Below are 72,089 nucleotides of genomic sequence, written 5' to 3'. Positions count from 1 at the left end.
ATATATTTCATAAGTGATGGAGTTTGAATTCAAACTCAGGCTGCTGGCTCCATACTGTTCTTTTGGCAGCTCCACTGTGCTATCTCTTTAAGCATGGTGGCCCCAAGGGGGCCTGTAAATTGTGGTTCTATTGATAGGATCATAACTATGTCCAGAATCATAAGGGAAATGCTCCCAATGCTCTGTAATCATCTGACCATACCAGGGGCGTGTCGTGCAGGTATTTTTGCAGCATTTTAAGAAAAACGTTGACAACCTGAAATTTGTCCAGTAGAAAGCAAGAAGAAAAGAGAATGGGGAAACAATGTTCTAAGAGAATGAAGCGATTGGGGCTATCTGGCCTGGACAAGGAAGCTTTGAAGACACACATTTACCACTTTCCAGAAATGTCAACAGGACCTCAGGCATCCAAAGAAGATGAAGGAAGCAGACCTGAGCCCTAACTCATTCCTCACTCATTTGCTCACCAATTTTTACTGAATAGCCAATATGTGTCAAGTGGGGAAAATACTCCTCAGCTTAATAACAACTTTTGCATTTCAAAAGTGGAAGAACTGCTCACTGAGCAGCGAGAGCCCTTTACCAGAATTTATCCAATAGAGGTGGGAAGAATAGATAGCAGAGACGATTCCCGCACTGGGTTTCTACCCATAACCTGTTGCCATTGAGTCAATTCTGACTCATAGCAACCCTACAGGACAGAGTAGAACTGCCCCATAGAGTTTCTAAGGAGTGGCTAGTGGATTTGAAATGCCAACCTTTTGGTTAGCAGCCGAGCTCTTAACCACCGCACCACCAGGGCTCCAGAAAGTCGGACAGGTGACCTCAAAAGTCCTGCTAATACATAGGTAGATTCCATGAACCATATATTCTATCCTGTACTACCACTGTCCAAAAAAAATGACATAAAAAATCCTCACAAGGGGTGGGGAGGGAGGAAGGGGGTACTCACTATTTAGATAGTAGACAAGAACTAATTTAGGTGAAAGAAAAGACAACACACAATACAGAGGAGGTCAGCACAATACAGAGGAGGACTAAACCAAAAGCAAACAAGTTTCCTGAATACAACCAAACACTTCAAAGGCCAGAGTAGCAGGGACGGGGGTCTGGAGACCATGGTTTCAGGGGACATCTAGGTCAATTGGCATAATAAAATCTATTAAGAAAACAATCTGCATCCCACTTTGGTTAGTGACGTCTGGGGTCTTAAATGCTAGCAAGCAGCCATCTAAGATGCATAAATTGGTCTCAACCCACCTGGAGCAAAGGAGAATGAAGAACACCAAAGATACAAGGTCAATATGAGCCCAAGAGACAGAAAGGGCCACATAAACCAGAGACTACATCAGCCTGAGACCAAAAGAATTAGATAGTGCCCAGCTACCACCGATTGCTGCCCTGACGGGGAACACAACAGAGAATCCCTGATGGAGCAGGAGGACAGTGGGATGCGGACCTCAAAAACTAGCAAAAAGACCAGACTTAATGGTCTGACTGAGACTAGAGGGACCCCGGAGGTCATGGTCCCCGTACCCTCTATTAGCCCAAGACTGAAACCATTCCCAAATCCAACTCTTCAGACAGGGATTGGACTGGACTATGAGATAGAAAATGATACTGGCAAGGAATGAGCTTCTTGGCTCAAGTAGACATATGAGACTATGTGGGCAGCTCCTGTCTGGAGGCGAGATGAGAAGACAGAGGGGGACAGGAGCTGATTGAGTGGATATGGGGAATACAAGGAGGAGAGGAGGAGTGTGCTGTCTCATTAGCAGGAGAGCAGTTAGGAGTATATAACAAGGTGTGTATAAGTTTTTGTATGAGAGACTGACTTCATTTGTAAATGTTCATTTAAAGCACAATAAAGGAAAAAAAAAATCCTCACAAGTTACAGTTCTTAATCATCTTTAAGAGGCAAATGGAACAACCAAAAAAAAAAAAGAAGCAAAAAAAATTGTTTTAAGTGGACTTTATGTTGAGAATTTGACAAGTTTGAACAAAGGTAAAACATACCACACTTTGAAAATAAGCCAAAGGACTACTTACTTTCTAAAACAAGAAGAGAGTAATTATGAAGGAAAAATGTAATTTCTCTCTTCCACTTCCTTCTCTGCAAATTCCTCTTTCATTAATGAATTAACATATCCTGTTAATAATTATCTTTTTCCTAGAATAAGTCTTGTCCAATTTTTATGCTTTCACACTGAACAAGAAATTGTAGTATCAGCATTGTGGGTCCCCCTGGACCACAGGACCAGCTCATAACACATCAGCTCTGGTTCCAGTTTATAGAAGTAGCAGGCACTCACTGTTGGTCCCTCTAGCAAAACATTTTCCAATTTCTGAGTCAGGGAAAGCATCTGAGGTCAAGATCTATAAACACATTCCAGAATATGAGCACTTTCAAGCAAAAATCACTGCAATGGTTTTAAATTTAAGTCAGACAATATTTCCCACGAACTACTCCATTTTTTTTTTTTTTTAGTACTAAGATTCCTCCACTAGCCTGAGATCAGGAGAACTAGATAGTGCCCGGCTACCACTACTGATCACTCTGACCAGAACCACAATAGTAGGTCAGGGACAGAGTTGGAAAGAAACAGAACAAAACTCAAACTCATAAATAAGACCAGACTTACTGGTCTGATAGAGACTGGTGGACCCCCTAAGACTATGGCCCTTAGACACCCTTCAGACTTGGAAGTGAACTCAGTCCCGGAGATCACATTATAGCCATGCAATAGGCAGGCCTGTAAAATGAACAATAATACCAGTGAGGAATGTACACTCAGAGCAATCAACCAGAAGAGACCTAAAGAGCAGCATTTTCCCAAAAGCAAAGTTCAGAAGGACAGTAGGGACAGTAAGGCTGGGGAAATGGACACAGGGAATCCAGGGAGGAAGCAGGGAGAATGCTGACACATTCAGGGGTTTGCAACCAATGTCACGAAACAAACTGTGTGTAAATTGTTGAGTGGGAAACTAATTTCCTCTGTAAACTTTCATCTAAACAATAATAAAATGTTTAAAAAAAAAAAATTGATATGTATTTTTATATTAATATTAGTATGATGCTTTTTGGTTTTAGTATTTTTACATTCTTTTTTTCTTGAGTAATGTCTTATTTGATAAAAGACATAATAAAAATCTTATGCTCTTTCAAGACATCCTTCTAGATGGGATAATGAATTTTCCATAGACAAAAAGCATTTTTCCTAAACCAATCCTGGAAGTTTTTAGTGATCTTTTCCTTTCTTTTTTGTGGCCATCAATGGGACTGGGAGATTAGCATCAATCTGTCTAAAACAAATGAAACTGGCCAAGCAAAAAGATGGTAACAGGATTCTACTCTATGTTAGGATAAGGGTTTGTCCTTGGGCTGCTTACTCATTCAGAATGTTACCTCAGTACAGGTTTTTGTTTGTTTATTTCGTTTTGTTTTTTTAAAGAATGGGTTGGAGGAGTGAGAGTGGAAAACACACTAAAAAGAGAAACAAAATCTCCCAACAAAAAATATCTTACTCATAGCTTATAATACTACATGAAGCAGAAACACCATTTAGCAGTAGCTGGAATCACTCAAACAGAGGCAGTGAATCAAAGTGCAAACTTATTAAAGTAGGGTAAAAGTCTCCATCCAGTATGAGTGACTTCAGAAGTAAGTACAAAGAGAACTCATAGCAAGATGTGCTGGAAGCAGTTCAGAGTGAGTCTCTCCCATTACTTACCATCTCTCCAATTTGATTAGAGAGAGAGAGAGGGAATATCTGTCTATAGGAACAGTGTCCATAAAAATAACATCATAAATACACTCTGATAATCTTTGGGATGTAAATGACCTCTCAGATCATCTTCTCTCACCCTCTCATTGTCTTTCTTTGGGGTTTGGAAACCAAAAGAGATAATAAGAACACAACATATTCTTGTTATTTTGGGATTTGAAAAAAACCAACAGATTATGACTAACAAAGTCTAAGAAGAGAATTATGTCTCCACTAGCACCGCTAATGAAGGGAAGAAATGAAAGATAAATAATAGACAGTGCAAAAACCATTTATATTTGATCCTGCAGCAAAATAGATGGGTTCTCTTGCAATAGCCTTACCTTTCTAATTCTTTTCCCCTCTCTGAACCAATGATAAAATCGACTGTAATCAAGAACACACATTAACTGATAATGGAAGAGAAGACAAGACAGGCTGGGTGGCCTTCAATAAATATGGGAGGAATTCAATTGAGTTATGTACGTGTCTTAAATCTACCCGTCAGCACCAGCTATGTGTCAGGCTGCATTATCTATTTGCATTATCGCTATAGATATTACTACCCACATGTCGCAGGTAAGAAAACCAGGGCAATAAGAGGTTAAGGAACATACCTGGCCACTCAGCCAGGAAAGAAGGAAGGGAGCTGGAACTTAGGCCTAGATCTGTATGACTCCAATACCCCTATTCTTTTCACTATGCCTTGCTGCTTTCCCTTTTTTAAGGGACAATTCTCATAGTGGATAATCCACGAGAAGATCATCAAAAGCTGATGTGTAGAGCATTTCACACCAGGCACATAAGTATGCAAATCTACCAGGGAAGGGTGATATTTAAGTGTTTGCTGACGGGACCTACTACAGACCACCCTGGTATAATGTAAAACATATTTACCATGAATTTCTTCCCAGATGTTTATGTTGACAGTTTCTGTTGAAACCACGCAGTTTGTTTGTTGCTATTTCTCCATCAAGTTTTACATAGAAGATTTTGCAAAGCCACATTTCACTTTAGATCTTACACTTTGGTAAGCACAGTACGAGATGGGTGTTTAATCTTGACAGTGTTTCATTAGTGTAAATTAGTGACTTAATATTAAAACTAGAAAACAAGCAGTTAAAAGAACCCAGCTAAGTTGTATTAACATAATGTTGACTCAATACACACTATGCCCAGTTTCAGAAAGCTTCAAGGTCCCTAATGGTTTTCTAGAGGGCTTCCATTCCAACCAGTTTCCATGGTGGTGTAAATCCATCAATCTCCAGTAAGGATGTGCATGGGAAAATGAAAATAATGTTAAGTCTACAGAGGCCTTGTTGCAATGTCAAAATCAAGTGATGTCAGTTTAAATTACAGCTTAAAAAAAAAAAAGGCAGTGTAAAGACAAACATCTCCCGGAGTCTGTCTGGTTGCCTAGAGGGAATGCTCTACCAAGTTGGGTAGAGAAACCAGTTTCCATTTGGCCAGAAGTTATCTCACTGCTTCCAACTTCCAGGGAGGCACTTGGCAGTGATAGCACCCTCAACAAGCCAGTGAGCACAATTGAGTAACTGAAGACTCCAGAGTATACCACCTCCTGATGTTCTGCAGGGGCATGAACACATGTACCAAGCACTCAAGTCCTTTACTCATGTCGCTGTTGTTGGGTGCCCTTGAGTTGATTCCAACTCAAAGTGACCCCATGTGACAGAGTAGAACTTCCCCATAGGGTTTTCTTGGATACAATCTTTACAGAAGCAGATCACCAGGTCTTCCTCCTGTGAAGCCGGTAGGGGAGGGTAGGTTCAAAACACCACCTTTTCAGTTCTCAGCCAAGCACTTAACCATTGCATCACCAGGGCCCCTTTGCTCATAACATCCTCTATTTACTCCCAGCATTACTGGAAACTCACAAGCTTTCACTGGAGAACTTGCTAGCTTCCTGTGCTGGAAGCCCCAACTTTTTCAACACTAGGGATCCCTCCTGTTATTATTACCCCAAGGTGCCATTTCTACCATGTGCTTATTACAATGACCAGAATGATCTACTTCTCTTAGGTTTGGAGATACTGAAAATAATTCACAGACCCTATAGGGTCACTATGAGTAGGAAAAGACTCCACAGCTCTGCGTGGGTTATGAGTCGGAATCAACGGTAGAGGGTTTATTACCATTATTACCACCTTAAGGAGCACTATTGGCGCAATGGTTAAGTACTCAGCTGCTAGCCAAAAGTTCACCGGTTCTAACTAATCAGTTGCTCTGCAGAAGATGTAGGACTCTGCTTTCATAAAGATTACAGCCTTGGGTACTACGGGGCAGTTCTACACTGGCCTGTAAGGTCACTATGAGTCAGAATCGACTCGAAAGCAACAGATTATTACCACTTTAGCCTAGTAACACCAGTTTGAAAAGTAATAAGATTATAATGTAAAACAGGAAATAATAACAACAACGTTTCATGTTTATTGAGTACTTACTATCTGTGACTGCCATTATGACCAAGAGGCAGTTGTTCAAACAGAACAAGGGAATATTTCGTGGTTTAAAATCAGGAAAGGTGTGCATCAGGGTTGTAACATTTCACTATACTTATTAAATCTGTATGCTGAGCAAATAATCCGAGAAACTGGACTATATAAAGAAGAACAGGGCATCAGGATTGGAGAAAAACTCAATAATAACCTGCAATATGCAGATGACACAACCTTGCTTGCTGAAAGGAAAAGGACTTGAAGCACTTATTGATGAAGATCAAAGACTACAGCCTTTAGTATGGATTACACCTCAACATAAAGAAAACAAAAATCCTCACAACTGAACCAATAAGAAACATCATGATAAACGGAGAAAATAATAAAGTTGTAGAGGATTTCATTTTACTTAGATCCACAATTAACATTCATGGGGGACTAAGTTGCGCCTGACTCAGGAGGCACAGTATTTTTAATCACCTCAAATGCATGTGAAAGTTGGACAATGAGTGGGGAAGACTGAAGAAGAATTGATGCTTTTGAATTATGATGCTGGTGAAGAATATTGAATATACCATGGACTGTCAGAAGAACGAAAAAAATGAAGAAGTACAGCCAGACTTGTCCTCAGAAGCAAGGATGGTGAGACTTCATCTTACATGCTTTGGACATGTTATCAGGAGGGACCAGTCCCTGGAGAAGGACATTGTTATGGATAGAACTGTGTCCCCAAAAAATGTGTATCAACTTAGCTAGACCATGATTCCCAGCATTGTGTGGTTGTCCACCATTTTGTGATCTGATGTGATTTTCTTATGTGTTGTAAATCTTAACCTCTATGATGTTAATAAGGCAGGATCAGGGGCAGTTATGTTACAGAGGCAGGACTCAATCTACAAAATTAGGTTGTATCTTGAGTCAATCTCTTCTGAGATATAAAAAGAGAGAATAGAGCAGAGAGGAGGGAAACCTCATGCCACCAAGAATGAAGAGCCAGGAGAATGGTGTGTCCCTTGGACCCAGAGTCCCTGTGCCGAGAAGCTCCAAGACCAGGGGAAGATTGATGCCAATGACCTTCCCCCAGAGCCAACAGAGAGAGAAAGCCTTCCCCTGGAGCTGGTACCCTGAATTCAGGCTTCTAGCCTCTAAGACTGTGAGAAAATAACTTTCTGTTTGTTAAAGCTATCCACTTATGGTATTTCTGTTAGAGCAGCACTAGATAACTAGGACAGACATCATGCTTGGTAAAGTAGAGGGTCAGCAAAAAAGAGGAAGACCCTCAATGAGTTGCTTTGACACAGTGGCTACAACAATGAGCTCAAGCATAGCAAAGATTGTGAGGATGGCGCAGGACCAGGCAGTGTTTCATTCCATTGCACATAAGGTTGCAGAACCGACTCAACAGCACCTAACAACAACAATATTATGTGAAGTGCATTATTTGCATTATCCAATTTAATCCTCACCACAACCATGTGATGTGGGCACTGTAATTATCTTCCTCATAGAAAAATTTAGAAATGTTAAGCAATTTGCCCAAGGCCACAAAACTAGTGCCAGAGCAAAGATTTGAACCCCGGCTGTCTGACTTCAAAGCCACGGCTTTTCTCCACTGGCTCCTCTGTGCCTCACTCCTGGCTGCATTTCCAATTCCTGCCCCTCTCTTTGGGAAACCTCCTATGCATCGTGCCCATGTGGGCAACTTTAGGAAAGCTTCAAGTTATCATCTTACTCTCCCACGCCCCACTCTAATCCTCAGTCCAAGGAGTGATACTGCTCATCCTCACAGAACAGAGAGAGACAGAAACAGTGGGGGTGGGGTGGGGGTTAGAGAGAATCAGAAGCATCAAAGCCTAAGTACAAAAACATTCCAGACTAAACCGAGGTCCTACTTCTTTGCTCACTGTTTACCTGCATCTACCCTTCCTACACTCAAACAAATAACTTAGGGATCTTCCTCCTGGATATTTCAGGCCTTTCAAACATTTTCTTTCAAATTTTCTTCCTTGAATGTGAAAGGCAAAGAGGTTTCACTCTGATAGGCACAGCCTTGGACAATGGGTTCTAGGAAGTTCCCCCTTGCTATCATCCCTATTCTTCCTCGTACCACAAAGAGAAAACGAAGTACCTGAGTGGAGTGAGGGTGGAAACTTCCCACTAGATGCTCAGAGTTCATATCACAGGCCCGTTTAAGTATAGCTAAATGTCTGCAGGCAGATACTGTAAGTTTTAAAGCATATGTGAATAGTACTATGGTGAGTGAGTGAGTACGTGTGCATGCGTGGTGAGTGTGTGTGTGTGCATGCCTGTGCCTGCGTGTGTGTGTGTAGCAGAGGAGTTCAGGGAGCAGAAGACCAAATGATATCTAAAGTATGATTTCAACTATGTGTAAAATTACCGATACATGGGCAAGGACTATATAATTATAAAAGTTTGATTTATATAAATGCTGAGCCCACACACATTTCTCCTTGTGTTTTGAGTTCAGTTGCTGTTATAACATTTGTGCAATAAATAATAATTTCAAAAGCATGTCATATACAGAGTATATAATTACATGACACAAGTATAAACAAATTAGCTTTATAACATGTCAGCCAAGCATTAGCCATTTAGAAAATTCTTCAAGAGGATGCCTATCTGGGGTTACCTACCCGTCCCATTGCCGTTGAGTCAATTCCGACTCATAGCGACCCCATAGGATAGAGTAGAACTGCCCCATAGAGTTTCCAAGGAGCACCTGGTGGATTCTAACTGCCAGCCTTCTGGTTAGCAGCCATAGCACTTAACTACTAAGCCACCAGGGGTTACCCACACACACCTCTAAAAGGAACTATATACATTCAGTTACGAGGTTCCTTTCCAACATTGTTCATCCCTCTAGGCCCAAATCTTGTGTACAGCACTCTCCTACTGGGAGCCCAAAATCTGTTCTAGAATAACGGAATGAGGACTTCCACAGTGTAGCTTTCCTACTCAGAGAAAGAACAGCAAGATTACAACTAGAGTGAATATAAGTTGGATTCCTAACAGCCCAACATCCCAAAGCTAAATTCTGTACTGAAACAAAATGTGTGTGGAAGAGCAAGATTCAGATTGAGTGCAAAGAGGAAAGAACACTGTGAATCAGATTTGTGGTCTGAGTCTCCTATTTATACTTTTTCTGTAGGACGCAAACCCTCTTCTTAGCAGACCTGACAAGAGATAGTCAAGGTACACATTAAGGACTTGGCAGGCTGGTACAGAGGCTGACACACACACACACATAGGCTGGTCATGAGGCCAAAATGAGTTAGCGGGCAGCATGGAAGAACACTGGGCTGATGCCAGTGTATTCAGACTCATCAAGGAGGGACTTATCTTTGACAGATGAAAATTCTGGATTATTAAAAGTTAAAAATAATCAATAACGGTCACAACCATGTCAAGCACCTGTAGTCATGAGCCCAAAGGTTATGATCCTGCTGTAGCACCTCTAGGCTTTTACTCTTCCCAGAAACAACTGAGAACTTCGGATCTGGGCCCCTTTTCCCAATATTTCTGATCATACTGAGGATTTGGAGAGACAGCTCCACTAATGCACAGAGATTTTAACACGAGCCTCTGCAATCATTCCACAGCTGCTATTTAAAGAGAGTTGTGGGGGATGACCACCAAAGAAAACAGAATAGAAGATCCTTGGCACTGGGATTCTTTCTAAGGCTTAAGTAACCCAATGACTTGATTCTCATCCTGCAAATAAATATGATGCAAAAAGACTTCCTATTTGCTAAAAACAAACAAAAAGGTGTAAAATTATCTAACAAATTGGGAACATAGTTTCCTTTCTGCTCCCTCTCCTCCCTTACCATATTCCCAAATCCTAATCATCCTCCCAATCCCAGCTCAGATGTGGTCCCCTATGAAACTTCTCTGATGGCCTCTCTGATAGTCTCACTCCCAGTGGGTGGTGATCGCTGTCTCTGAACTGGGGGCACAGGAGCTTTTCTGAACTTCTCCAACGATGATATCATCTCCAATGATAATAACTGGCAGCAATGAGCTGCCATTTACCATCCTTCCAGGAGGAATGATGATTCACAATTTAAAGATGTAGAAAGCAAAGTTCAATAAGATTGAGTAACTTGTCCAAAGCCACAAAAGCTGGTAAGTGTAGAGCTTGAACTTGGAATCTGAAGTCTATCAGATTCCAAAGCCTTTTGCTGTAGATATGCTGTATCCTATGTATGGACTGGCCCCTTCTGCCTCATAGTTATCTATCTTACTAGGTGACAAGATCCTTGAGGCAGACCCACGCCTGAGTCACCACACATTCACTTATGAGCTGGCTTAAGTAAGCCCTAGAGTCTACGGTGAACAAAACACAGGATAAATAATTTAATAAACCCTTGTTGAATGAATGATAAAATGACAGGAAGCCCAGGGGATGAGATAGAAAGCATAACTGTCATAGTGTTGGCAACTAAACACCACACAAATATTTTTCTAGGCCTCTAATTACAGAATGTCCTTTTCACTTTGTCCAAGATGATTCGTCCTGAGCAGCTACTTTTTCATTAGCAGCTTCACCTCAGCCACACCTGGGGCCTCTGCTGTTTGGTGCCAAAGTATGCAGCCCTCCAGGCACTGAGGGTAACAGCTTTTATTTCTAAAGAGAACTAACTACATTACCATTCCCTGCAGCACCCTTCACTCCACAAGCTTCAATATTCCCCAAACAGACTGAGTCAGGAAAAGATAAGCAAACCAAATAAAGTGGAATATTTAGCCCCTGCCCACCACTTACATGGTCCAACCGTAACCTATGAATCTTACTCTAGATTTATTTTTTTTCTTTCAAAGCATAAAGGACAAGTGGTCAGGAGCAGGTCCATAAATTAGGTCTGACTTTTATTAGATGGGGAATATGTTCCTCTGAGAGGTCAGCATAACTTGGAGGAAAAGACAAAAACTCTCCACAAGTGAACCACCAGGTTACCTTTGACATAACACAGACCTGCTTTCCACTGACAAGTGAGTCGCTTGCTATTGTGTGCAGTCAGAACGCCTTAAAAAAACATCAGCTCGGCTAATTTTTCCCATTCGATGTTATCATTTCATGTATTTCCCATCTCATACAAATGCTATGGGGAAAGGAACACAACCAGGACTATTAGGCAACGTGGCTGGACTCCTTAAGGATAAAAGAAAACCTGTCTTACTATATAAACCATCTCATAGAAAGAGAAAAAACAAAAAAGATGGTAGATAAAGAAGGGTTGAGAACCTAAGAGGAAGTCCAATAAACCTACTCCAGGGTTTTATCTTGTGCAACCATCTGGTCTAACATTCAAGTTTTATAAAAATGCTTTACTCATTTATCATTTTTAAAAAGCAATGATTATGTGTTAAATGTAGTGCTAGGGACTAAGGATACTATAATGAATGAGCCTTTGTCCCTGTCTCCAGAAGCGTACAGTCTAGTAGGAATGACATTGTCTAAGCCAACAGTTACCATACAGTGTGCTAAGTATGCAGCAGAACAGTGCACCAGCTACAGCATCACAGCATTACACTGAGTAATTGGCTGCACAACCCAATGGAACTAAAATTGATTAAAATAATGGTTTTCACTCTCCCTACCCTGTGATTTCACCTGTGTTATCTGATTTCATCCTCAGTTAATCCATTGTGCCTAAAATTTTCTTCTTAGGAAAAAACACCTGAACTGACTATCAAATCTATTCCTTTCAAGTCTATGTAAAAGAGCACCTGGAATTTCACAGAAAATAAATTTTTGTGCAGAAAGGAAACAGTTTATGATAAACCCAGATATTTCATGAGATAAACCACAGTGTCTCCATAAAGCCTTCATAAAATAGCTTCCAGCCACTGAACAAGAGTACATGTCACAACCATAGCTAATAAAAGATACTTTCTGATTTCTGAAGGAAAAGTATAAGAAAAGGAAAACAAACAAACAACCGACGTCCCAGGACTTCAACGGAAGGAGAAAAGTTCCGTGTTCTAAATTTGACTGGCAAAAGGAAATTCAAACAATTCTCATCTGTACTTCATGTAGGAAAGCAGAGCTCTTGTTGTCAAAAGAAACCACTTATTCAAGATGATCAAGTGGAAGCAGCATTCTAAGTCATTTGGGGAGATGTCGTAGACACCTTGGTGGGGTCTGCAATGAGCAGCCACATTCTCCTCAGCCATATTTCTTAATGTTTGATACTTGGATTACCCCAGCAGGAAACGAGCAGTCTTTGAATGGAGGGTTTTGTTCAGAATTCTAATAGCTTCCAGCATTTGCCCCAGACCACAAGAAGTACACCAAATTTACTTAGACATCCAGGCCAGACGTGAAGAATTTCTCTGTCAGATCTCGTAAGCTCCACCAATTTAACATTTTGGCTTCTCGTGGGCAAAAAGGAGACAGCCAAACAGCCCTGGTGCCGGGGGGCAATCTGGTGACATGTGGCAGTTCTTGAAAGAAAATTAATGAACAAGACCAGTAACCTTTCTGCCCCTCTCTACTCTCCTCATTCAAGGCAGAGAAGGAAAATCTCAGCAATTGGGGTGACTGCTGCCCTTTAAAACAGCCTCAAGGTTTTGCTTCCCCCTGCCCACCCCCACCAGACTTGCCACATTCCATTGTTTGCTTTCAAGACCACCTCACTATGAAGTCTGTTGATTTAAAGGCAGAGCCATCATTTGTTCCTTTCAGCAATTTCCTCCTTGTTAATCTAATAAATAAAAAGGTACCGCTAGTAACCTCTGATTCAGTCACAGAAGCTAATTATGTACCAACACTACCAGTGGCTGCAGAGTTGATTCCGACTCATGGGGACCTCATGTGTGTTGGAGTAGAACTGTGTTGCATAGGCTTCTCAACGGCTAATTTTTCAGAAGTAGATCACCAGGCATTTCTTTCAACGCATCTCTGGGTGAACTCGAACTTCCAACCTTTCTGTTAGCAAGCAAGTACATTAAACCATTTGTACCACCCCCCCACCCCCCACCCCGGGACTCCAACTATGTACAGTCAAATCCAATACAATATTTGGTGCCTTCTATGCGCCAGGCACTGTACTCAGCATATTACATACATTACTGATGATGATGATGATAATCATAAGAAATAACAACAGCACCATTTAGAAAGCTCTGACTATGTGAAAAGTCTGTGCTAAACGGAAAAACATGTCTGCTCCTACTCCTTACCACCTTTTGAGCAGCTCATAATTATTACTCTCTCCTTTGATATTTGAGGAAACGGGGGTTCAGAGACATTAAGTAAATCTGTCCATAGTCACACAGCTCGTAAGTGACAGAGCTGGGATCTATTTTCAGAGACAATGCCTCAACCTCCTGAAATGCCTCCTGAAAGGAGCTAACACTGAAGTTACATTGAAAGTGTGCTGTAATGTATAAGGATAAGAGGGATGGTAAAGTTTTCCAGATGACAGCAAACGAGACAAGCTACTTATATTACTCCTTTGGACTGAAAGCATTAATGGAACTATTCTGTAGTAGAATTTTGTCCTCCCTTCAAAATTGTGGCCAGCATAATACGTGTGACCCATTTTCAGTCCTAAAAAGACCTACCTAGAGTAACCAACTGTGAAGAAAGACCAGCAAAGAACAGGGGCTACAAAATAATAGAACTATCAAAATCATACCATCTTTAAAGAATTTTCCCTAGCAGATGCACTCAGTTTCTGTGAACTGATGCTAAATTGCCTATGGGGATGTATGTGTGTGTATATTTCCTGCTGGATTTTCTAGTTTTAACACCATTCTTATGCTAGTATATGGTAAAACATTCCTTACAAAGTTTTGAAACGACCTGTCTTAACAAAGAAGACATTCATAAAGGTAAACGGGAAACTGAACTCTTGGATTGGATGAGAGTAATAAAAAGTTTTATGAACTTCCAATTTTTTAACAAAACCAATAAGGAAGAGCTTTAAAGGTAAAAAAAAAAAAAAACTACTTTTAGGTTACCAAAATATCAAGGGGTAAAAAATTATTGAAAACTGTGGAAAGCTTCAAAAAGAGACAAAGCCATTGGCCAACTGTACCTCAGCAACAAAGCTACAAGGAGCAGATGGGTATTTGGAAAGTCCAGCTCTTCTAGGTTTCCACAGCCACTCAACTGTGCAGTGGTTAATTATGACCCAACTTCCAGCCCCAGAATATTAATCCAGGTTTAGGGCCAATGAAGGCTTCCACAGACGGAATCCTACCAGTTACAGGGTTCCTCTGATAATGTGCAGAAACCACCGAGTGTCTGCCCTACCCCAGTCACACCAAACAACACAGGTGGACACAAAAATACAACTTTGCACACAATTTCTAAAGATTCCTGAGTCACCTGAACCATGTTGAGAGCCCTGACACATAGTAAGACCCTTACACATGAGGACCTGGAGCCAGACGTGAGATGATTCAACCGCTTTCTTAGTCTGTGGTCTCATAATGCATATTTCCTCTTTCTCCAATTTCTCAAATATTAGGCGAGAGTGAGACGTTTTCAGTCAGGGATGGTATAGCACTTAAGGGGCATTGGCAGTTCAGTGGTAGAATTCTTCCCTTCCTTGGGGGTCCTCATGTGCAGCCAATACCCATTTGGCAGTGGAGGCCAGTTGCTATGATGATGAATAGGTTTCAGTGGAACTTCCAAACTAATACAGCCTAGGAAGAAAGGTCTGGTATCTACTTCCAAAAATCAGCCAGTGAAAAACCTATGGATCACAACAATCAGATCCCCAACTGATCATGGGAACAGACAGGATCAGGCAGCATTTAGTTCCATTGTGCATGGAGTCACCATGAGTCAGGGCTGACTTGGTGGCAGCTAACAACAACAATGGCAGTAAAAGGGTGACTGCCTGAGTTCAGATCCTGCTTCTGTCTCTTAATAGCTGTGTAATCTAGAAAAAAATAGAGCATGTTTTAATTTCTCTGTACCTCAGTTTCCTTATCTCTAAAATAAAGATGATCATAACACCTACTTCAGAATGTTATAAAGATTAAATGAATTTTTATAGCAAAGTACTTAGAACAATGCCTAGCATACAAAAAAAAAATTTTTTTTTTTTTTTTCAAGCAAACACTAAATAAATGTTAGCTATTTGTATTCTGAGGAATCCGAGAAGCTGAACTGTATGAAGAACACAGTACCAGGATTGGAGGAAGACTCATTAAGAACCTGGGATACACAGATAACACAACCTTGCTTGCTGAAAGTGAAGAGAATTTGAAGCAGTTACTGATGAAGATCAAAGATTGCAGCCTTCAGTGTGGATTACACCTCAACATAAAGAACATAAAAATCTTCACAATGAGGCCAATAAGCAACATCATGATAAAATGAGAAAATATTGAAGTTGTCAAGGATTTCACTTAGATCCACAATCAGCACCCATGGAAGCAGCAGTCAAGAAATCAAATGACGCACTGCACTGGGAAAATCTGCTGCAAAAGACCTCTTTCCAGTGTTAAAAACCAAAGATGTCACTTTGAGGACAAAGGTGCACCTGACCCAAGCCATGATATTTTCAATCACCTCATGTACATGTGAAAGCTGGACAATGAATAAGGAAGACCAAAGAAGAATTGATGCCTTTGAATTACGGTGTTGGCGAAAAATACTGAATATACCATGGACTGCCAGAAGAACAAACAAATCTGACCTCAAAGAAGTAGGGCCAGAATGTTCTTTAGAAGTGAGGATGGCAAGACTTTGTCTCACCTACTCTGGACATGTTATCAGGAGGAACCAGTCCCTGGAGAAGGACATCATGCTTGGTAAAGTAAAGGGTCAGCAAAAAAGAGGAAGACCCTCAACGAGATGGTGTGAAACAGTGGCTGCAACTATTGGCTGGAACATATCAACAATTGTGAGGATGGAGCAAGACTGGGCAGTGTTTTGCTCTGCTGTACACAGATTTGCTATGAGTTGGAACTGACTCAACAGCACCTAACAACAATAACAACAGTATTCTACAGAGCCCTGGTGGTACAGTGGTTAAGCACTCAGCTGCTAACTGAAAGTTCTGTGGTTCGAACCCACCAGCCACCCTACAGGAGAAAGATGTGGCAGTCTCCGTCTATAAAGATTCAAACAAATGAAACCCAATGCCATCAAATCGATTCCGATTCATAGTGACCCTATACGACAGAGTAAGACTGCTCATAGGGTTTCCAAGGCTGTAAATCTTTACAGAAGCTGACTGTCACATCTTTCTCCCATGGAATGGCTGGTGGGTTCCAACTGCTCAACCTTTTGATTAGCAGCCGAGTGCTTAACCACTGTACCACCAGGGCTCCTTTCTGTGAAGATTATAGCCTTGGAAACCCTATGGGACAATTCTACTCTGTCCTATGAGTCAGAATTGACTCGACTGCAACAGGTTTGGTTTTTCATTAGTAGTCTATGGTCCTCTTTAGGAAAAAAGGAAATGATCTAATACGAAGGTTCATATCAGAAAGGCACTGCAGAACTGGAGAGAACAGCAGTTGATGCTGGTGTTAATTTTTGAACCTCATGTTAAACCATTATCAGATGTCCATTTCTGCTATCTTTGCAAAGTTGACCGTTTGGTTAACTGAACAAGTACCACCATCTATATTTCAACACAATGTTAGTGTTATTTTAAAAAATGTAGTTAACCTGTGAAATTCATCACAAATAAAGATCAATATGCCATCAGGTGAATGGCTTTCCTTCATTTCAGTTTTGTAAAGGATTGGCCAGCACACAGCTTCAGATTCTGAAGACCCACCAAACCCACTGCCGTCCAGGCAACTCTGACACACAGGGGCCTCAGAGATCATCCTGCCCATCTCACTGTGCAGCTGGGAAACCTAGGCCCTGAAACACACGTGACTTGCTCAAGGAGATCCTGTTAGTAAGTACTAGGGCCAGGAACTCAGATTCTTGGATGTCTGTTTGCACATCTGCCTCCTTTCACTAGGCTGCCAAACCCTGAAGGTCAGGACCAAGTCATATTTGTCTTCACACCTTCACAGCAGCCCAGCACACGTAGATACAAGCAGCAACAATAAACGAGGGCTGAAAAGACCCAAAGTGATGCAGTGTCCTTGGGTTCTTCGAAGGTACCTTTTTAGTCCTAGAAAGAATAGAAAGGAGATAGTGGTCTCATTCATTGAAAAGGTGACCCTCCACAGTTCCAGATTCCTCCTAAATGGCTGTGCTCTTCCCCAGAGTAAAGCCTCTTTCCAAAGAGAGAATACCTTTTGCTTTCTGGTCCAGCTATTTTCAAGACAACCTAACCTAATTCACTCAGAATTTCATCATGCAAAAAAGAATTTATTGGCTATAACCAACCTTGTGTCAAGGCAAGGGAAGAGATGGCAGAAGGACAAAAATTTTTTTTTTAAAACTTTAAAGATTACAACCCTCCTCTCTGTTCATCATCATTGTAAGAAACGGTCAGGGAACTGAGTAATTTGTCATCTCTATTTCTTTTGCTCAAAAACGTACTATCTGCTTGCCAGAATATTGTCAAATGTTGTCAACCATCAGAATGTACCTTCAATTTTTTTTAACTTCTTTCCAACTTTCCAATACACAATTGCATTAACTAGATTGCCTCTCCAGTTGCTATTTTATATTTCCATAACTGCTTCCATTTTAAAATATTATTCTACGAGGCAATCTCCCTTTAGAGGCAGCAGAGTTACCCACCTACCGACACACAAAATCCATAACCAATTAAATGCAATGAGGTTTTATTGAACAGCTATGATGTACACTAGTCGGTGCTGGGCACCGTGGTAGAAAAATGACTGAGTTTTAGAACAATAATAGTAATAATAAAAGCTATTGTTTACTCTGAGCCTACTTGCCAGAAGCCTTTACATGTTAAAACACTTGACATAACATGATACAGCATGACAATGAGGAATGAAGCCTCTGCTCTCTGATAGGCCTGGGCTTAGCTCAAAACTCTACCACTTGGGCAAGCTTCCTAACCCTTTGTGTCCTGGTTTCCTCATCTGTAAAATAAGGGTATTAAGAGGACACACCTCACAGGGTTATTCTGAGAATTCTATAGTATCACAGGTGGGAAGTACTCAGCCCAAGGCCCAGTTCATAATGATATGTGGCAACTACCCTGCTATCTCCCCATTTTAAGAGGAAGAAGCTAAAGTTCAGAGATAGTACATGATATGGCTGAGACTCAAATCCACATCCACCCAATGGTGAAGTACTTCCTGTTTCTACTGCTTTATACTGACCAGGGTCATCAAAGGAGGGCACACTAGAAGCCTAGAGACTAACAAGTGGGAGGAGCCGGGAAGAGTCAGTCCAACCTCCAACCATGGCATCTCTCTCCAGGGAACTGACAGGTGGTCATCCCTGCTGCACCACCTGCTGCTTGTGTACAAGTTCCAAGTCTCACACAGGTCTGTATTCCAGGCCTGGAGCAGCACCTGCAGAGGGGGCATTTGTGTGCTGAATGAATGAATGGCTAAAACGATTCAACTAAAGTAATAATAATAGTATTACTAATTAATTATTGAGTACTTACCCTGTGGTGAGCACTTTTCTAAGAAAACAATACGTAATAACATTTATTAGATTCAACAGCAACTAAAAATAACAACAATATGATTGTTAATATAAATATAAGTTAAATAATTGTATTTATTATACTCAATGTATACCTATATACTCATTCCCTGGGTGGTGCAAATGGTTAACGTGCTCAGCTGCTAACTGAAAGCTTGGCTTTTTGAGTCTACCCAGAGGTACATCAAAAGAAAGGCCTGTTGACCTACTTCTGAAAAATCAGCCACAGAAAACACTGTGGAGCACAGTTCTACTCTGACACACATGAGCTCACTGTGAGTTGGAATTGACTCAATAGCAACTGGTTTTATATGTTTATTATCTATTTGATAAATAAATAAATAAAATAAGCTAAATGGGCTTTGTAGAATGATCCTGGGGGGCCGCATATCCTCATTGAGGAGCAGTTACTTCAGGTGGGTTTTAAAGGACACCAAGGATTCAGAATGTGTAGAGCCAGTGGAGGACATCCCAGACAATGGAAGCCATGTGGCAATGGACCGGAAGTGGAAGTGAGCAAGGTGCGGTGCAATGGCCTAAGAAGTGCAAGGCCAGGTCAGAGGGTACCTGTGGGGAACCAGTGAGAAATGCAGTAAGATACCTAGAGTAAGGCCAGTACAGTGGGGCCTTTTACACCAGGATGGGTGATTGGCCTGAGTCGACTGAAATGGGGCGCTAATGAAGCTGCGGGTTGTACACAAGCTCTGAATGCTGTAGCAGATTCACCGCAGCGTTCCAATCCAAGTCTTCACAAAAACAAAGAAGTGTCTCAGAGAATCGAAATCTGACTTTGAGAAGGCAGACAGAAGCATCACAAGAGACCTAAGGACAGAATGAGGTGATCCTCATCCTCATGGGGCCTGATGTAAGGGAAGCTGCCCTTCTAGAGACCTCTCAACACCAAAAAGCCCAACCAGTCAGAAAAGAGAAGTCATCCAACTGTGCTGGTTGTGCCTTGCAGAAGGGTGTCCAACCAGAGAGCAAGTGAGGGCAGAAATCCAGCTGGGACTCCTCCCGCCACACTGAGCACTCTGGCACTGGGCGCTGCACATGCAAAGGAAAAAGCCCCCTTCCTGCTTTGCACAAAGGTACCCTAAGGCCTTTGGCTATTCCCCCCACCCCCGTCAAAAAAAAAAAAAGCAGTCGCCACTGAGCCAACTCCATCAGAGTAGAACCATGTTCCACAGGGTTTTCACTGGCTAATTTTTCAGAAGTAGATCATTGGGGTTTCTTCTGAGGCGCTTCTGGGTGGACTCAACCATCCAAGCTTTCAGTTAGCAGCCGAATACGTTTGCACCACTCAGGGATTCCTGTCTTAACAAACATAGTCTAATTTTTATTCTATTATCCCAAGACTGTACACATTTAAACAGTAACTTGGAGACATTTAAACCAGTAACTATAAAGTATATTGATTTATTCACTCATACACTCACTCACTCATTCATACATTTGTTTATGTACAGGATGCTGCACTCAGTTTAGTGGGAAATACCCGAGATTACCATCTACTAGGCATAATTACAAGTATCATGAACAATACGGCAAACAAGAATAAAAATCTTAATTAGCATTCTTGACAGCATCAAGAATCTTTGCTGCCTAGGTCACTGACAGGGGTCAGGGCAGCTGTACCAGACCAGCTATGAAAAGAGACCAAGGCCCTCATCTAAACAAGATGAAAGGAAAAACAATACTATCATCAGATTTAAATACAAAGTACACTTAAAAGCTAAACTCAACTAGTAGTTTTGGAGGCAACACAGTTTACCATTTAATCAAAAAGTCAGATTTTGAAAAGTAGCAGGGTCTAATCTTGGTTTAGCCACAGAATCACTGTGTCACTCTAGGAAAATATGCAAAATATACTCAGTCTTCATTTGTGCATCAGAGAGAGGTTTAATCAATATCTGAGTAGAATAAGAAATCACTTCGCTAATGTAGCGTGTTCTAACTAATTAAAGCTACCCCCTGCCTATGCCATGGATTAGGAGAAGGGAGGACAGAGATGGCTTTAAACAGCTTGATCACAAGGCAAGGGTAGTAAAAACAAATAGAAAAGCAGAAGAGTGTACTTTAAGTCAAGAAAATGCCATTTCAGGAAAATAAGCCTTTGGCCTAAAAGCAAAGGAGTTCACGAGCCTAAAGGATAATAACTGAGAGACACTGACAGTCTTTATATTGGTTGCAGGTCAGTACAATTCAACTTCAGAGGCAGGGGTAGTTTGAGGGGCTAGGTGGAGGGGGTTCCTAGGTGGAGGGGCTAGGTGGAGGGGGTTCCTGTAAAGCAATTGACATGTATTGCTTCATTTAATCCTCACAGCAACCTGGCAAGTTAGATCTCACTATCTTACTGCAGAGATGAAAATATGGGGTGAGAAGAGCACAAGCCCAAACCACTTCTATCACACCAACTCTGCAGCAGAGGGCTGGGGGGACTCCAGAGGCACCTTTAGTAGCCAAGAGCCTCTGAGGAAACAGAGTAAGATAGTCTTAAGAGGCTCACCAAATATGGTTCACTTTAACGACACTTAAAAACCCAAATATAGTATGGACTTGCACTTGACCATGGCCCCAATGGCACATATCCACTGTCAAGTGTCTCCAGTTGATAAAAATGCACAGACTCACATCTATTTGCAGACCAGCTGTGGTCTACTTGGATAACAGATATCCAAGTACATCCAGCATGGAAAAGGCACTTGAGATAAGAACCATCACCTCAGTAAATTTCAGACTTGGGATACACCACACCTGAGGCTCCAGCCATAAAGTGTGTTATCTAAAAGTTATTCTCCATTTTGTTTCTCTATAAAATATGATTGCTCTAGTTTTAGTTCCTTTACATCCATATTTTATTTCAAGAATCAATCAGGTGGTTTTTATTAACTACCTTGTCTTCAGTGCTAGTAAAAGCTACATAAAATAAATAATTAAAAACCAACTGTGTCTAAGCCATCAAAAAAAATTGATTATCTAGAAATTTAAAATATTTAAAACTGACTTCAACTGAATATGTAAGAATCCACAGTTAACTGTACTTCTACAAAGAAAAAAAAATGCTTCTTGAGGGTTGTTCACGAACTGATATGAAAATTCAATCCTATTTTTTCATTCATTCATTTCATAAATGTTTATTGAGCAACTATTAAATGCCTGGGACCTTGTTAGATGCTGGAAATCCAGAAATAAAAGAGATTCCCTGCCCACAAGGAAATAAAATCTAATGGGGAAAGGGATGGGAAAAAAGCCCTGGAATAATAATGCAGGGAGATGAGTGCTGTGCTGAGTTATTGTAAGCACAGGTATGATGGGAGGACAGAGAAAGGGCTCCTAACCCAATTGGGTGCGGTCAGGGATAGTGGGGTTTGGAAGCTGGGGATTGAGGATGGAAGATAATTCCAGATAGAAAGAATAACACGGATCACTTTCACTTCTAGCCAAGATGGGATAACAAGGACAAGATTTACCCTCCACCTAGAACAGCCAAACATACAGACAACACATATAAAACAACAGTTGTCAAGACCTGCATAAAAGTCATTGAATGGCGGTGATCCTGAGAGATAGAAAACCAGTGCTGTGAATACTACAAGTCCTCCAGCTCACTGCCTGAGTTTCCAGGCCAAGGCATGGCAGGGGGTGGTGGTGGGGGCTGAGAGGGTGGTGGAGGGTACAGTGGGTTCCCTGATGAGTAAATGGATCTGAGACTTTAGGGAGACCAAGACAATTAGAGTTTGCAGGACGGAGTATCAGAAGAAAGTGACTCACAGAGTCATTCTCAGTTTTTAGCAGAGTACTGATCAGTGCATGTATGTGAGGTAATTACCCGAGGCTGGGGAAAGAAACATCGGAACGTTTTAGAGGTAACAGGGCCCAGTGCTCACACAGCGCCAGGGCAAGTATCTGTTCCCACCAGTAAGACTGGAAAACCTCATGATTTCCTGGGCATCAGCTAAAGTACATAAAAGGTCTTGTTGTCTGTAGTGGGGAAAAATTAGCCCTAGACTGAGTACTGTTTCAGTCCTGCCTAACAAATCTTGAAAGCAAGACCCAAAAGGAGAAAACTGTTTCTAAGCAATTTAACTGCATACCAGAACAAAGCTCAAGAATACTTATAGGAACACAAAACTATCCAGCACCCAAAAAGGTAAAATTCACAATGTCTGGTATCCAATCAAAAACTATAAGACATACAAAAAAGCAGGAAAATATAGCCCTTCAGGAGGAGAAAAATCAACCAATTGAAAACTGACTCAGAACTGACAGAGTTCAAATTAGCAGACAAGGACATTAAACCACTTTTTCTAACTGTATTCCATATACCTAAAAGGGTAAGTAGAGACAATGAAGGCACAAAAACTTCCAAACTTCTAGAGATAAATTTATAATATATGAGATTTTAAAAAAATACACTGAATGGGATCATCTTAGTCATCTAGTGCTGCTATAACAGAACTAACGCAAGTGGACAGCAAAGCGGACAGCTTTAACAGAGAGTTTATTCTTTCACAGTCCAGTAGGCTAGCAGTCCGAATTCAGGGCACTGGCTCCAAGGGAAGGCTTTCTTTCTCTGTCAGCTCTGGAGGAAGGTCCTTGTCATCAGTCTTCCCTTGGTCTGGGAGCATCTCAGCGCAGGAACCTCAGGTCCAAAGGATGCACTCTGCTCCCAGTGCCACTTTCTTGGTGGTATGAGGTCCCCCTGTCTCTCGGCTGGCTTCTCTCTTTTATATCTCAAGAGAGACTGGCTTAAGACACTATCTAATCTTGTGGATTTCATCAATATAACCGCCACTAATCGATCTCATTACATCATAGTGATAGGATTTACAACACAAAGGGAAATCACATCAGACAACAAAATGATAAGCAATCATACAATACTGGGAATCACGACCCAGACACGCTGACAGATATTTTGAGGGGACATAATTCAATCCATGACAGGTACTAACATCAGATTAGACATTGCAGAAGAAAAAAATTAGTGAATTTGAAGATACAAAAATAGAAGCTATCCAAAATGAATCATAAAGATAAAAGAGAATTAGAAAAACAGAGCAAATATGTGTAACTGGAGTCTCTGAAGGAGAGGAAAGAATTAAGTATTGATATTTAATATTTATCCCTGCCCTCAAAGAATTAACAACTTTGGTGAGGAAGCAAATTTGTAATGAATTTGTAAAACAAGTTTTTTTTAAAAAAAAAAAGTCATAAAATACTTGAAAAAACAGAAAATTTTATAAGAACAGAAAAAAATGTCACAAGGCGGTACATAATTAGTAACCAAATGAATAGCACACACAGCTTTTAAGAGGAGAGAAAATGATTACCTTAAGCTGGGGAGGTCAGGTTAAGAATGGTCAAAGAGAAAACATTTGAATCATCCATTTCATAAATGGATATTTTCCTATATATGCATTGTTCGGGTGTACATATTTATAAATATATTTTTTCTTCTACATTCCTTCATTTACCATTTATGGAGCAGCACCTATGTGCCAGATACTAGTTAAAGACAGGCATGCTCTATTCCTGTCCCTGACGGGTTAATAATACAGAAAGAGCAAAAGAGGAAAATGGCTTGTAGGCTCCCTGAAAGATAAGCTCTCCAGGAAGGATTTTCAGAGTGCTAAAAAAAAAAAAAATTTTTTTTTTTTTTTATGAAAGGGGGTAGTTAACTCTGCCAAGGAAAGGGAAGGAAGCAAATAGAGGAGAAATTCACAAGGTGAGCAACTGTTACCTACTTCTAAAATCTCCATCCTATCCTCTGTCCATATTGGGCTGACAAAAAGAATTCCTAGAAAATAAGTGGCTAACTCTACTATGGAAGGAGGCAACAAGCCAAGCCGCTTTTCTCTTGATTTCAATTCACCAGTATGTGTGAAGGAGTCAGGAGCCACATCATTCCAGGCAAAGAGCCTCACCTGAAGGGTGTTAAGATCTTGTTGTTGTTAGGTGCTGTGGAGTCAGTTCTGACTCACAGGGGCCCCATGTACAACAGAACAAAACGCTGCCCCATCCTGCGCTGTCCTTACAATCTTTGCTATGTTTGAGCCCATTGTTGCAGCCACTGTGTCAGTCCATCTTGTTAACCCTCTACTTTGTGAAGCATAATGTCCTTTTCCAGGGACTGGTCCCTCCTGATAACATGTCCAAAGTTCTTAAGACAAAGTTTGAACAGAATGCTCCTTCACCTGTAAGGAGCTCTGGCTATACTTCTTCCAAGTCAGATTTGTTTGTTCTTCTGGAAGTCCATGGTATAGTCAATATTCTTTGCCAATGCCATAATTCAAATGCATCAATTCTTCTTTGGTCTTCCTTATTCATCGTCCAGATTTGGATAAACCCTGACAAGTTTGTTGAAGAATGACTGAAATGGATGGGCAGCAGGACAGGAAGATGCCACATATTCCTAGAATAAAGCCTCAGTGAGTAAAAAATTCAAAGCAAGAGACTGGTATGAGGTTAGTTATCTGATATTTTCATTAAAGAACAAAGACATTTTATTCTTCCAGAAGTTAGAAGCCATTATACACTATGCATTGTGCAAAGCTAAAAGGAAACTTCATGACCGCAAATTCCTACGCTCACATTTTGCAGATGGAGAACACTGAGACCCAAAGAAATTAAGAGGCTGGGCCAAGGTCACAGAGAGGTTCAGTAGCAGAATTAGTTAAATCATGTCATCCCACCTCCGAGACACTGGCAAACTTTACATAAATCATGATGCCTTTATTAATCCCTTAGAGTTGACCAGCTTGTGCTGTGATTTTAGTAGAGAATTATACTAATATAGGAGAACCAACCACCAGTTGCCATAGAGTTGATTCTGACTTAGGACAGCCCCAAGTGTGCCAGAACAGGACTGTGCGCTCCACCAGGCTTTTAATGGCTGATTTTTCAGAAGAGATCAACAAGCCTTTCTTGTGAGGCAGCAGTGGGTGGACTCCAACCACCAACTTTTGGGTTAGCAGCAAAGTATATTAATTTAAATGTGGGTACAAATGCTTTGTAATAAGCCTTGGTCTGCTAGCTTTACTAAGAATGGGTGTCTCACTCAAAAACCTTATCCTGGGAAAACTTTCATTTGTGTTCCATTTTCAATGGAGGATTCCTAAATGTGTCCCCAGAGCACTGTTTAAGTTGAATTTATAATTTGTTCCTCTAAAAAAGAAACAAGGTATAGAAGCAAAGCATGACCTAGGATTCTTGCTCTGCTACAAATAAGATATATGATCTTGGGCAGGATACTTTACCTCTCTATACCTCAGTTTTCTCATCTATAAAATGAGACTAACAATACTGCTACTTTGTAAATTTTGAGAATTCAATGAGATAACTAATGCAAAGCATATTGCCAGGCACATCACAGGAGTCCAAAAGATACTAGAAGTATCTGTTATTGTAATTAGTGACAGTGATGGTTCGGGTGGGAAGTGTAGTTATTGTTAACACCTTGAGGCTCATTACACTGAATGTCTTTTCCATTCTGGCTCTCCAGAAGAACGTGGGTGCATATGTGCCAGGCACTGACAGTGTTATAGCCTTTCACTCTCAGAATTCCTCTCCTTAAGAGTTTGCACCTTTCTGTAAATTTCAACCTTACTCAACACTGTCTCATATATTTTTTTTAATAATAGTTGCCCTTCTAAGCCTGAAAAGAGCTCGTTTTTTGTCACCTTACGCTGTAAACACGGGGCTGTACATAGAGCTTGGTAATAAAATACAATAGTATCGCACTTTGTCCCATTCTATAAAGTCCTTACACAAAAGCTGGGCTCTATTACAAGTGTCATCTTGGCTTTCCCATGGTTACAGTATGTGGTAATTCTGAACTGTCATGCTACAGATTTGTCCTAAGAGCAGAATGTGAATTGAACAACTACACTCCCCCAGTGAAAATGATCTGGTTCATTTTTTGAATTTTTTTTTTTTTTTCCTTCCATCAATACCCAAAGGAACTGGTTTGCTTTAGTGAGTAAGTGCCTACAAAGGTTTCTTCCTCTTTTGGACAATTAATTTATATCATATAAGACAAATATTGGCACATCTGGACAGACTCAGCATGAGTCTAAAAACCATGAAATTTCCCAAGGCATCTGTGAATAAAAACACCTCTCCAAGCGCTTCAGAAATGACAGAGTACGGAGGGGGGAAGTGGGGAGACAAACAAGATAAACCTCTTCAGTTATTTGAAGGGCTGTCTTGTGAAAGAGGGAACAGACTTCTGATGCTGGGAGCTCAAGAAGGCAAAATGAGAACAAATGTGTGGAAAAGCTGCAGAGAGACAGCTAAAACTAACTAAAATTCAGCTCTAAATAAGGAAACGCTTCCAGAACAAGGGTGCACAAGCACACAGGCCACAACAGAGGGAATCAGACTGAAGGTAAGTCCAAGTAGCATCACAGATTAGCTTCCTCATTTAAGCAAATTTCTTAACCTATCTGAGCTCTCAACTATCAACCAGAATAGTCATTTCTACATTCCATAGTTGTCCCAGAAATTGCAAGGAAATATACATATTTGGTGCTCAAAATGTGGTAGGTATTATGATTACATGGGCGTGGGAGTAGTTCAGTGGTAGAAGTCTTGTCTTCCATGCGGGAGACCAGAATTTGATTCCCAGCCAATGCACCTCAAGCGCAGCCATTACTCGTCAGTCAGCACAGACTTGTGTGTTACTATGATGCTGAACAGGTTTCAGAGAAGCTTCTAGATTTAGACGAACTAGGAAGAAAGGCCTGATGATCTACTTCGATAAATCAGCCAATGAAAACCTTATGGATCACAGCCGTCTGATCCAAAGCCAACCATGGGGAAAGCACAGCACCTGGCAGATTTTCCTTTTGTTAGTATGGGGTCACCGTAAGCCAGGGGCTGACTGACTCAACAGCAGCCAACAACAACATTATGATTATAACTACTCTTACAGTACAAAGGTGAGATACCTACTTTGTCCCATAAGTTTGGAACAGAATAATCTATATGATCTAAATGTTAAAATCTCTCTAGTTCTGATTTCTACCTTCTTTTTTGGCCTCAAAATATAAAGGTCATAAACCTTAAAACCTCACGTTGTTCTGCACTCAGCTTTGCCACTGCCTTTATATAAAATGCCAGTCTAGTTGTTTTCCACCTCCCTGGTGTCTTTCAACAGCAACACATAAAGAAAGACACTTATCATCCACCAGCCTTAACCCAGGAAGGAATTACAGGGATTATCTAAGAAATTATTATAAATCATTTTTCACATACAGGTGTTCCCCTCTTTGCCCAACACATGTTTTCTGTAAATCACATTCTTCTTTTCCCACCAAATGAGCTTATAATTGTTTGCATATGTTTATTATTTTATTCCAAGAACATTAGTACATGACCGTTAAAGAAAAGTTGGGAAACAGAAAAATGGGGCAGTGAGAGGAATAATCACCCAGTTATTATTATTATTATTTCTTCCCTATTTTCTTTATGCATGACTGATAGTGATTTTTTTCTACATTATTTTAACTTAGGTTGTAATTTCAAAGGTAATTGTTTAGCATTTTTCATTGTTCTTCAATTAGTGGTGACTTCTGCATTAAAAGCAATGATGCAATCAAGATAAACTGAGTACTAGTGATTTGGAAACACTTCTAAGTATCAAGGGAAGTTACTATTCCGAAATGTGGAATTTTGAAAGCAGGGTTGTGGGGGGGCATCAACACTTGAAAAAGGAGTGACTAATGCAACCTCCTCAATTTATAGTTGAGGAAACTAAGCCCCAAAACACCAGCTGGCAGCAATCTCTGCTAGAGCAAAAACCTGGTCCCTGTACCCCCAACCAGTGCAATGAATCCATTGTAAATCAAGCCACAGTAACCACTGCTACCCTCCCCAACATAGGTTCTACCAGTTTGGATTTTATATCTTCACTTTCCTTAAAAAGAAACATAAGAACTTGTTCTGTGTACAATGGATGCGTAACGAGCCAATTAAGGCCGAAGTAGGCCTTGATGACAATGACCCAGTGAAAACTCAAGCCTGTCCTACAATATAGCCAGGACGGAGGAAAAGAAATCATCTCCAGTCTTCATTCTAACATTCTTACTTAACTTCTGACATATCTTCATACGCCTGAATTATGACCGTTTCTTTCATACCCATTAAACAAGCAAGAAGGGGAGAAGCTGAGCAGCAACAGGAACTGGTGCAGTTCAGGTGGAAGTTGGCACTGATTCAGGCCTTCGGAGAGCAACTCCGCCACATCTAGCCAAGCTGAAGACACGTAGACTCTCGTCTATGCCTAGGTATATACCCTAGAGAAGTTGTCACACATGTGTACAAAAAGACAGGCCTTTTCACTGCAGCATTGTTTGTAATACAGAAAAAGTTCGGAGAATGGATACTGTGCTAGTTAATTTTATGTGTCAACTTGGTTAGGATATGGTGCCCAGTTGTCTGGTCAAACACTAGTCTAGATGTTGCTTTGAAGGTATTTATAATCAGTTACAATCAGTTAACTTTAAACAAAGGAGACTACCCTTGACAATGCGGGTTAACCTCATCTAATCAGTTGAAGGAGTCCTTAAGAGCAAAAACAGGTTTCCACAAGAAGAAGGAATTCTGTCAAGCCGCTGCTGAGAAACAAGTGGTGGCTGTGCTTGGCGTGCACTGGCTGAGAATTGAACCTGGATTTCCCACACAGAAGGCAAGAATTCTGCCACTGAACCACTATTTTCCCCATTTAATCACAATGAAGACAATATAGAAATCCTGCCTGAGTTTTCAGCCTGCCAGGCTGTCCTACTAAATTTCAGACTCAAAACTGCAATATTAACTCTTTCCTGAGGTTCCAGCCTGACCTACAAACTTCAGGCTTGCCAGCCCCCACAACTGCATGAACCAATTACTTAAAATAAATCTATCTATCTATAAAACTTTCCTATTGGTTCTGTATCTCTGGAGATCCCTGACCAATACAGATATATTAATTGTGAAATGGTCATAAAATATAATGCTTACTACACAGCAGCTAATATAATTTTCTTGGTTAACAAGCAGGTTCTAAATTAACACAGTTAATTATCAAAAACATAATTTTGAACAAAAAAAAAGCTAATTTTGAGAGGGCAGGTACAATAAGATGTCATTTATATACAGTTTAAAATTAGGCGAAGCAATACCACACATTGTGGATTTATACACACATAGCAGAAGTATCAAAACATTCATGGGAATGAAAAAAAAACATCAAATTTAGTTGAGAGATTACCTCTGGAGAAGAAAAGATTTGGTGGTGACCAGAAGGTTTCAGTTGTATCTGTAATGTTTTATTTCTTTAAAAAAAAACTGAAGCAAATGTGGCAAAATGTTCATATGTACAAAAGGGTTTTTCAGATTCTTATTTTTCTATATGCTTAAAGTATTTCAAAATTAAAACAACACAAAAAAAATCAAAAAACAAACCATGATAGCTTAGCCCTGGATTGGTCTGGATTATCTAGGAATCTGAGAAGGTAGGAATAGCAAAGGTTCACGCATTATTTTTGGCATTTTAACAAGCCTAATTTTTTAATGGCTATCACAGATCCTTTGTATCTCCATGCCCGGCACAGTGCCTGGTCAAAAGTATATACAGGCTAAATGTTGAATGAAAGAATGAACGAACAAACAATAAACCAACCAACCAATAATGAACGAACTGAATTGACAGGGTTGTTGCATATATCCTTGATTAATAAAAATGAGGAAAACAAATAATTACTGTTAATTTGAAATTCAAATTATTTCTAAACATGGGTCCATGGAGAGTGCTTCTTGAAAGCATCATAGGCAGAAAACAAGTGAACAATATAACCTCTAAAGACTTTTTCATCCCTAAAATTCAGTGCTTCCTATTTATTTTAGAGCTAGGCACAGCACACTCATCCCATCTTATTCACCTAAAGGGGCACAAGTTCATTGCCATAGAAAATCCCAGAACATTGCCAACAGCCCAAAATATAAATAAGTTTGTATGGTAACTAAGTCAATTAAGGAAACCCTGGTGGCTTAGTGGCTAAGAGCTACGGCTGCTAACTAAAAGGTCAGTGATTCAAATCCACCAGGCACTCCTTGGAAACCCTATGGGGCAGCTCTACTCTGTCAATTAAAGCACTCTTCTGAGCCTTATGAGAAGAGTTTCCAGCATTTCTCTGCCCTGTTTACCAGGTGCACAGGATTCTAAATCATTCTGTCTTCAGGAATATTTGTTGTTCCCAAACTGTCCTCGAAATGTTAGAAAGCAACATGTTGTAACAAAAAACTGCCAGGGTGATTATCATGATTTCAAATTCCTGACCATTACAGGAGTATACAGGCTTGGTGCTCAGAAATCCACTACTATACATTTTTGTCATTAAGGACTTTTCACAAAAATTCAAGTAAATTTAGAAAGAATCGAAATAAAGTACATGATATATGTACCCAAACCTAGTAATGAAATCCAAAAAACAGTTTCAAATAGTTTAAGCAAAAGAATCATTTTAGGAAGTCCCACGGGCCCTCACAATCTTAAATGAGCTGGGTGGTTTTTACTTTCTTCTTTATGTTATTAAAATATCAATTCACTTTTAAATATAATCCGGGAGCTTCCTTCAAAATACCTTCCTCAAGGAGGGGGCATATATTTAAAATAGTGTCCTTTAAAGTTTAACAAAAGAAGGATTCAAGTGGAGTTACCTCCACTCCGCAAAAGACTTTCTTCAAATGTGCAACAGGATCTTATTGCAGCCACTCGGTCTGCCCTCCACATAAAGAACGGCTGGAAAACATTTGTGTTACGCTTCTGGAGTTAAAAATGAAGAAGCCTTTTCCTTTCCACCAGTTCTTTTTTATTAATAAGGTGGACACACTAAGTCAAAAATTATAACCATCTGCTTTAGCCATTAAATGCAGATCCAAAGGGCTAATGATAAAGTGACCTTTTTATTAATAACAGCGACAAGTGGTCGTTTTCTCAGAGCATTTGAGGAAATAAATCAATCCGTGACTGTTTTGTTGAAGGTCCACCGCAGCAATATCACCTTTAAGATTTCTGTTCTATTTGGTCTTTATGTTTGCAATCACTAGGTAAACAAAATAGGAGCTCCGAGCTAGTTTTTCTATAAGTGTAGTTAACCTCTGTCACGGATGAGGTGCCACCTACCACCTCACGTAATTTGAAGACACTATGTTTTATTTTTCCTCACCACCAAAGAATCACTAACCAATGAATAGACACATGGACTTATTTACTGCAGTGATTATGTCTGAATCAAGGCTAGAGACAATGAAGGTGTGTGGGAAAGCCACAGAAGTGTGAAAGGAAACTGTACTAGAATCACTGCAGCTGTATTTTAGTATTTCAGGATCATAGCTCCATGTTTTCTTTAATTCATACATTACAATTTTAATGATCAAGTCACTGGAATATGGTGGCTTTCAATTGAAGTGAGTTTCACCAACCCAGCCTTATAGGGTCGACAGAAGACCTTGATTGCACAGCCAGACACGTGGAGGGCAGCGTCCATGTCCTCTGCCTCGGGTCCTTCCGGCAGGAAGCCTCTACCACCACCTAGAGCACAGGAATCTCCATAAGATAAATCTCCCTGGCCCTTAACCAAGGGACTTTATTACTAGAAGAACCAGAAAGACCTCTTTACAAACACCATTTTTAACCTAATCCATCTCTAACCTAATCCATAGGCTTGAACCCTGAGAAACAGCAAAAGAGTGAACTAGTATAACTGAGCAAAGTCATGATGGCTAAGTAAGAGTTCTCGGGTGTAATGCTTTGTGAAGCATATGGAAAACACTCCCCTGCCCCGCAAGAGGGAATTCCTCAATTCTTGTCTTCTCTGCAAAGTTGAACCGGCACAAGTACCAGCTGCCATTGAATTGATTCAGACTCATGGCAACCCCATGTGTGTCAGAATAGAACTGTGCTCCACACTGTTTTCAATAGCTGATTTTTTGGTGGTGGACTTTCTTCCTAAGTGTCGCTGGATGAACTCAACTATCCAACCTTTTGGTTAGCAGCCAAGGGTGCTGTTTGTACCACCCAACATTGACACCCCTCTAGAAACCTATAAGCCTGAGGAAAAAGGAAGCAGCACCTCTTATCACCAGCACCTCTTACCCCACTCCCTTGTTTCTTCTCTCTTGAGTTTCCCCTCAGTGGTTCCTCCGTCTCTGTCATACTGAAGAAAGCAGTCGCCATCTCTCAAATACAAAAAGACCTCCTCAGTGCTGGGGGGCCAGAGGCAAGAACACTAGACTGAGAGTTCAACCATAGCTCTTTGGAAGATGGCTTGGAGGGGACGGCAGGGGGTTCAGCCAATCCACACCCTTGCCTGAAGAAATGTCCTTCTTTCCAAACAGAACTAAACACACGCCACAGCACCAAGATCTGTGAGACAGGAAACTTCCATACCCAGACAAATCCTGCAGATCCACCTTAGCAACTGATGGGTGGCAGACTTCGCTCCAGGACACCACCCCTCCTTGGCCTGCCATCAGGAATCCAATAACGGGTCCTCACTTTGCAATAACAAGCTGTGTGACATTAGGATTGTTACTTAACTTCTCAAGGCCTCACTATCCTTCCCCATAAAATAAGAGGGCAGGCCTGGGTCATGTCAGAAGTTCCGTGCAGTCTTGGCACTTTATAATGTTAAATCACCAACCTTTTCTGTTGCCCCAGTTTCTTTAAGTACAAAATTGAGAGGTTAGCATAGATGACTTTAAGGTCCTTTCCAGCACTGAGGCTCTATGATTCAGCTAAGGAATCAGGATCACAAGCAAGGATCATTTTATTAATCTCCATGGCCCTTTCTTTGCCAAATAATGATAGGAATGTGCTTCAGCTGAATGCCCCCCATCCCAGCTACCAGGACATCTGGTTGGGGAAACACACAGTTATTTCTATCTGCCCACTTGCCAACACGGAAATCTTCAAACAAAGACGGGATGATTAATAGCATCTTTAATGGGGCCCCCACCTCGACATTAAATCTTGGGCTGAGGTTATCAAAAACAGCAAGTACACAAAGAACTTACTCATGGCCTTGAGAGCAAGCCAGGGAGCAAGCCAGAGAACGTGCAGGTGGCTGGAAGGAAAACTGACATGAATTACAAAGAAAAGGTGCCTTGAGTTAATAGAAATAACTCTGATATTGTGGAGTGGGGGTTGAAAACAGATGTGAGGGGCAGACCACCTCATCACCATGAGGAGGCAAAGCAAGAGCCACAACTTTTCTCAAACGTACATACACACACACACACACACATACACAATCAACTAAAGCACATGAAATCTGCTGTGCCTGCCTACAAGGGTGGGTTCTGGTGCCCTTGGAGAGACACTGTAGAGTTGAAAGCTAAGTAGAGTATTCCAGCAGGGATTTAAAGCCAAGTGAGCAGTGTATAGGTACAGTGGCAATTCTGCATACTGGAGAGTGTGCTGGGCATACAGACCACAAGTTCAGGTTTCACCTAGAGCTTTGTGACCTTTGTAAATTGCTAAACCTCTAAACCAAATTCCTTGTTTGTAAAATGGAGATTACCAGTACCCAGCCTATCAGAGGACTAAAACAGATTTTTTAAGTGTATGAAACACACACAAGTATTTGGGACACAGGGGACACTGCAAAAAATGGAACTTATTAAGATGCAAGCAAGTATCAAAGATCAGAACAAAACAAAGGGTCAATCCAGACATACAAACAGAAATCAAGGTAACAAACAAGGCAAAATGGTGAGTCACAGCCTGAAACAACAGATTTCATGAAATTCTTCAGCATCTTCACTATTAATATATATCTGTTCATGCTAAGGGGAAAAAAAACAGACCACCACATGAGCAGTAAAAGATAACCACATTCATGCTGAGAAAGTGAGGGAGAGAAGCAATAAGATAAAGAAAGACTGTAGAGACATACTCCAAATATTAATACCACTTATCACCATTGTTGTTGTTAGGTGCCATCGAGTCGATTCCAACTCATAGCGACCCCATGTACAATAGAACAAAACACTGCCCAGTCCTGCGCCATCCTCAGAATCATTGTTATGTCTGAGCCCATTGTTGCAACCACTGTGTCAACCCAACTCCTCAAGGGCCTTCCTCTTTTTCACTAACCCTCCACTTTACCAAGCATGATGCCCTTCTTCAGGAAATGGTTATCACTAGATTTAAATATTGAGTTTTTTTTTATTTGTATATATTTCCCAAATGGTCATTAAAATATATGTATTAACTTTGGTATTTCTTATTTTAAAAGTTATTTTTTAAACTGCACACTAAAAATGTAGTGATACGTACTGAGTAGTTGCTATAAGGGAGAAACCAAAGCCCTAGGGACAACACATTGGCATTCTGAGATTAGAATGGTGTTCTACTTATTTGAAAGCTGCTATCACACACATGGAGTATCCCAGTCAGTTAATAAATATGTGTGGAGGGTTTTCTTAATTCAAAAGCACAGAATTAAACATTTATATAAATTCCCAAAGAGCCTAGAGCTCAATAGGGAATTAGACATCCTCACATAAAATAATAACTCACAATTCGGGGTGCACCCAGTGGGACAGTAAATTCTGGGTGGGGTGTTCAAGAAGAGTTTTTTTTTTTTTTTTTTTAGAGAACCAGGAGACTTCAGAAGGAGGGATAAAGTCACTTTCTGTTGCAGAGACAATTTAATTAAAAAGAGCCTTCATTCTATCCACTCAGCCAGGTAACAAAGAGTTCATTGTATTGCAAAGAACTGAAAATCTTACAAGAAGGCAGATTACATGGCCTTCCATTTGTAATAGCTTCTTTCAGGAAAGAAAATAATTAGAATCACGTAGAATAGGCTGCTTTATTTCATTGAATATATAACTTTAAACAGGCTTCCAAACCACATGAACCACATTCAACAAGCAAACTCCCCGATGGACTCCTGTAGGGCCTAATTTTTACCTCAGCCCCAACACTTTGAACCAGATTCCCTTGACTGTTATCAGGCTGCTACCTACCTCCCACCTCTCACCTACAGCCTCCTAACACCACAGTAGACTCCTTTTATTCTTTCATTCACTCATTTAACTTTTTTTTTTCAACACATGCCACATGCCAGAAACATAAAGATAACAAGACAGAGCCCATTCTCACGAAGGTCACAGTCTAATGGCAATAACTGACACATCAACGTATACTCTTATAAACCCTTCTGTCAGTTTATCACACTGTGGTGGCCTGGGTGTTGCTATGATGCTGGAAACTAGGTCACAAGTATTTCAAATACCCGCAGGGTTACCCATGGTGAACAAGTTTCAGAGGAGCTTCCAGACTAAGACAGACTAGGAAGAAAAGCCTGGTGATCTAGTTCTAAAAATTAGTCAGTGAAAACCCCATAGATCACAACAGAATACTATCTAATATAGTGTTGGGAGATGAGTCACTTAGGTTGGAAGGCACTCAAAATACTCAGTGGCTGGAAAAATGGACTCAAGCATATCAACAATCATGAAGATGGTGTAGAACCGGGCAATGTTTCATCTGTCGTATATGCGGCCACCATGAGTTAGACTCAAGTCAGCAGCAACTAACAAGAACACTGGCTGAGACATGCACAGTGTATCAAAAGACCAGGGAGAAAGAATGTGCCTAACCAGCCTGAATCCAGGCAATAGGGATTAGAGGGTATTCCAAGCAGAAGTAGCAACTTGGTCAAAGGCACTTCCTGTGATAAAGTGACAATGAGTGAAAAGAAAACCATAAGCAGTTCTGTGGATCTAGATCGTAAAGTGTGAGACAGAGAGTGGAAAGATACACTCTTAACAGCCAACATTTACAGAGAGCTTACTATGTGAGGCTGATATTTGAGCCATTTTGCATAGATTTAATCCTCACAACAACCCTGTGAGCTGGGTTCTATCAATCTAATGTTACAGATGAAAAAGCTGGGGCTACAAAGGTTAAATAATTTGGACAGTAAAGGAGGTAGCCGCTCTGGTATCTGCCTCCTCCTGAGACTAGAGGGGCTGATCTGAGAACCCCATTGGCCATGCTAAGGAACCTGGGCTTTTCCCATAGATACTGAGGAGGCAGTGAATGGTCTGAAGCAGGAGTTGGCTTGCTGTCTCAGGAGGCTACTCTAGTAGAGTGAGGACATTGAATTGAAGAGGGACATGACCAGAGTTATGGAGACCAGTTAAGAGGCTGTTGTAATATTCCAATGAGCAACAGAGAGGCCTGATCTAATGTTATAAGGAAGGTGCAGAGGTAACAGATGCAAGACATATTTGTTGGGAGACAGTTCTCCACTGGTCTGTTGAGTTTCTGCACATCTTGTGAGCAAGGCACTGGTTTCTCTTGGTTCCAGACATTTTAAAGACTTTATATAGAAGTCTCACAAGATAGATATAGGATCTCCCTCCAGAGCAAAGGGCAGACATGCTTATCACCCAATATAAAAGACTTAGCTCCCCTATGCTCAGGGTTCCTCTAATTCAATGCTTTGCATGTACAGGTGTCACCTGGCCTTCTTTGTGTCATCCTGTGGGAATTGGGTCTTGGATAACCAGTGCAAGAAAAAGACGACACTCTCGCGGCAGCCATTCCTATGAGTTAATAAAGTCCTTTGTCTCTAACCCAGTAGTCTCCTATCTTCTGCCAGCATTCGTGACACTTCAGCAGGCATCATCCATGAAACTGTGCAAATAAGGTAAAATCTCAAAACCTTCACAGTTCTTGACAATATTTAGGAGAAAAAATCAAAAGGACTCATGAATGACAAAATGTAGAAGATAAGGGAGAAAAGGGAGTCAAAGATCACTTTTGGTTTTTCCATTTGGGTGAAGGAGAGGACGGTGGTACCACCAACTGAGAAGGAATACATTACAGGTACAAAGTTGGGGCACAGGGGATGCTGGAGATTAGATAATAAATTCATCTGGGGGCATGATGAGTTTGGATGCCTACGAGACATCCATGTGGAAACATCTTACAAAGAGCTGAACAACTGAGTCAAAGGGAAGGGGCTGGGTTAAATATAGGAGTCATCGGCAGTCAAGGGTAGCTGAAACCATGAAAACGGATAAAATCCTCTAACCAAAGTATAAAAAGTTTGCCAGGATCTGCAGTGAGCCAAGAGTAGAGCATTCATCCTTAAATCCTCAGTGCCCAGCAGAGGCCTTGGCAGAAAAAGTAGATGCTAAATAAATGTTTTTTAAACAAATGGCCAAAAACAAATCTAGAATTAGTTGTAGCCTTTGTTTAAATTAAAGTTGCTCCCACAATTACCTATGTAATGTTAATCCAGATTTTCTCAAATCGGGGTCTCAAATACACGGTCTCTAAATTGGTTTCACATGAAATATAACCAGTTTCATATGCAAATAATTACAAATTTATCATTCACTCATGTGCAACACAGGAGCAGAACACAATTCTAAGACTCATAATTTCATGGTCTTTAAAAAGTAGTACTGTTGGGTTTTTTTTTTGTTGGAAAAAAGTTTCAAGTTCTCTTATCTTTTATGCATTCATTTTTTTAAAAAAACAGGAAGGCCTACTGTATGCAAGAAACTGTGTTCCGTGATTAAGATTGTATGTCAGCTTGGCTGGGCCATGATTCTTAGTGGTTTGGTAGTTATGTAATGATGTGGTTTGGCAATTATGTAACGATGTAGTTTGGCAGCAATGTAATGATGTAACCTGGCAGTTAGTAATGATGCAGTTATCCTCCATTTTGTGATATAATGTAATCACCTCCATGATGTGATCTGATGTGATCAGCCAATCAGTTGTAAGGGGAGTTTCTTTGGTGCTGACATTTGCATCTAATATATATGGACATTCTGGCAAAGCTCACTGGTTTTTGCTTGCTCTGGATCCTTCATCCAGCATGTCATCATCTGACCTCTGATTCTTGGAACTTGAGCCAGTGACCTGCCATTCTGCCTGCCAGCCTTGGAATTCATCTGCCTCCACAGCCTGTGAGCTAGCAGCCTGCCATCTGACCTGCCCATCTGGGGTTTGTCAGCTCGTGTAGCTACGTGAGTCAGGAGAAGCCTTCAGCCTAATGCCTGACCCATGAACTTAGGACTTGCCAGCCTCTACAACCATGTGAGCTATTTCCTTGAGATAAATCTCTCTCTCTATTTATATATACATATATACACACACACACTTCATTGGTTTGTTTCTCTAAAGAACTCGCCTAAGACACTGCTAAAAGTTGTAAGAGATTTAAAAAGTACAGAAGTCCTCTCCTTAAAGGAATTTACAAAAGCAAAGCAATGGCAAATAAGACAGACCAGAATTTAGTTCCTATATCCACATTTAGTAATTTTATGACCTCAAGCAAATTACTTAACCTCTCTAACCTTTACTTTCCTCACCTGTGAAAAGGGGGTAATAAATAATATATACCTCATAAATGATGATTAGAATTATATTTTATAATATATGCAGAGCATCTAGCACATAATATTCCCTCAATAAGTGGTAGTCATGGTGGTGCAATGATTAAGCACTTGGCTGCTAACTGAAAGGTTGGTGGTTCAAATCCAACAGCTGCTCCACAGAAGCAAAATGTGGCAGTCTGCTTCCATAAAGATTACAGCCTTAGAAACCATACTGGACAGTTCTACTCCATCCTACAGGGTCGCTATGAGTCAGAATCAACTCAACCTCAATAGGTTTGGTTTAGTATTATTACCATCATCATTAACCAGTTGGGAAACATGTATTCATAGAAAAGCCACTGAGGAATAGTGCAGAGCTGTGTGAATAACGTTATAGTGGTCTAAAGTGCAAAGAACTCAGAACTTCAGGAGCCTGTTGAATCGTTAACACTATTGAGTGCCTATTGTGTTTTAACTTATTTAAACCACCCCAACAAACCTATTAATGAGTAGTATTATTAGTACTATTTTCCAGATGAGAAAATGGCACCTAGATGGGTCAAGTAATTGGCCCAAGATCACCCAACAGAAAGTGGTAAAGCAGGAAGTAAGCCCAGAGTCCTATGGCAAAATGTCCTTTCAGGGAGAATAAGAATATATTTTTATGACTTCTATTTTTAAAAGGAAAGAATAGGCATATTTGGAAGCATTTACCTTCAACCCACAACAACAAATACTCTTCTATTCAGTATTGAGAGATTATTCACTAATATCTGTGGACGTACTTTTCTAGGTTGGTCGAGGTCCTAGTTCACAGATTCTGTGATTCAAGGAAGGACGATGTAACCCCTCATACTGAATATTGCCTAAGGCAAAATCTTGGTGCGTTGTGAACAGACCCACGAAACCCAAACTTATTTGAAGTCGAGGAGTTTGGGGCTTAAAGCTCTGAGGCACATTTATGAAATGAGTCCATTACTAACCCTCATTTCTTAATGATCTGTTGGTTGTTCATACATACTTCTTTAATTATAGTTTTATATACACTCCTCTCAGATGTAGAAATTTGTTTTTATTTTTCATTTCCATATGAATACTGTAACAGACAACTAAAATACACAGCCATAGTGTTGGGTCATCTTGAACCTTTTTCTTTGTTTTTAATTTTCAAAGACAGTGGAGGTAAAATACCCTCATCCAACCACAGAATGATGGTAAAATAAACTATGCAGGCTGTGTGCACTCAGTGTCATATCACACACACATCAAAGACAATATTTATAAAGACATGGGAAAATAATGTCATTAAGTGAAAAAAAAAATAGTGTATATAAGATAATCACATCCATGGCATTAAAAAAAAAAAAAGTACACATAGGGCAAAAAAGCCTGGAAGCAAGTATACCAAAATATTAAAAGTGATTATGTCTATGTTTGTAATATGAGCCTAAGGGAGATTTGTTTTTCAATTTCTTAATATTTCTCTATTTTCCAAATTTTCTTTGATAAACACACATTATTTATATATTTTTAATTGCAGAAAGCTAATTTTAAAAAGAAGAAGATGGGGTAGTAGAGAAATGGAAGACTCCAGAAGAACAGCTGACCCAGATCACTGAACAACCATCTTTACTTAACCCTTTCAGGGATAGTCACTGAAAACATAAATCTCTTCCAAGATCTATACTTTTTGTACCTCTTAAATGTTCGGAGTATTTGTTTTAGAGATACATTGATAGTAAGTAGAAAGAAAGAAAGAGAGAGGGAGAGAGGAGGGAAGGAAGGGAGAGGGAGGGAAGGAAGCTGGAGGGAGGGAGGGGAAAAGGAAGGAAAGAAGTCATTTTCTTACCAAAAACATTCCCAAATAGTTCCATTTAAAAATATAGTGAAGACCTGGCTTCCCTGTCCAACTCAGTTGTCCCCCTCTTCTTTAAACCAATCATCTGTTTTTCCAAGGTAAAGGTTACTCACGAGCACTCAGCCTTTGAAACCCTGAATGGATGGTGCAGGTACCATACAAGCGTGAGAGGAAGAGAAACTTAGCTCATGCACAATTGAATATACACATTTTCCTGGCAACCATAAACAATTAATTATCAATATAAATATATCAATATTACAAAATTAAAGCTGCTTTTAAGAAAAAGTTATCCAAACTCTGTTGAAGGGAGAGAAAAAAAAAAAAAACCCTACTCTGCTGACCAGAAATTATGCAGTTGAGTCTGGTGAAGTAGAAGAGCTATACAAACTATATAATGGACTTTAGCAGCTGTTTACATCTGGGAATGTGCATCATATACACATTACTCCATATGCAACCAGTAATCCTCTAACCCACTTTCAAAACACCAGTCATAACACAATCCAAAAAAAGAATAATAGTATGCACATTAAAAAAAAAAATACAATTATTGGAAGAGCTCTGGGAAATTAACACAGCCCTACTGTGGAAGTCAAGTTCATATGTAGCTTAAAATGAAAACAAATCCGACATAGTGAACATTTGTCATATGGTTCTCACAGACAGAACACAGAGAATTTCAAAGCAGAGGAGAAATTACAGTTCAGTGGGAAGTACAGACGCCTGGCTACCTTTCTATTAGAGAAGCAGAAACATTCTATTAGTTTCCTGCTGTTTTGGCCAAGTTAAGCCCAGCCTTCCCTGTTATTCACGCAGGACAGGGCTCCAGTGTCTTGATGTTGGTTAACAGAAGTTCAAACACACTTCATCACTGTAAGAATGTGTTGTTTGTGGTTGTCAGCCTTCAGCAGCAATATCACCTCAAACAGCCCATAAGCTTTTCACAAAATAAACATGAATTAATTGGAAGAGGAGGCGGAGAAATAGGAGAGGGTCATTCTTAAAAGGTGGAAAGTCAATGGCGTAAATGGTCACAAAGGAACCAAGGGCTGTTTTTGTTTGGCTGTGGTGCAGCGACTTTCAGAATTTTAAGCTCTTTAATTAAGGCATCCGTGACTTTAAGAAATTAACTTTAGACCCAGTGTGTGGCAGAAGCAGAAATTCTGCAATAAGGCATCCTGGAGTAGGAGAAAATCTACAGTGCCTGTTCCTCTCTTTCCTTTTATGGCCTCTGGACTTGGGTATCATCTCTGGCGCTGTCTGCAGAGGTCTTTTTATGCCCATCTTCTCAGAATCTCTGCTCTGATTATGAAATCATAAGGAACTGGATATAGAGGATCATAACATTTTTTTTTTACAGTAACTTTTTTCCCTTCTTACATTCTGACTCATTTCGCATTCCAGTACCTGTAGACCCTGTGCTTGTTCATAAATTTAGCTTTCCCACTGGTTCAGATAAGCAGGTCCTAAAAATAGTTCATAACATTATGTTTTTTTCTACTAACTGTCTTAAAAATAATAGCCTTCAGATAGTACAAGAATGAGAATGAATCATGGGTGGAGTATGATGCAGAGGTTAAGGGCTTGGACTCTGGAGTCACAGACATGAGTTCAAATTCTGACTGTTTGGCTCGATCTGTGAAGTTGTATGACCCTGGGCAAGTTCCTTAAGCTCAATGGTTCCTACCCCAGTGGAGCTGTTGGGGGGAAGGAGTGATCTTTTCTGGGGACTACCTAAAGAGCATCTTTTTCAAATTATAAAATCTCTGCTGCCACTGATGACAACAGAATCGAGATGAAACAGAGGGTGTTTTCAACTTTAGTTTCTACACAAATAAAAGTTGCTGCGTGGCTAGTCTCTACTTTTTCCTAAAATGTGTGATGCATTAACCACTCTGAGGCTCCATTTCCTCAGCTGTAAAATGAGAGGGCTGTCTCAATAAAGCTCTATGTTTCAAGATGTAAATACTTGAAAAAATGCAACCCACATTGTTGTATGCAGCCTATATTATCCAGCAAAGCAAGTAACTTTTAACAGCAACCAGATCATGTTCTCTTTCCATTTACTATTCCCACACTTAGGTGTATTTCACTGCACTATGAGCTTCCCAAAGAGAGGGACTGCCTTACATGCTTTTCTACCCATAGTGCTTAGAAAAATAGCTGGTTCACACCAGATGACTAATAAATGTGGAATGAGTTAGTGGCTGAGTCATCTTAGCATCCTCCCCAAAGGCACAGAGCTCTGCACACAGTAGGTATTAAAATGTTTGTTGAATGAACAGACTTAAGTAAAGCTGGGAGTGTCTTCATGGATTAGAGACTTCCTCTGACTCATCTTGTAGCCCCTGGGGCTAGGACAGAGTCTGGCACAAAAAGAAAGCAGGGTCATCTAACCTTTTTGCTCTGGGGACATTGTAACTGGGACTCAAACAACTGACCTACTCAAAAAAGGTAATTGGTAAAGTTTGTGAGGATCCCATTTCTTGAAGGCCTTCTAAGTGCCTGGCAGTGTACTAGATACTTTATATTATGTTTTCTCAACAGCCCCGGTAATTAGGGATGATTTCCAACAACATTTTTAAAACGAGCAAGCAAAGGCTCAGAGAGATTAAATCACTTGCGTAAAATCGCAAAACTGATAAATAAGATGGCTGGGATTTAAACCTAGGCCTCTGGAGTCCGTGCTCTTTCCATGACGCTAGGCTAAAAAAAAGGAGCCCTAATAGTGCACTGGTTAAGCACTCGGCTGCTAACGAAAAGGTCAGTGGTTCAAACCCACCACAGGAGAAAAGACCTCGCAATCTGCTCCCTAAAGACTACAGCCTAGGAAACCCTATGGGTTCTACTCTATCCTATTAGACCAGCTATGAGTTAGAAATGACTCAATGGCACAGAACAACAACAGGCTAAAAAAAGAGAGAAAAGCATGAAAATAGATATGATCGGCTTATTTGTAGTTACAGGGCTTTAGAGGAAGAAGGAGGTGAAAACAACCAGTGAGTCAGTCTTAAGGAGGGAGGCTGACCAGTTGGGGTTGCCTGCTCCAGTCAATTATTGACTCACATGAATGTCATATGCAACCACGTCCATCAGAGATAGAACGGAAGAAGGTTGATGAGAGCCATTCTCCAAGCAGGATCGTCCTGGCTAGTGGCTAGTGGCTGGAGGAAATGGGAATGCCAGCCCACTTCCTTCAAGCCATTATCTACAAGTCCAGGCCAGCCCATCGGACTGCCTCAGCCTCAGATGTCAGGCTCAGCCATCCATTTACCACATGTTCTTAGAGCCAACACACACAGCACAACAGTCCCCATGTAAAAAGCCTATCTGCATATTCCAGACAGACAGCTAGAGGCAGAGGAGACCAGAACAGTCCTCAGAGGAAGAAATTTTAAGACCCTCAGTTTTGGAAGAATTAATTAAAGAGCAAGCCTAAATCCCATGTGCTCTTCACAGAAGCAAAAACATAGATAATGTTCATTTTTAAAGCATTGGAGCAGGATAGCTACCATTTTTAAAAGGTCATTTTGTTAATACTCTTTGTAGGTTCGTTAAAACCTAGCATATGAATAGTAGTACCCCTTCTGTGAATAGAGGGAAAACAAATTGAATGGGACCAAATATGTTTGAAACATCTTCTATTCTTAATAAACCGTTGCCATCAAGTCGATTCCTACTCATAGTGACCCTACAGGACAGAGTAGAACTACCCCACAGAGTCTCCAAGGTGCGGCTGGTGGATTCTAACTGCAGACCTTTTAGTTAGCAGTCATAGCTCTTAACCACTGTTCTTAATAGGAACATCAGATAGAAGCATAGAATTGTATGTATTGGTAGAAAGGCAAAATTCTCTGTATAATTAAATTCTAGTTCATCTAGGGGTCCAAAAGTAATTCTCCTTGAGATACTGTAAGAAGCCCTGATGGTACAAACAGGTAAGCGCTCGGCTTCTACCTGAAAGGCTGGCAGTTCAAACACACCCAGCGGCCCCACAGGAGAAAGACCCAGTGATCTGCTTCCGTAAAGACTACAGCCAAGAAAATCCCGTGGGGCAGTTCTACTCTGTCACATGCGGTCGCTAGGAGTTGGAATCAACTTGACAGCATTTAACAATAACAAGCCTTCTAGTTTGCAGGCTCGGGGTATTCCAGTTTAAATATTTGAGGTGGATGGTGTTAACCCTCAACTCAAATGCCCTGGGCTTCCTTAGCTCCACCTTAGCTTTACTAAGATGGTCAAAGTCTAGAGTGACATATTCCTTATTAAAGAAGCTTAATAGCCTGGCCACAGTGGAGAAGACAAAAGCTATACAGGATGCTAGAGAGAAATTAAAGCCAGATTAGCAACTAATTGAGCTTTCTCCCTGAGTTGAAAAAAAAAAAAAAGAGAGGAAGGAGGGGAACCTCTGAAAGAAAAGCACTGATGTAATTTCACTATTCCTAAGCATGCCTAAAGCCATAAATATTTGTAAAGCACAGTCTTTATATGTCCAGTGTTCAAGGGCACAACTAAAGAAATCAGTGTATAAATATGCACATGGGATAGCTATTCCTTCAGCCTACTAAAAAGACAAGCAAAAGTCCAAGTATTGCTGGGAAACTTAGGGTTGTTTCTAACTGACATGTGCTCTAATCAGCCCTGCAGTTATCTGCCCTTGCATGCTACCTTAAAAAAAAAAAAGGAACTTTAAAGGTAACCAGTAACCAGAACCAGTTGCCTTCGAGTTGATTCCAATTCATGGCAACACCATGTGTATCATAGTAGAACTGGGCTCCATAGGATTTTCAATGGCTGACTTTTTGGAAATAGATTACCAGGCCTTTCTTCCAAAGCATCTCTGGTAGACTTGAACCTCCAACCTTTTGTTTAGCAACCATGCGCATTTAACTGTTTGCACCACCCAGAGACTCCTACTTTCAAGTTAGAACCTCCAAATCTAGGTCTGACTCCCCTCTGCCCCCTTCCCTCCCAGGGCAGCCAGTTGGAGCTTGGAGAATCCATTAGGGACTCTGAATAGAGTCTATACAGTCTCTGAATAGAGACTATTCAGAGGTTCTCCTCTGTGCTGAGCAGAACACCGAGCCCTGGAAACACCTGCCCACAGGCCCTTGATCCCCACAAAACAGAGCAATCCTTTTCCCCCAAGGCAGCCCTCTAATTATTTAAAGGCTATTCTCATGCCGTTTCTTTTCCTAGTTTGCTCTTTTCTGGACATACACAGTTTGTCACTGATAACACCCCATGACTAAACTGACCAGCACCTACTTAGCAAAGAAAAAAGCACCAAAACCCTTCTATTCAAGTAAATATTCTATTTCACTTATACTCATAACCAAAGCAATTAATTGCTTTAACTAGTCCCCACCCCAATCCAAAATCATACCTACCTGGATTAATGCTAATCATCAAACAGTTATCTTTTACTGAGTGCCTATTGTCTGCTAGAAATTGTCCTAAGCGCTTTAGATACAGTCAGTTATACTATAACACAGCATATGGGTTCCTAAAAAACACCATGCTGTGCAAAATCATGAAATAAAAACCACAGGGCTTCTGGGAAAATGGGATGGGGCACATCACTCAAAAACTTCATCAGTGACACATAAAATAAAGGAAGAAAACACAGTTGCCACTGAGTTGATTCTGGCTCATGGCAGCCCCATGTGCCCCATGTGTGTCAGAGTAGAACTGTACTGCACAGGGTTCTTAATGGTTCATTTTTCTGAATTAGATCACCAAACCTTTCTTTCAAGGCACTCCTGGGTGGACTCAAACTGCCTACATTTCAGTTAGCAACTGAGCGTGTTAACCATTTGCATCACTCACGGTCTCCAAAAATGTAAGACAAGAACCTAATAAAAATGGTAGCACAGTTTTACCCATGTTAAATGGTTAAGAAATACACAAATACTATATAATGACTGGCATATCGCCTTCAAAAAGAACTAAAAGTTTACTTGAGGAAGTGGGCATCAGAAGGGTCATGGCTCATGGTTATCATGAAGTGGTGGAAGGAGAGTTATTGGAAATTGGGCAGAAAGTTGTATCACCAGATGTGAACAGGTGTGGGGGGCTGGAAGGTGTTTCAGGAGTGTGTGTTCTGTGTATTCCCTCTACACAGCTCAGTTCAGCTAAGTGTAGCTTTCTGAGTTCACCTAGCGTTTCTCACAGATGTAACTGGTCATAAATAAACACAAAATTTATGTTATGCTCAAATTGTTACCTAGATATCAGTCAGTCAGAAAAAAAAAACTTGCGTTTTCAAAATTAGTACGGTATAACTGACTGTACTTTATCTCATTGAATTCTAACAGCCCTGAAAGATAAGTAGCATTAATTCAATTTTCCAGAAAAGGAAACTGAGGCTCAGAGAAGTTAAGTGGCTCCCAACACCACGGCATTAGTGGAAGTGAGTTGCAGAGCAAGTATAGGACCAAAGTCTGTCTGGTCTTCCCTCCAAACCTTACGCCCTATTGCTGCCATTTTTTTTTTTTTTTTTTTTGTCAGTTAGTGGAGGGTGAGAGGTACCCTCACACCTCCTGGGTCTAAAAACAGATTAAATCTCCTCTGACCCTCTTCTCCTGCTTTATTTGTCTGTCCCACAGTGACAAGTTCAGTGGGAATACCTACCGGTATGTCTGCAACACTACCACGTCTCTTACCCCAAGTTATGTGGTATGCCCCAAAGATAATCTTCTTAAGCAGATCTTTTTTTCATTTGTTTTTTTGGTCTCTTAAACTCATTGCTGTAACACTCACCAGCCAGATTCAACAGGATTTCAGCAAATTTCATGGAGCCTAAGGATTCACTTTCTAGAAACCCCTTTTACTGTTTTTACAACCTCCCTTGGCACTGAAAAATGGTGACAGAGCATGGAACTTGTGTATAATTTCCTCAGCAAGGAAGAAAACGATGTCTTACCCCATCAAATAACCATTGTAAAATGAAGTATGACCAAGTCACTGCCTGGAATCCTCTTCACACTACCCCTCACATCATCCTGCCTCCACTGTTCAACGCCTATTCCACCCAGATCTCAGCTTCTATGTTCCTTCCTCCTGGCAGCCTTCTCTGGTCCTGTCCCCAAGTCTAGATTAGGGGTCCCTCTTTGGTGCTCCCATCGCTTACTGCACCTTTCCACTCACAGCTGAGACCTCACTTTAGTAGAATTACTCTTACATTTGTCTGATTCCCCTACAAGACTAAGCTCTGTAAAGGCAGGAACTGTGTCTGGTTTGTCAAATGATTGAATGAATGCATTCGCATAATGTACAGCATAAGAGCTTTCCTGCGCAACATCTCATCCGACCTGCACACGCCATTTTATGAAACAGATGGGGAAACAGGCAAAGGGTCTGAGAGAGCAAATTCATTAGCTAGCAGGTGGTGGTACATTTATTCATTCATTCATTCAATCAAGTTATGGCACTTATTATATTCTAGGCATTGGGTGTACAGCAACAACCAAACCAGACAGAAATTACTGCCTTCATGGAGCTTATATTCCAGTGATTGAAAGACAGACCAAAAAAAAAAAAAAAAAAAAAGACCAACAGGATATAAAGAACTTCAGTATATCCGTTTATCAGATGCTGAGGACACTGCAGAAAAACAAAGCAAGGAAAGCAGATGAGTAAGGCTTCCCTAGTAGGCCCTAAGTGGTTCAAGCAGTTAACATGCTCAGCTGCTAACTGAAAGGTTGGAGGTTCAAGTCCACCCAGAGGTGCCTCGGAAGAAAGGCCTGGTGACCTATTTCCAAAAAATCAACCACTGAAAACTCCATGAAGCCCAGTTCTATTCTTTCACACATGGGGTCGCCATGAGTCAGAGTCGATTTGATGGCAACTAGTTTGTTTTTTTAAGGCCTCTTGAGACAGTATCATTTGGATAAAGACGTATAAGAGGTAAGGGACAGATTCCTGCTGGTATCTGGCCTCCAAGCAGAGGCGCTGAAGCAGAAGTAGGCCTGGCGAGCTCAAGGAAGAGCAGAGGACAGTACAGTTTAAGTGGAATGAGCTGCATCTCAAACCTGAAAAAAAAAAACCTGAAGCATGAGAATAATGAAACCTGTCATCCACCAGCCACTCCTTGGAAACCCTATGGGGCAGGATACGCTGATAAACCGGAAAGACACATTCCCTGTCCTCACAGACCTCTTACTGTCATCGTATTTCACATTTTCTGAAACACAGCAACTACATTGATACAAAGGTTGGTTTACTCCTTAGCCTATCAGAAGGATAGCGATCCCTTGACAACTGCTTTGTCAGGCTTTTACTGAATAAAGGAACAGACAGTGAGAGTTGCCTCCATGGTAATTTTCTGTTAGTTATTAGGGATGGACAAGAAGTCATCTTCTGTACCTAAAATAAACAGTGCCAGCAGCCACATCACAGTGGTTTGTGAACTGTGGCTTTCTGATCAAACATGTGAAATTAATGGGGGGAAAAAAAACTTAAACATATTATTGCTTGGGAAATTACATAATAAAGACAAAAGCTTCTCTATTACTTAATGAAAACAAAAATAAGGATTTATAAGCTTCCCAGCTATGACCTAAATTTGCTGTGCATTATTTTTTTACATCTCTTTCTACTTTAGAAAAACCACTACTAATTGCATTCATATTACACAGTATCAACCAAACCTGGATTTGGGTTTCCTCCAAGACCACCAACAGGCTCAAGTTACAGCAAGTTTATTAAATGGGGAAAAAAATTTTTTTTTTTTTCCTCTTTTAAGCAAAAACTAGAATGCTATTACCTTTTGGAGCAACTAAACAGATAAATGCTTGATAAATAACATTTTAAGAAAATCCCAAACATAAATAAGGGGAGAATGCACTTTTTTTTTTTTTTTTTAACTCACAAAATAATAAAGGGTTTTTAAAAGCATACAGTTTACTGGTGGCTGGGAGCCTGGAGCTAATGAAAAAAACATTTACAAGTTTGGTTTCCACGGCTTTTCTTTTGTGTTCTCTGGGTGCAGATGCCGCTGGCTGTACTTGAGGAAAACCTGAAGCTCAGCTGGAAACAGAGAGCACAAGGAATTGGGGACCAGTCCAATTTTACCCAGTCTAAACTCGTCCCTGCCGTGAGTGCTTCACCAGCTCTCCATCAGAAGGCAAACACGATTAACTGTTGTTTTCATGGCAACATCTCTAAACTCTTGGCTTGACTTTAAACCAATTCCAGCCTCAGTCTTCCTATATTGAGTTCTGCCCCCTTATTTCAGAGCACAAAACCTAGACAGCTCCTGTCCTTCCTGGTGGTTAAATCGCCCGAATAGTGCTCCATCGTCTGACAACTGCCAAGGCCGAACGTCCAGTTTATAGAGCAGATCCCCTCCAACCTCCTGTCATCATTATATTTCTCTCCCCTGAATCCTCTCCAATTTCTTGTCTTTTCCTTGGTGAGGATCACCTCTGAACCCCACAAGCAGTTCTTATTGACTTTTCACTAGCACAAGAAATGGGGGTGAGGTGGGAACAGAGGGTAAATAATAGTCACTGGCCTCATACTTCTGGGGAAACCAGTCTTTTTTATTGACTCTACTGCCATGTTTTGTATTTCCATTCCTCTTTCCCCTGGGGCCCAGTATTTCCTTATGTTCACTTCCTTCTAGATTTTATAGATGAGGCAACTGAGATCTACCCGACTGGAGGCAGAGTTGAGTCCATAACTAGGTTTCCTGACTACTGGATTAGGATTCATTCCACTAAGTCTTTCTTATTCAAATCCAAGGGCTCAGATCTAACCTACTGGATATGGATTTTCACCAAAGAAGGAATAAACACTGAATATTCCTCCCAAGTCACAGAGGATAAACAAATGGAATATTCACACAATGGAATAATATGTCATTAAAATTTCATTTTCAAATAATATTTTTGAGAGAGATTTATTGAGGTATAATTTACATACTATAAAAATCACCCATTGTAAGTGTACACATCAATGATTTTTAGTAAATATATACAATTGTGCAATTATCACCACGTCCAACTTTTAAAACATTTCTATCACCCCAAAAAGCTCTGTAGTGTCTGTTGTTAGCAGTTACTTCCCACACCCACCCTCAGGCCCAAGCAAACACTGATCTGCTTTCTGCTTCTAGTTTTTTGCCTTTTCTGGAAATATCATATGAATGAAATCATATAATATGTTTCTGTATCTGGCTTCTTTTGCTTAACAAAGTTTTTAAGCTTTATCCACATTGTAGCATGTATCATTATTTGCTCCTTTTTATTGCTGAATAGTAAAAAACCCTATGAGACAGTTCCACTTTGCCCTATGGGGTCTCTATGAGTCAGAATAGACTCAAAGACATACAACAACACATTCTTTTGTATGGGTATACCACATTTTGTTTCTCTCTTCATCAGTTGATGAACATTAGTGTTGTCTCCAGTTTGGGGCTATACTAATTAATGCTGCTTTGAACATTCACATGCCTTTGTGTGGACACATGTTTACATTTCTCTTGGGTAAATACCTAGGAGGGGAGTTACTAAGGCATATGATAAGTTTATGTTTAACTTCTTAAGAAATTGCCAAACTGTGGTCCAAATTAGCTATACCATTGTGCATTCCCATCAGCAATGTGTGAGGGTTCCAGTTTCTCCACTTCCTTGCCAACACTTGGTATTATCAGCTCATTTGTGTGTGTGTGTGTGTGTGTGTGTGTGTTTTAATAGCCATTCTTTGGCGTACGTTAAAAAAAAATAAAGAAAGACCAAATCCGTGGCCATCGAGTCAATTCCAACCCGTAATTGTGGTTTTAGCTTGCATTAACATATTTAACATTGAGAAATGCTTACCATGTAATAGTAATAGAAGCAAAGCAGAGCTCAAAATTGTTATATAGAATAGGCTCCTATATACATATGAAGATTGAAAAGAAATGCATCAAAATACTGACAGCGGACATGGATAGCATCTTTTTTTTCTTAACACTAAAATGTAAAATTTTTCTATGAGTAAATATATGAAAAAATACAAGTCAGATATTTAAAATATTGCAAAGACTATAAAAACTATGTACTGGAAGTCATTAAGAGTTAGAATACACCCAAGCCTCAGCGTAACTCAACTCTATTATCCATTCTGGGAATGGTTAGTAGCAAATTTGTAAAACAAGGCTGGCTTCTTTCTGCCTCAGAGCATGTTTCTGATCCCCTATCCCAGGGGTTAGCAAACTACAAAACCTGAGCCAAATCCTACTCACTGTCTGTTTTCATACAGTCCACAAGCTAGGAATGTTTTTTACATTTTTAAACTACTGGGAAAAAAAATCAAAAGAAGAATAATATTTTTTAACACTTGAAATTTATATGAAACTCAAATTTCAGTGTCTATAAATGAATTTTATTGGAACATAGCCATGCTTATTCATTTATGTATCGTCGATGGCTGCTTTTGTGGGAGAAAGATGTGGTAGCCTACTTCTATAAAGATTATGGCCTTAGAAATCCCATGCGGCAGTTCCACCCTGTCCTACAGGGTTGCTATGAGTCAGAATTAACTGGCCAGCAATGGGTTTTACGGCTGCTTTTGCACTAGAACAGCAGAGTTGAGTAGTTGCGACAAAGACCGTATGGCCTGCAAAACTTAAGATATTTACTATCTGGCCTTTTACAGAAAAGATCCTACCTACCCATCTGTCTTAGTGCTGCTAAAACAGAAATACCACAAGTGGGTGGCTTTAACAAACAGAATTTTATTTTCTCATAGTTTAGGAGGCTAGAAGTCAGGATTCAGGGTCCTGGCTCTAGGGGAAGGCTTTCTTTCTCTGCTAGCTCTGGGCAGAAGATCCTTGTCGCTTTGAGCTTCTGCTCCTGGGCAATCTTCATGTGGCTTGGCACCTCTCTTCCCCCATCTCAGCTTCTCTTGCTTGCTTTTTTAATCTCTTTTATATCTGAAAAGAGATTGACTCAAGACACTCCCTACACTAATCCTCTCTTATTAACATAACAAAGATAGCCCATTCCCAAATGAGATAATAACTACAGGCATAGGGGTTAGGGTTTACAACGTGTATTTTGGGGGAACAGAATTTAATCCATAACACCATCTGTGATGCATGTTCAGAAAAAGCAAACTCAGTTCTATTATGCCAAGGAAAACTACAGGGAAAAGCTGAAGAGGAAGAAAAATTGGGGGATTATCCACTCTTTGTATTAATACATATTAATGTCTTTGCTAAATATGTAAGATTTGTAGTTGACATCAGTGATATCAAAGACTTTCAAGCACTCTACAACATAGATAAACCTTGAAAGCATGATGTTAAGTGAAATAAACCAGTAGCAAAAAGACAAATACTGTATGATCTCACTTATATGAGATAGGCAAATATATAGAAAACAAGGAGTATTAGTGGTTACCAGGGATGGAAAAAAGAGAGAGAAAAGAGGAATTTTTGCCTAGGGGGACACTGAGTTTATGTTAGTGATGGTAGAATAACTTAGGAAAGGGTAGTGATAATGGTTGCACAATATGAAGAACGTAATCAATGTCATTGAATTTTACATGTAGAAAGTGTTCAACTGGCAAATGCTTTGGTGTCTATATTTTTACCACAATTTTTTTTAAAAAGGCTTTAAATGCACTATTTTAAATTATAAGCCTTATAATTCTGTGTCTAGAAAACAGCTGAGTCTCAATATTTGTTGAAGAAATCAACAAATGGATAGATGGATGGATGAAATCAACATTTATTAAAGGCTAACTGTGGACTCCTGAGACTGCTGGTGGTTCAGTAGTAGAATTCTCAGCTTCCATGCGGGACACCCAGGTTCAATTTCCAGGCAACGCACTCCATATGCAGCCACCACCCATCTGTCAGTGGGGGCTTGATGCTGCACAGGTTTCAACAAAGCATCTAGACTATAACAGGCAAAGAAGAAAGGCCTGGGGATCTACTTCTGAAAATCAGCCAATGAAAACCCTGCAACCATTTGTGGGGATGACGCAGGATCAGGCGTTTTGTACCATTTTGCATGGACTCACCATGAGTCGGGGCCAACTCAACAGCAGCTAACAATAATAATAAACAACAACTGCAAGCTAAGTGCCATAACAAGGCTCACTGTGGGTTGGGAGGGCCCAAGGAAAGATCTGTCCTTAGGAATTTGCTGAGGTAATGGATATGAACAGACAATTCACAAAACATATGAAAAAGATATTTAACATCACCAGTAAATCAAAATAATATTAAACCACAATAACATTCCCTTTTTAACCTAAAATATAGCTAAAGATTTTTTAAGAAAAATGATAATACAAAGTGTCAGTGTAAGAAGAAGACACTGTCTTTCAGTAGACCATACCACAGGTATACATTTTTGTGGTAGGCCATATGGTTATTTGTATCAAAAGCCTTTGACCTTTCACCCAATAATTCTACTTCTAAGAATAATTAACAAGAAAACAGTCACGGATATGTGCAAAAACTTGCAGATAATCACAGCATTATTTACACTAGCCAAAAAAAAGAGAAAGAAGAAAATAAAAACAAAAAACAAATTAATGCTTAACACCCAACAATAGGAATTAAGAAAACTATGACACAATTACACAAACCTAAACTGTGCAGTGATTAAAAATTGATGATTCAAAGATGATGAATTTTGATATAAAGAGCTATTTACAATAACACTAATAATTGCAGGGAAAGCAAGTTATAAAAATCAGCTTGCAAGAGGAAGAGTCCTTTTTTTAAAATTGTATATTTACATAGAAAAAGTTTTGAAGGATATGAGCTGAAATGAAAATAATTACATTTCAATTATTTTTCTTTTTACTTATCTGCTTTTTTCTCATTTTCTACAACAAAAACATTACTGGGTTAGTTTTTTTTAAAGAGGATTAAATATATCCTAATAAAAGAGAGACCTCTAGATTACTCATACAAGTAGAATAAATGAATGAAAGCATTAATTACTTAATTCAAGGAAACTAAGTTGTAAACACTTATGGTCAAGGACCCTTATTCATTCAACAAATATCTATTTCACATCTATAATGTGCTAGACAGTGTTCCAAATACTATAGTTTCATCAGTAAACAGAATAGACAAATCCCTGCCTGCATGTGTCTCATGTCTCATATACCTCTTGAATCCTCCATAGGAGGAGCCCTGGTTTCACAGTGACCAAGCACTCGGCTGCTAACCAAAAGTTCGGCCATTCCAATCCACCAGCTGCTCCTCGGGAGAAAGATGTGGCACTCCACTTCTGTAAAGATTACAACCTTTGAAACCCTATGAGGCAGTTCTACTCTGTCCTGTAGGGTCGCTGTGAATCAAAATCAAATCAATGGCAACAGGTTTGGTTTTGGTTTATCCTGCATAGCAGCAAGCACCGTGCTGAGCACGTGTAAATATTCTTATTTAGAAATTATTGATGATTTCTTAACAATAGGGTTCATCACAGCAATGTTTTGATATTCACGAAAAAAAAAAATTTTTTTTTAATCTAAATACAGCTTTTCAGGAAACGAGTGTACAAAGTGGGATAAACCTGAAATGCCAAAATCTAGCCTAAAAACACAGGGGTTGCTGGGGCAATTCCGATTCAGTCCCCAGCCGTTTGGGGAGGGGGGGAAGCTGTCAGATAATATTTCACAAATAGCTGGGCTTAAGTTACTTGAACCAGCTGGGGCTTTTCTTAAGCTACATTTTCCTCTGGCCCAAATATCCTCACAGCTGAAGCTGCCTGTTCAGCATCACTCTACAGAGAAATGGGTCTTTCTGTTTTCCTCATAACTGCAGACGCTGCTGCTTTTTCAGAGTAGGGAAACCCAGGGACCTGGTATTCAGCTTATGTAATAACTGGCTCCCTGCTGAGGTAAGCCACTAAGAGACCTGCACTCAATTTCACAAGACAGATTTTTCTTTTGGGGGGCCAGAGTCATTCGTAATGTATTGACTCAAAATAAGTACACACGGGTGCTTTCAGTTTCCCAGAAGTTCTGAATCACTGACACGTCAACTCACTGTTATTTTTTTCCCAAACATAACAGTGAAAAGTTTCAGCAGTTTCCAATAGATACCAAATATATCACCATGCACCAATGTTCAAGGGTCTTTGAAATTAAAGTCACAAACGCCATCCTATGACGGTCAAGAAGAGGTTATTAAAACTGACTCAGGAGGCAAGATGGTGGACTCAACACGTGCATTTAAATCTTGGCCCAGCATTTTCCCCCTGGGTGAACTTGAGAGCAAAGTCCTTAACTCTGTGGAGTACCTCAGTAGAATGCGGAAATGATAACCCAGACCCAGTGCCGTCAAGTCGATTCCGACTCATAGCGACCCTGTAGCATAGTTAAATGTGAGAATTATGGGACTCACCTTGCTCCGATTCAGGCGCAGTATGAGCACTTCCTACATGGTGGTTCCGGGCCTTCTTCCCTTTCTAATGTAATCTCAAGCATGTAGTTGTTGTTAGCTGCTATTGAGTCAGCCCCTGATTCTTGGTGACCTCACACACCATTGAATGAGACGCTGCCCAATCCTGTGCCATCATCACGATCGAAAACGGGTCTATTTGGGTAGAGAGTAAACACAAAGAATTCCTTCCTCTTCCCCCATTCCGGGGGGCTCCTTAGTGAGCGCCAGCAAACACAGGTTGCTATAGGACAAAGCCTTGTAAGGCAGACAGCATATTCCATGGCCATTTGGAGGAAAGGCTTGGGTATCAGAGATCGGGGATCAAGTACCATCTCTGCTACATCCTAGCTGCACTATCTCATATAAATTATTGAACTTCCTGTTTCCTCATCCGTACAATAGCAATAACAATACCTATCATATAATAAAGGCTTGTTAGAAGAATTATATAAGAAAATGCTTATAAAGTCATAATACTATCACTATACAACCACTCCAAGTAGGTGGCACATCCAGACCTCATGTGACCTTTGCATTTTACTGTCAATCCCTGGTATGTTTTAGATTCTTGTATCATGTGCTCCCCAAGGCCATAAAAAGAACTAATTCCAGCTAAGCTCAAACTTCCCATCAAACCTTAATATGCACACAGCAGAAATTGGCTACAAGGTTACAGAGTAGAAAGAGAAGGCAAAATTTACTCTCTAGGTGCTAGGTTAGGGTTTCAGTTTCTTCTGGGGCAGTTTTCCTCCTCCTGCCCTCCCAACAGTCCTTTGTAAAGTAAAAACAAAAGCCAAACCCACAACAAAAATCTTTCAGCAATGCAGTTATAGCCTTAGTTTCCAAAGTCCTTCTTACTGAATACTGGCTCTTTGTAGCCTGTGGCAGTACAGGGGGATCAATTTCATTAAATCACTAAACAGGTGTGTAGAAAAATACAGCCAGATTGTGAGGGGTGGGCAGCAGGGAGAGCCAGCAACATCGTAATGTGCCCAGAGGAGATCATTAAAATATTATGGCTGCTTCACACATGTCACCCAGCTTAGCAGCTCCACCCTCAGGTCCTCGCCAGCTCAGGCTTCAACCAAAACAACAGCTGACATTTTACCAAACAAGTTGAAACTTTTGGCTTAATATATTGACTACCTTTGCCTGGTGGTACAGTGGTTAAGACCTAGAGCTGCTAACCAAAAAAGGCCGGCAGTTCAAATTCACTAGCTGCTCCTCGGAAGCCCTCTGTGGCAGTTCTACTGTGTCCTATAGGGTTGCTATGAGTTGGAATCAACTCGACAGCAATGGGTTTTTTTGCCTTATCAAGAGAAAGAAGATTTCTGGATTTCAGCCACGATTCTTAACGTTCTGCTCACACAGTATTCTGTGGTCACTATTTATAGTTACTTTCAGAAATGGGTCATTTCACATATTCAAATCCTACTCAGACTTCAAGGCCTGCCTTAGTTTCCCCATTTCCTACTAATAACAGGTATCTTTCATTGCTATTGCTGTTCTTGTTAGTTGCCATCGAGTCGATTCCAACTCATGGCGATCCCACACGTACAGAGTAGAGCTGCTCCATAGGGCTTCCAAGGCTATGACCTTTTGGAAGTAAATCACCAGACCTGTCTTCTGAGGCACCTCTGGGTGAGTTCAAACAGCCAGTTTTCAGCTAAAGATAGAGCCCTGGTGTTGCAGTGGTTGCGAGCTACAGCTCCTAACCAAAAGGTAGGCAGTTCGAATCTACCAATAGCTCCTTGGAAACTTTATGGAGCAGTTCTACTCAGTCCTATAGAGTCACTGTGACTCGGAATTTATTCGACAGCACTGGGGTGGCGGAATTGAGCATGAAATCGTTTAAGCCACCCAGGAACTCCTTTAATTATTGCTACTATCAACTACTACGTTAGAAGCTATGTTATGTAATTTAATCCTCACAGTGACATCGTTATTGTTAGGTGCCGTCGAGTTGGTTCTGATTCATAGCAACCCTATGTATAATAGAATGAAACACTGATATTAGAATGCACATATTATTAACCCCATTTTGTGATGAAACCTTGAGGACCAAAGAGGCTAAGTTGTACAGCTACTGAGTGGCTACACTGGGATTTGGACCTAACATTAAATCCCAGGCACTTGCTATTCTTCCACTCAACTATTGCAGCTAACAGTTATTCCTTCTCTCTGTTGCATTTCTGTAGCAACTCCTATCTATCAAAAACCAAACCAAACCCACTGCTGTCGAGTTGATTCCGAAACATAGCGACCCTATAGGACAGAGCAGAACTGCCCCTGGGGTTTCCAAGGAGCAACTGGTGGATTTGAACTGCCAACCTTTTGGTTAGCAGCCAGCCGTAGCTCTTAACCACTATGCCTCCGGGGTTTCCTTCCTAACTATGCCACATCCTTAATCTTCATCAGCGTCTTATGCATGGGGGGTGTATGCCTTGGCTCATTAGGAGACTAAATTTTTGATGGCAGAAATTCCACCTGTACCTTTTCTCTACACCCTCACAACAATTACTGTTGCAGGGAGGCCCAGCGTTTAAGCTTATATAACTTGCTCAAGGTCATGTTAAATCAGCAATGAAGCAGGTTCAAGCATAAATATGCCAAAAGGCACCAAATATTTATCAAGCTTGGTCCCTTACAAAACACACATACAGACATGTACCTGCTCCCATGAGTCAGTGCCTACAAATACCATCTTCTTCCCCAGGAAAAAAGACGTTGTGTTTGCAGGTCTGAGGAGGCCATAGATTATCAAACCACAAGAAAAAAATAATTAGCTGATGATGACCCGAAAGTAAGCATTCGGATTTAAAAAAAAAAAAAAACCCCTATAAAAAGAAAGTGTGAGCAGGTCATAAGAAACTCCAAAAGCTACAGAAACCTTCTGTGATGCTCGGGGACGCGTAGAATTTCTCTCCGCCTTGTCCAGAGACTGTCTGACGAGGATCCTCTGGAGAACTAAGTCTAGTCCCAGAAAATCTTTGGAAGTTTCTGGTAGCCTTCAATTCCTGGGGTTTTAGCAATTTTGCTTATTAGTAACTCTCTAGGACCTCCCATCTAGACCTTGATTTTCTAAATAATATGACGTTGAGGAAGAGCAGAAAAACAGGCAAGCATAATTTGAAATGCAGAGAAACCACACCATGCTCTTTACACACCAGTTTCAAATCCCGCCTCTGCAACTTACTAGCTAGAGAACCTCAGCAAATAAACCTCTGTTAGGCTCAGATTGTGCATCTATAAACTCAGGATGTTGAAAGGCTAAATGAGACAAAATTAATAAAGCATTTAGTGTAGTGCCTGGCACAGAGTAAGATGATAATAATGACAGGATTTAAAAAAAAAAAAACAGTTGTCATCAAGTTGGTTCTGACTCATGACAACCCCATGTGTGTCGGAGTAGAACTGTGCTCCACAGGGTTTTCAGTGACTGATCTGTCAGTAGATAGGCAGGCTCCGACCTTTGAGCTGGCAGCGAAACGCATTAACCATTGAAGGCATCCAGGGACCCAATAATAGCTTAATGCTTATGTATTCAGCAGCAGCAGCATTAGCAGTAGCATTTTTTCTATCAGAGCCTCTATACAACTGAACTAAGAAAAAAAGTACTCCTTTTGGGCTCTGCATAAACAAAAGAGCAATTTCCCCCTTTCTCCTGGAATAAGACTAATATTAACACTGTACTTTCCCTCTGGTTTTATAAATTATCTCCAGTGGGGCTGCTGTCATCAGTCAAAAGGACAGAGAGGAAGACAGAGAGAGTTGTGATAAAGCAAACGGTAAAACAGGAATTACAGAATCTAAGCTGTAAATGGGTGTTCGCTGTACAATTATTTCAGCTTTTCAATATGTTTGACATTTTTCGTGATAAAATGGAGAAAAAAAATATCATCTCTGTACTAATTCTACCAAGGAGCCAACACTGTAAGATCTCTGCTAATGAAAGACAAGGCTAATGTGGTAAAAGAGCTACCTGGATGGCACAAATGATTAAGCGCTTGACTACTAACTAAAAGGTTGGCAGTTCAAACCCACCAGAGGCACCTCAGAAGACATGTCTGGCGATCTACTCTGCAACACACACAGTCGCCATGAGTTGGAATTGACCTCATGGCAACTGGTTTGGTTTTGGTTTTAATGTGGTAAAAAACATCTAGAAATAATTCTCCAAATCTCATTTTAGGCAAAGTTCAAACTTCCTGTCCCTTGCCTCCAAAAAATCAAACCCTTTCTTTCCCCAGAATCCTACTGGGGTATAGACATAGCACACTGAAAGAATGGGAGCCTTTCACAGACATACAACTGGGTTCTAATCCTAGCTCAGATACTTGCAACAGATTACTTAATCTCTCTGTACCTCAGTAATCTCATCCTCATATCTCACAGGGCTATTAACAAGACTGGAAAGAGGATATGTAAAGTGCTGACACATAACAGAGCCTCAATAAGTGCCAGCGAGTATACCATTTTAATTATTACAATGGGCTCTCTGGAGGCACCTGTATTTCTCCTGCAAGCCCTCTGGAGGTAGGTGACCCCAGAGCAGTGCAGCCCAGAGGGCAGAAGTCAGGAAGATGCATGAGGCCTCAGAAGATGACATTCCACAAACCAGGCCAGATTCAGCCTCCAAAACTCTCCTAGGGTCTAGAGAAAAATAACCCAAACAAATGAAATTGAGACAAGAAAAAGGAGTTTTGCCCTCCTTCTAACCCTTTCTTGAGTGAGTCGCAGTAACGGCACTTTGGTTTTGATTAGAAGGCTCTTTTGTGCTTCCCAGCGCCCATGCAGCCCTCAAGCCCCATCCTAAACAGGGACGGCCTCTTATTAAAGACAATCGTGCTTTAATCTATATACCAGAGCATGCTAATGATACTGTACTGGATTTTGGTCCTTGGCCAAAGAGTGAACGGTGCCAACATTTGTAGACTTCCAACAGGAAATTAAATAACTGTGCTGCTGGAAATATGAACCAATTTACAGTGGTCAAACCTGAGTCTTCCAAAACACTGGCATAGTTTATGCTCATCAAGCACTCGGAAGAAGAAGATGGGGAGTTAAAACTCAACAAAGTCTTCAAGGAAGCCTTCGTAAATGGTCCTTTCTCCCCGTGTCCTGAGTATATGCTTCTTCTAGTAGATAGAGACCATCGGGCATTTACATCATGCTTCCCTGGGAAATATCAACTGCAGAAACCTCAGGCAGGGCAGTGTTACAGCCACAAATTCAAAAGCACAAGCAGGCAGGAAATGCAAAACTCCTCTTTCCTCCCAGAAAACACATTCCACACTCTACCCACTACGTTATGAAACACACATTTAGAAGCCATCCTATTACATTAAAACCTTCCTCTTATTTCCAGAGAGAAGTGGTAATGCTCTGAAGACTTTCTCGTTAGGGCCTTCTCATTGTTAAGCCCAATTAGGTCAGGAACCGTGTTTATCTTTTCCCCAGTTACAACCCTGGTGCCTAGCACAGTGCTAGCATGTAGTAAGCCCTCAATAAAAGGGAGTTCTTTCTTCTGTCATCATAGCCATCATTTGCTGTGCCACTACCAGGAGTGCAAGGCATTAGCAGACCCTTCCAGGATGGTGCCTGCACAAAACACAACCCTGCCATCCACACAGACCAATAATACCAGGTATTGAGGAAAATACCTACTACGGACTGAGCAGCTGCAACATACCAGCACGGTGCACTGTGTTTTTCTGATCCTACCTCACAACCACCTAGTATGGTAGATAATTCTTGTCCTCATTTTGCTGATGAAGATGGGAATATCTAGGGGGGTTAGGTAAACTGTCTGTGCAGTAGGACAGGGGCAGCATGTGAGCCCTTATCATCACTCCCACTCCTCTACCCACTCCTGCGAGGTACATACCATTAACCCCATACCATAGACAAGAAATAGGTTAAATACATCCCTGCCGATGGACATCCATTAAATCACTCTCCTCAGATCACTCCTCCTGAATCCACCTGAAGGCCCATTTTCTTTCAACTGTCTGCTAACACAGTTCTCTGGAGCTGGAACTGGCTTGAATGATGACATGAGATAACACCAGTGAAGACCCTCGATCGACAGCCAGTGAGCACGTGACACTGTTCACTTGTTGTTATAATGGCAAATGAAGTGCAGCCTCGGCCCACTTCCAAGAGCGGCTGCAGTTGTGGGTTCAACAGGATACCCACATGTAGAGCCACTCTCCTTGGGTTCCAGTCACAAGTTGCATGGCATTTCCCACTCAGTCAGATGACCCACAGTGCGTTTCCCTGACCCCTGGAGGTCCAGTTGAGAGAGTGGACTGAAGCACAGCTCTTAACCAGGAGGGCACAACAGAATCACCCAGGAAGCTTTTCCAAATGGACAGCCCCCACCCCCCCACCCCCCCGCCCTTGCCCCAGGACTGTCTGTCTCAGTAGGTCCTGGGCAGGACCTGGGCATGTTAATTTGTAACAGCTCCCAGGTGATCTGTATTCACCCTGACGAAGAACCACCAGCACATCGGACAAGCTCCCACAGGTCCATCATCACTGCTGGAGAAAATAACTAAAATCACATTCCCAACTGATAAAATAAATGAATACAAGAAACTATGCTTTGAAAGTTAAAAGCATTTCACCACTAAAGGTGCTATTATTGTTATTATTATTAGTTTCATCTTTATACACAAGACAGTATATTATTAGGCCCACAAATCCTCCTGGTTTCCTTTCATGAACGCTCAAAAATAATAATAATCCAGCCCTGTCTTCCACAGCAACAGTCAACATATGAGGGTTAGGCATTTTTCCTGAATACAAAATTACAGGCCACCACCCAGGAAACAAAAAGACAACCAAACTTCAAAAACAACAGAATTGCTTATCCAAAAATGTATAATATTTGAAGATTTAATGCTCTCAGATTAGCATAATTACAGGTATCACCCTGTCTCTGGTTTTCTCCATATCCAAAAAGTCTTCCTCACTCGAAGACTCTTTCCAACATCAATAAAAGGGCAAAACTCTTTTTCTACAATAAAGTGACCCAGGGGGACTGGGGCTGCTGCAGGTCAAGTGGTCTCAGGCTGCCACAGCCCAACCACCAATTATAGTGCATTTGCAAAAAAGCAATCAAAGGCCAGTAATAATAATACAGTGCCCCAGTGCTTTTTTTCCAAAGAGATTAAATCTGTAGGTGGAAACAAATTACATGAGAGGAAAAGGGCTGGCAGAGAGGAGAATTGGGCAAATTAGGTCCAAAATCCTCACTGAGGGAAACAGAGACATCCCAGCAAAATAGAGAAGTACGAAGCAGCTGAGAAAAGGTACTGGCCACTGCCCCTGATCCTTTAAACAGCCTGAACAGCTGCATTAGCATTTTAAAGGAGTTGCCCGAGATCAACTAAAAGAACCGCAAATCAAAAGTGTTTGAAAAAGCTGGGGAACCTGCGTTTAAGGGGTCACAACAGTCTCACTGAGATGCAAGACTTTGTCTGCTTGTCCTGTTTGCCAAGAGCTCTGAAGGGGCCTGCATCTGTCTAGGCAGAGCTCCGGGCCAACTTCTTCCTTGTAAATAATAGCAGGTGAGCATTTCTGGCCCTGGCCTGACTCAAGCAGGCCCCTGAGCTGCTGTCTGACTCCCAAGAACTAACATGGTCACAGGAACTATTTAGGTGTTACTATTTTTTTTTTTTTTTATTATAGGTCAGGGGGTCCTGGTGGCACAGTGGTGAAGAACTCAGCTGCTAACCAAAAGGTCAGCAGTTTGAATCCACCAGCCACGCCTTGGAAACCCTAGGTGGCAGTTCTACCCTGTCTGATAGGCCCACTATGAGTCGGAATCGACTTGATGGCAATAGGTTTGATTTTTTTTTTTTTTGGTTTATTGTAGGTCAAATATAAAACACAAAAGAAATAAACAATTGGTGCAAAATGCTAATTTGGGCCCACATATTTAAGAATGGGCTCAGTTTTTTCATCACTAATAGCTGTATGTGAGTTAAACCAACCTATGGACGTTTTTTTTTATGGACTGGCAACTTCGTAGGAAAAAAAAAAAGAGCACAATGGCCTTTCATGAACGTATTTTTCAGCATAGAAGAAGCAAATGTGCTTTCTGTTTCACGCAACAAATGTGTCTTTCCTTCATTTTTATTGAACGTTTCACCCTCAATACAATTGCACGTTGAAATCATTTCCACGGTACAGAGAGGAGTCCCTGTGATCTTTACACACGTCATTCACTCAGTCCACAAAGCTTTGGGAACCACAGACTGTCCACCACTTTAATTCCACAGATTTATTAAGCATCAACTCAGTGCCAGGCACTGTATGAGGTAGGCACCATAAGCCAAAACACCCCCTGCCACTGAGTCAATTTCAACTCATGGCAACCCCACAGGCAGCACTGCACTCCATAGAGTTTTTAATGGCTGTAATCTTACAGAAGAAGATTGCCAGGCCTTTCTTCTGCAGCACCATTGAGTGAATCCAAACCACCAATCTTTCACTTAGCAGCCAAGCACAAGCCATTTGTGCCACCCAGGGACCTAGGTGGCACCACTGGGGGTACAAAGATGTGAACAAGGCATTAGTGTCCTTCCAAGGCTTACTCTGTAATAAGTAAAGGCACACACCCAGCTACACTGGAACACAATATGTATAATGTGCTGGAAAGAATTCATTCATTCATTCAAACCAACATTTATTGAATGTCTGCTATGTGCTGGACGTCAGGCTCTAAGTGAGAGCCCTTTTCAAGCAGGGCAAAAAGTTTCTGGAACAAGGCAGAATTTAAATACGTATCATCATTACATTCAACATTTAATTTGCTAAACAAATTAAAGTTTTCCAAATCCCTAAAATTTACTCAAATTCGTCTTTCCAAGGAAAAAACATGGTCCCTGATTGAGCTTTCTCTACCAAGCAAAACTGAGTAGAATTTTCAGGTTTTTTTCCCTAAATTTTTATTTATTTTGTTGTTGAGAATATACAGAGCAAAACAGACATCGATTCAACAGTTTCTACATGTACAATTCAGCGACATTGACCACTTTCTTCGAGTTGTGTGATCATTCTCACCCTCCTTTTCTGAGCTATTCCTCCTTCATTGACATAAACTCATTGTCCCCTGAGGTTCCTATCTAATCTTTCAAGTTGCTGTTGTCAGTTTGATCCCATAGAGGTAGTTCTTAAAAGAGCATAATGCTCAATACAGGCCTTTTTTCTAGTTATGCTAAACTATTGTTTGGTTTTAAGATGACTTCATAGGATATTTTTGGTTTAAGGCTTAAAGATTATCTCAGGGCAATAGTTTCAAGGGTTCATCCACCCTCCATCGCTCCAGAAAGTCTATGAGAATTTGAAATTCTGTTCTCCAGTTTCCCTGAGGAGAGTTTTTTTAAGTATACTTTTAATGAAGAGCAATCGCATGGTTTTTCTAAATTATTTAAACAGTTAAACAGATTTGAGAACTAAATTTTTTTTTTCATTTTATTATTCTGTACCTTGAGACCCCCAAGACCAATTATCTGTCTCTTTTATTTAAAAAAAAAAAAAAAAGAGGCAGGGAAAGCATAATAACACTCAGAGACAGTGGGACATGGTGGAAAGGCTTTGGAACCAGACACACTAGGGTTTGACTCCCACCTCAGTGCCTATGTGACCTCAGGTAAGACTTAACCTCCCTGGCCTGAGTTCCCTCATCTATAAATTTAATACCTCCACCACTGTGGGTGGTCCTATTAAATGAGGTAATAAAGTCCTTAATAGAGTGCTCAACACACAAAGCTTAATAGACAGTAGTTTTATACATATATGTATTTTTTTTAATTGTGTTTCAGGTGAAAGTTTACTGCTCAAGTTAATTTCTCATTCCAAACTTTATACACACGTTGTTCTGTTACATTGGTTACAATCACCACAATGGGACAGCTTCTCCCCCTCTCCACCCCAAGTTTCCTGTGTTCATTTGTCCAGGTCCTGGCCTGTCCTGCCTTTGGACTGGAGATGTCCATTTTGTGTCATATATTTGACTGTACCAAGAAGCATGTTCCTTACGTGTATTAATTTTTTGTTTTAAAGGCCTGCCTAATCTTTGTCGGAAAAGTGGGCTTCGGGAATGGTTTCAGTTCTGGGTTAGCAGAGCATCCAGAGGCCATAGTTTTGGGGGTTCCTCCAGAATCTGTCAGACCAGTAACTCTGGTCTTTTTATGTGAATTTAAATTCTGTTCTACATTTTTCTTTTGCTCTCTCTGGAACTTCTGTTGTATTCCTTGTCAGGGCAGTTGGTGGTAGCTGGGCACCACCTAGTTTTTCTGGTCTCAGGCTGGTGAAGTCTCTGGTTCATGTGGTCAATAGTAGTTATATTTTTAATAACATTTAAAACACGCAAAGTCATATTATGGGAAATAATCCTCAAAAGAACAGCCTATCATAAGTACACTATTCTTACCTCATTGAAAGAGAAACTGAGATTTGAAGTGTCACAAAAAGGCGATAAGTTATATATTTATTCAATACATCCAGATTTCGTGTCCATTTATTTATTCATTCAACTAAAATTTTATGAAACACCCTATATGTCCTCAGGCCTCTTGGAGCTTATGATCTAGAAAAGGGGTTGGCAAACTGCTTCCATAAAGGGCCAGAGAGTAAATATTTTAGGCTTTGCTGGCCATGGAAACCCTGGTGGTGTAGTGATTAGGTGCTACAGCTGCTAACCAAAGGGCTGGCAGTTTGAATCCACCAGGCACTCCTTGGAAACCCTTTGGGGCAGTTCTACTCTGTCCTGTAGGGTCACTATGAGTCGGAATCGACTCAATGGCACTGAGTTTTTTTTTTTTTTTTTTTTTTTGTTTTGCTGGCCCTTTCTCTTGCAGCTACTCAATTCTGTATTGTGGCACAAAAGTAGGCACAGCCAATGCATAAACAAATGTGCAAGGCTCTGTTTCAATAAAACTTTATTTACAAAAACAGGGCACAGGCCAGATTTGACCTGTAAACTTCAGTTTGCGAACTCCTAGAAGAACCTGATTTGATTACCCAAAAGCTTTATTTAGCTATTGGAATTGATCCCAACCTGAACCTAAAAAGACAGAGCCAAAGGTAAGGCAGTTCTTCCCCTGCCACAACCACCCGAGCTACCCAGAACCTTCTAGAGCATATACCACTCAGTGAGCACAGAGGAAGAACTCAAAACAGGCCAGGAAGGCATGTAGAAAGTTAGCTTGTTAGAGCCATAAGAAACCTGAGTCTCCAATGCACTTACCTCACAGATGAAGAGACTGAGGCAAGTGCCATTACGTGTACATAGTCACCAGCTAACTAGCAGGACTGGGTCAGAACCAAGTCTCAGTCCCAGATACTAGGGTCCTTCCCACACATTTCAATTTCCCTTTCTAGAAGGGAAAAAAAAATGAAGGGAGGAACCTAGGGTCCACCAAGAGCAGCTGCCCAATGGAGCCTGCAGGCTTGTGACAAAAATGTCAAGCCACCAGGTTCTCCTTGGCCAAATGGAGTTTGTGACCACAGACTCTCCTAAAGAGACATAAAATCTTAACTTAAAAAATAATGTAAACAGCTGGACCAATTTCTCACAATTCATTTCCCACCTGAGAATTTTAAAGGCATCAATGATCAACTTCTCCCCAATCACGAGTCTTCAGCCACAGGCCACTCCTAATTTGGACTTTTCGAGCACCGCCTCAGTTATGTGAAGGGATGTTCATGTGTTTCCACGCCCAGCCCAGTTTAAAGGGAAAAGGTGCTCAGAGCACACAATTATAATCAGAGGAGCACAAACTTAATATTATGCCACTCTCCCCACCCTATACTAACTCAGTTAAAATAAATTATGTATTAACCCCAGTCCCACAGATTGTACGGTCAGTTGGTTCTATAGCCTTTCACATTTACTCTCTTCCTTAGGTCAGTTTTTAGACACAATTCAGGTCTCCGACACCTCAGTGAAACTAAGGAAATATCCAACAATACATGTGAGCTGGGCCAATTACCCAGTAAGCAAGGTACATGCGGGCCCAGTTGTGCCTTGCCACCAATCTGCAGTGCACAATTTCACCTGTCCCCCGCCACGTTACAGCTGCGGTGAAACCCATGTGAAGTTGTTCACCACAGATTAGCAAGTAAATGCAATTAAGCCTGTGCGTACCTTGCTCGATGAAATCCGGTGCATGCCGTGCTTACTAGTTAACCGGCCCCTGCACGTGAGTCCCTGGAGTCCATATTTAGGAGGAGTTCAGGCCTTTTTGGCAAACATAATGACTTTCTTCAGTTATCTTGCACAGTTATTTTCCTACACACAAGCTATTTACTTCCTAAGAGACAAAGTTCCTTAGACTAGCATACCGAGCCCTTTGTGGTCAGCCTCATCTCCCAAAATACCTCCCATTTACCCCCCACAAAACCCTTGCTCCAGCTAAACGCACTATTAGCCATTCCCCCAGAGGCACCATCTGCTTCACACCTCCATGCCTCTGCATGTGCTGATCCCTCCACCTGGTCTGCCCTTTCCTCCTTTTCTTCCTGGCAGTCACCTTCAAGACCCTTCATATCCAACTTTCCTGTGGAGCCTTCTCTGATGTCCTCAGGGCAGTCAATCAGTGCTTCTGATACAAAACTGCAACACTTCATACCACTTATTGTGCTACATTACAATATGTGTATATGTCCCTTTCCATCTCTGAGTTCTTTAAAGGCTGGAGGTGTATCTTTTCATCTCCGGAATTCAGCACTAGGTCTAGGCACACGGTTAAGTAAAGACATGAAGTGTACTACTTTCTTCTTTGTGATTCCCCAACGCACAGGAGAGATTCAAGGCTAGGCAATTTGGAAGGCTTCAACAAAAAGGAGAGAAGAAAATGCTTTGGAATGTCCCCCAAATATTTCTTGACCCCTTTGGCCACTTCCCAGGAAATAACATTCTTCCCCAAAATCAACCCTAAGGCTTTGTGACCAAATCCATTCACCTGCTGACAATTTCCCAACACACCTATAAAATGAACATATGCACTAAATTCTCAAAATGGGTTTCTCTTTTCTTAATTAAATACATTTTTCCTGAGGCGAACAGTGTTTTTCCTTCCCTTACACAAACACCTGGCCTTTCAACTCCATTGAGCCTGGGCAAGTTGCCTGCATTCAGCCTGCTCGTAGTGTTGGAATGCAAGGGTTCGTAACTTAAACGAATCATGAGTTTTCTTTCTTGTGTGAAATTTCCCCTGGTGAGACAAATTAGCCAGAATTGAACTCTGTGCACCTTCTTCCTCAGCATCTCAGAGGACCTTCTTTGATCTTGTGTTCCTTCTTTGAAAAAATCTAAAATGTTAGGTATCCAAAGTATTCTTGGCATCAGAAATGTTCAGAGGATGATTGCAGTTTACCAAGATTTTCTTACACTGATATTTTCGGATCCCACCTGGAGTGAGGTATACTTACAAGCAACTCACTTTCTTTCTTTAGTCAAGAGGACAAAAGCTCAGTTGGTGAAACCTGGACTGTATTAGTTTCCTAGGAGGCCTAGTAGTGCAACAGTTAAGTGCTCAGCTGCTAACTAAAAGGTTGGTGGTTCAAACCCACCCAGCAGCTCTACAGGAGAAAGACCTAGCGATCTGCTTCCGTAAAGATTACAGCCAAGAAAACCCTATGGAGCAGTTCTACTCTGAGTCAGAATTGACTCAATAGTACCTAACAACATTAGTTTCCTAGGGCTGCTGTAACGAACTACCACAGGTGGGTGTCTTGAAATGAACAGAAATCTATTCTCTCACAGTTCTGGAGGTTAGAAGTCTGAAATCAAAGTGTCAGCAGGGCCATGCTCCCTCTGAAGTCTCTAGGGAAGAATCCTCCCTTACCTCTTCCTAGCATCTGATGGCACCTGGCGTTTCTCAATGTTCCTTGGCTTGTAGCTCTACCACTCCCATCTCTGCCTCCTTCATCACGTGGCCATCTTCTTCTTGCGTGGGTGATTGTGTACCCTCTCCTCGTCTCATAGCGACAATAGTCATTGGATTTAGGGGCTACTCGGATCCAGTATGAACTCATCTTAACCAATTCTGCAAAGACCACATTTCCAAACAAAATCGCATGAGGTTCCAGGTAGGTATAAATTTTGGAGGGCACTATTTGGTCCAAGCTCTGCAGGAGAAAGATGTGGCAGTCTGCTTTCATAACAATTTACTGCCTTGGAATACCAATAGGGCTGTTCTACTCTGTCCTGTAGGGTCACCTTGAGTCTGAATCAACTTGACAGCAGTGGGTGGTGATTCAGTCCATTTCAAGGCTCTTTCATGGTTCTTCTGCTAGGGGCAATACTCAAGTGGACTCAGGTTTTCTGAAGCACCTGCCCTAGACACGGATGAGATCAGTGCCTCAACTCTAGGATTCTTTGTAACTCCATTGCCTGTAGAGAAGCTGGTGTAATGCATATGTGATACACACGATGCTAACTTGAACACATTTGGAAGCAGTCCAGATCTTTCAAGCTCACTGTTTTGAAGACTCTCTAGCACTGAAATATACAGACTTCAGCTCAAGGCACCAACTATTGCCTTTCTTGGAAGACTTCGGTATTATTTTCCCCTTTGCTGCCACTACTTATCATAGACATTTTATACAGAATTCATCACACTGTGGAGTACTCATCAGTTTACTCTCATCTCCCTCCTAAAAGGCAGAGGGTTCATTTCTAGGTCCCTGCTTGTCTGGTACACAGTACCCGCTTAATAATCATCTGCTCAGTGTTTCTGACTGCCATGACACTATCTTTTCCAGCTCACCTGCAGACTCTGGGATGGCTATGCCTCGCCTGGGACTGGCTAAGGCCTGAAAAAAAATGCATTTAAGACACTGAAGCAGTAGGTGGCTTCAGCATCAGCATCTCTTTGTAGCCAGTTCCAGGTGGTCGTGGATCAAGTTACGTGACAAGATGACTACATCTAGCCCTAGGGTCCCTAATGATAATTATCTACATTCTTTTGAAGACATCTTGTCTTCCCAGAATCTGGTTCACCTGGGATAACAACTACATCTCCTCTTGGCAATACTCAAATCAAGTGGCATATATATAACCACTGCCGTCAAGTCGATTCCGACTCATAGCAGCCCTATAGGACAGAGTAGAACTGCTCTGTAGAGTTTCCAAGGAGTCCCAGGCAGATTCAAACTGCTGACCTTTTGGTTAGCAGCCGTAGCACTAAACCACTACACCACCAGTGTTTCCATATATATATATAAAAACCCTGTTCTTCTAAACATAAGACAAAACAAATTTTCCCATATATGACTGACAAACACTATAGACTGACTCATTCTTCCCCTTTCCTGCCCACTTTTTCTGCTTTCTTCAACTATGTTGTCGTTGTTGATGATGATGATAGTTGTTGTCAAGTATTCCAGCTCATCGCGACTCCATGTGTGCGGAGTAGAACTGCTCCGTGGGGTTTTCAAGACTATGATCTTTCAGAAGCAGACTTCCAGGCCTGTATTCCAAGGAGCCTCTGAGTGGGCTCGAACTACCAACCTTTTGGCTAATAGTCAAGTCCTTAACCATTAGCACCACCCAGGGACAATTCTTCAACTATAAACCCACCCACTGCCACTGAGTTGATTCCAACTCATGGCA

This window comes from Loxodonta africana, chromosome 3, assembly GCF_030014295.1.
Source record: "Loxodonta africana isolate mLoxAfr1 chromosome 3, mLoxAfr1.hap2, whole genome shotgun sequence".
Lineage (NCBI taxonomy): Eukaryota > Metazoa > Chordata > Mammalia > Proboscidea > Elephantidae > Loxodonta > Loxodonta africana.
The sequence above is the reverse complement of the archived record's forward strand: the minus strand, read 5'-3'. Positions refer to the sequence as shown.